Source organism: Mytilus galloprovincialis, chromosome 3 (assembly GCF_965363235.1).
Source record: "Mytilus galloprovincialis chromosome 3, xbMytGall1.hap1.1, whole genome shotgun sequence".
Taxonomy (NCBI): domain Eukaryota; kingdom Metazoa; phylum Mollusca; class Bivalvia; order Mytilida; family Mytilidae; genus Mytilus; species Mytilus galloprovincialis.
In genome coordinates, this window is record NC_134840.1 from 56,135,445 (window position 1) to 56,207,533 (window position 72,089).

At 32.1% G+C, this 72,089-nt stretch overlaps 4 protein-coding genes across 7 annotated transcripts in view; 1 reads left to right on the forward strand and 3 right to left on the reverse strand.

Annotated features, from left to right (window-relative positions):
- Positions 1-544: 544 nt before the first annotated feature.
- LOC143068386 (uncharacterized) lies at positions 545-18,785 on the reverse strand. Its single transcript, XM_076242394.1, has 8 exons — positions 18,661-18,785; positions 15,293-16,712; positions 14,441-14,479; positions 13,521-13,568; positions 11,076-11,117; positions 7,084-7,275; positions 2,409-3,683; positions 545-2,068 (listed from the first exon to the last, which is right to left on the reverse strand). The coding sequence occupies exons 2-8, from the start codon at positions 16,704-16,706 to the stop codon at positions 1,599-1,601; spliced, it is 3,480 nt and encodes a 1,159-aa protein (XP_076098509.1). The 5' UTR covers positions 16,707-16,712; positions 18,661-18,785; the 3' UTR covers positions 545-1,598.
- Positions 18,786-19,593: 808 nt separating this feature from the next.
- LOC143068387 (uncharacterized) lies at positions 19,594-34,998 on the forward strand. Of its 3 annotated transcripts, XM_076242397.1 has the most exons (9): positions 19,622-19,687; positions 20,403-20,510; positions 26,541-27,961; positions 28,220-28,258; positions 28,658-28,705; positions 29,291-29,335; positions 30,610-30,795; positions 30,983-32,257; positions 33,060-34,998. In XM_076242397.1, exons 3-9 carry the CDS (start codon positions 26,548-26,550, stop codon positions 33,497-33,499), a joined length of 3,447 nt encoding a protein of 1,148 aa, XP_076098512.1. In that variant the 5' UTR covers positions 19,622-19,687; positions 20,403-20,510; positions 26,541-26,547; the 3' UTR covers positions 33,500-34,998. The 3 variants fall into 3 exon arrangements, with proteins under 3 accessions (XP_076098510.1, XP_076098511.1, XP_076098512.1); XM_076242395.1 differs by lacking the exon at positions 20,403-20,510 and having other exon boundaries at positions 19,594-19,687; XM_076242396.1 differs by lacking the exons at positions 20,403-20,510; positions 29,291-29,335 and having other exon boundaries at positions 19,594-19,687.
- Positions 34,999-35,086: 88 nt separating this feature from the next.
- Positions 35,087-58,551, reverse strand: LOC143068388 (integrin beta-like protein C). 2 transcript variants are annotated; one of them, XM_076242400.1, is made up of 11 exons: positions 58,392-58,551; positions 54,409-54,674; positions 48,344-48,484; positions 46,171-46,306; positions 44,965-45,126; positions 44,180-44,334; positions 43,171-43,332; positions 39,685-39,725; positions 38,822-38,950; positions 36,558-36,953; positions 35,087-36,089 (listed from the first exon to the last, which is right to left on the reverse strand). In XM_076242400.1, the coding sequence occupies exons 1-11, from the start codon at positions 58,500-58,502 to the stop codon at positions 35,863-35,865; spliced, it is 1,926 nt and encodes a 641-aa protein (XP_076098515.1). In that variant the 5' UTR covers positions 58,503-58,551; the 3' UTR covers positions 35,087-35,862. The 2 variants fall into 2 exon arrangements, with proteins under 2 accessions (XP_076098515.1, XP_076098514.1); XM_076242399.1 differs by lacking the exon at positions 58,392-58,551 and adding an exon at positions 55,510-55,721.
- Positions 58,552-65,356: 6,805 nt separating this feature from the next.
- Positions 65,357-72,089, reverse strand: part of LOC143068389 (uncharacterized) — a 9,288-nt gene continuing 2,555 nt past the window's right edge. Inside the window, exons 4-7 of the mRNA XM_076242401.1 lie at positions 71,686-71,726; positions 71,016-71,144; positions 67,225-67,638; positions 65,357-65,650 (exon numbers count right to left, since the gene is read on the reverse strand). Coding sequence (XP_076098516.1) covers positions 65,424-65,650; positions 67,225-67,638; positions 71,016-71,144; positions 71,686-71,726 — 811 coding nt within the window. The 3' untranslated portion in view covers positions 65,357-65,423. The remainder of the gene's footprint in view (positions 65,651-67,224; positions 67,639-71,015; positions 71,145-71,685; positions 71,727-72,089) is intronic.

Genomic DNA, 72,089 nt, shown 5'->3' on the forward strand with positions numbered 1-72,089 from the left:
AAAATAGTGGATTGAATCTGGTTTTATAGCTAGTCAAACCTCTCACTTGTATGACAGTCGCATCAAATTCAAAAAGCTCAAACACATCAAACGAATAGATAACAACTGTCATATTCCTGACTTGGTACATGCATCTTATTATGAATCCTGGTACCTTTGATAACTATTTACACCACTGGGTCGATGCCACTGCTGGTGGACGTTTCGTCCCCGAGGGTATCACCAGCCCAGTAGTCAACACTTCGGTGTTGACATGAATATCAATAATGTGGTCATTTTTATAAATTTCCTGTTTACAAAACTAAATTTTTCGAAAAACTAAGGATTTTCTTATCCCAGGCATAGATTACCTTAGCCGTATTTGGCACAACTTTTTTGGAATTTTGGATTCTTAATGCTCTTCAACTTTGTACTAGTTTGGCTTTATAAATATTTTGATATGAGCGTCACTGATGAGTCTTATGTAGACGAAACGTGCGTCTGGCGTACTAAATTATAATCCTGGTACCTTTGATAACTATTATTATGAAGAAAAGAACGGAAACATATTTGAAATAACTTTATTTGTTATAAAATACTGAAGAAGACATGCATATTATATGTATACCGATAATTTTGTATTGAGTTTTTATCCACAAAGAAATGAAATAAAATGTAAATATTTGTACACACGACACGTGGTACTTGAATACACTTCATTAGGTATGACCGAGACCAAGGTAGGCCAAACATATAGATATCGCTAGTACAGTAAACACAGTGAGACTAAAATAAAAGATCAGCCGATAACAGTTCCGCCTTAAAGAAATGTATCATTTAAATCGCACCAGTTCCAGCGCCTTAAAAGACATTGATCTTTATTTTTTTGTCAATATATTTTGGTAGACAACAAAAGCTAAACGATTATTACATTGTATTTGGCATTATTCATTAGTGCATTGCAATAACTAAAAATCTAAATTAATTCATACATTTCAGGACTAATGTGGTCATATATCTACAAATAAGTTAAAATTATTATTAATATTTGGAGATGATTAAGCATATGTCGTCGCCAAAAGTATCAACCAATGGCAATTTGTGTATTTTTTTTGTATTTTGTAAATGAAGACAAACAGGGAGATGATTTTTTGTGATATATGTTATGCAATTTGTTCATTGTGTATTTTGTTGGGCAACAAAGCTTAAAATTTTTGCAGTCACCTGAAAACCTCTAAAATAAACGGCTGTACTATTGTATATGGTATTATTGGGTAAGTCCATTTATCTCATTTAAAACACTTACTTAATTCATATTTCCTTTGGACCTTATAGTGCATACATGTAAATGTAATAGCCAAACACTTGTGATTAATGTGGTGCGTTTTGGTCTTAAATGTATTTGTATATTTCCTGTGCAACAAAAGCCTTGAATACTATTTTAAGAACAATGGCTGTAAGTTTAAATGCGACATTATTAATAAGCGCATTGATTAAAACAAAAAGCTTATTTCATGCCAAATTCTTTGGGACCTTTCGAGCAATATATATACAAATTAGGACTATAATGAATATTATTAGGTTATTTAGCTACTGCCAATTCCAAGATGATCTACGAATTAAATTTGTTGTTTATCTCTATTGTATATCAATGCATATTTATAAGCCTTTAATTTTTTCACAAAGTTGTCAACTGCACTTGGGTTCTTATCACACAGATAAATCTTTCGGATGCTTGTTTTACTTCCAGGCCGTTTCAGATACTCATTTAAAGCCTCCACAATCCAATCAGTAGATTTGTTCACCGGGTATTCATTATTTCCACAACATAAAGCTGGCATGGCAATACTCTTACTTTTCTTTTCTTCTGCTTTTTCTAGAGATGAAGTAATCAGCTTGATGAAATTATTCTTCCCATCAATCTCACTAGATTCTTTGACATTTTCCCATTTTTCACCAGGTATGTGAACAACCCATCTAAAGTTGGTAAGTTTCCCAGATGAACTACAAAATATCTCGTCCTTATTCAATTCCTTTATTTGTTTTGATTGGAGGTAGGTGTGACATTCCAACTGTATTTGGTCACCACCTGTCAAGAAGATTAAAAACCATACCTTTATATTAAACAATTTATTACGCAAAATTTGAATTGGGTTATGTTTTATTTGAATCAGTTCCATAACTAGCATACTTAAAAAGCATAATATTTTATTGAAATTCAACCTAAAATTTCTAGATTTTGGAAATAATTTAAATGTTTTAGCTATTTACACTCATTCAAGAGTAAGATCAAATGCTGGTACGTTCGTAAACGGAATAATGTATCGACACAGGATGAAATGTTAACCTGATAAATGTTACTTTGTTTTGTTTATATTGATATCAAAACAACTGTTTACCTGACATATAAATAATTTTCAAATAAATACCTTTTTGAACAAGGTCATGGCCTACACCAATACCAAGTTTCAAATGTTTGTCAGAGCTGCAAACAATTACATCTGCATCAAGATCTGTAATATCACCGAGCAATGTTGTTATAGATTGGCCTGTCTCAGTACAGAAATGGGCTGTACAACGGACACTTCCATGGGGATATCGGACAAAAAAATTGATATGATCTTTGATAGCCTCTACAGTTGACTGTGGTATTGCGTAAATTATAATTTTACTGTCAGATCTTCGAACTTCTACTATGTCGCCTTTCTTTTTTCTGACTTCTTGCAACTCTTTGTCGAGAAGTCCAGGTGGCGTTTCTTTACCAACGTTAACTTCTGCTATTGTTTTTTTCACAACGTTGACTGCTTTTTCACCTTCTGTTCTAGATAATGCGTAAATGATAATTTTGTTATCTTTTTCAAATTCAACTGCACATGTTACACCTTTATCTTTGAATTCTTTCTCTAATTCTTTCTGAACTGGTTTTCTTTTGAAGAATTGATATCTTTCGTTTGCAATATCTTGGATAATGAGAGTTACTTTTGTTTTTAGTGTATCAGAAACTCTATGCTTTGCTGATGCTACAATGGCTGCAGTTCCTGAATATTCAATATTACTGTTTGCTAAATCTGGAACAATGTTTATGGATTTGTGTTCTTTTCTTATACTTTCCATTTCTTTTCCCGCTGATAACAAACGTATTTCGTGATTTTCTAATCTTTCCCTGACTCTCCCGGAGTCTGTCAGGAGGTTGATGTGATTAACCAAAGATTTAAAAGGAATCTGGTAGCCAACTACTACTATGCTAAATCTGTTTTCATTGGTTGCTATCATAACTCTTTCCTTATCCTTGACATCAACTTGATGAACGCTTTTCTTGATTAAGTTCCATTCGTTTGGATCTATTTTGTATTCTTTAACTTGTAATGTTTCAAAGAACTGTAATACCTCTCTTTCAATATGTATACCCCATACCCTGGATTTCTTCTGAACATCTTTCATATCTGAAGTAAGGTTTGAAGCTATGCGAAGAGAACGCTTATCTGGTTTCACAAAAGACCAGTCTATTTTAGCTGAAAATATGCTTAAGCGAGTTTGTAGAACATCTTTGCTAATATTTGAAGCCGTAATGAAAGCTAATTTGTGTTCATCTAAGTTAGAAATCACTTTGACCTCTGGGACATTTTGTCTTTTTTTACCATAAGCTTTTACATTTATGTCGTGGTCCTTCAGCTTATGTCGTCTGATGCAAACATCATTAACAGCTGTAACAAATATATAAAAACATAACTTAGGCAAGTTATTTTAATAACTTATTTTATGCAAACGACGTAAACCATTTATTCATTTCTTTTTGATTATTTTCATAATCCTTTGGGGAACCCCTGCATTACGCTCTTTTGACTGGATGCCCATTGGTTAGTTTCTTCACTATGTATCTTATTACACTTTCTTGCTTATCTACAGGTCATTATATGTTACGTAGACCATGGTTTTGGTCATTTGATATTATTATAGTAACAGACCATGTATTTGGTCATTATATGTTACGTAGGCCATAGTTTTGGTCATTTGATATTATTATAGTAACAGACCATGTATTTGGTCATTATATGTTACGTAGACCATGGTTTTGGTCATTTGATATTATTATAGTAACAGACCATGTATTTGGTCATTATATGTTACGTAGGCCATGGTTTTGGTCATTTGATATTATTATAGTAATTTTAAGTTATATAAATTCTGTGTATGTATTTTTTGTTCAATAGAATATGATTAAATGTATATTTAGTTTATGTAGACCTAACATTTGTGTATAGAATATGATTTTTAAAATCAAACATGACCAGTTTACTTTAACCTGGTATTTGTTCATTAGAATATGATTTTTAGATATATACATTTTAGATAGACATTGCATTTGTTCAATATATTATGCTTTAAAAGAGACTCCAATAGACAATGTTTTGACATTTCTAATATAATTACCTGCATGGGCTGGTAGTTAGTGTTAGAACCTTTTTGTTTTTGTTTTCAAAAGTTCTACATAAAGTAAGCCTTTCATAAAAATTATTTGTATGCACAAAATATGAACGTGTCATAACAGTAGGATATCATGCTAGTTTAACTAAACTTAACTGCTTGGGCCGTTAAGTCATTATTACAAAATGAATGCCTGATTTAATCTCTCATTCAGATATTTGCTTATATGTCTTGCTCATTTAGTTGTTTTGTTTAGGTGAAAACAGTCTTTTATTGAAGTTTGATATTGTAATATATATATAATCACTGAAAAGATTGTTGACAAGGACATTGTCTCATTGTTATTTTGCAGAACTTGCTTGGGCTGGTACTGTATTGCAACTTATTTATAGGTTTTTCAAATATTCTTAATCACATTCAGTATTTTCACTGTTAGTTACAAACATTGATTGAGCTTGAACTAATATAGCTAATATGAGAAATTGAACATCTTGTGAAGGCATAAATAACTTGTTGAACATCAAATATGACGAACAGTTCTGAATTTTGCCAAGTGCTTGGCCTTTGTGGGGTAGAAAAGATTTATTTTATTGCATCTTTCCTGGTGGCTTAGTTGACCCCTTCCTAGGCCAAGCTATTGTATTCTGTATTATTTTATTATCGTTTTATGTTTTGCATTCATTATTATCAGAGACATATAATACATTATATGTCTCTGTTATTATCTTGTTGGAAAATGTATATGTATATATTATATATTGTTTATTTTTGTATGAGAAACATTTTTACTCTGAATAAGTAAAAATATTGCAATTCAACTTCTTGTTTCTCTTTTCATTTATGCATTGCCCAAATGGTCCAATAATGTTAAATACATGAGATACTCGCCGATTCATTCAAGTGAAAGGTAAACCTCTCGTTGTTGTTTGGGTTGAAGGAGGAAAGCATAAAGGCAAGTTATTTTAATAACTTATTTTATGCAAACGACGTAAACCATTTATTCATTTCTTTTTGATTATTTTCATAATCCTTTGGGGAACCCCTGCATTACGCTCTTTTGACTGGATCCCCATTGGTTAGTTTCTTCACTATGTATCTTATTACACTTTCTTGCTTATCTACAGATCGATAGTTTTGTAAACAAGATTTTTATTTTGAGATTTTATAAACTTTCCCACCCTCCTTCCCCTTTTCAACACCTTTGGCTTTTTATTTAAGATATTGGTTAGATGTTCATATATATTTTTGGTCGATTACAAATGTATTTCGGTAATAACGCCAGTTTATTAAGTTTGTTGGCTACCATATTCATTTTTGTATGCTTATGTAGCATGTGTTACATTTATCATTTTATATCTTTATATGGCTTAGTTGACCCCTTCCTAGGCCAAGCTATTGTATTCTGTATTATTTTATTATCGTTTTATGTTTTGCATTCATTATTATCAGAGACATATAATACATTATATGTCTCTGTTATTATCTTGTTGGAAAATGTATATGTATATATTATATATTGTTTATTTTTGTATGAGAAACATTTTTACTCTGAATAAGTAAAAATATTGCAATTCAACTTCTTGTTTCTCTTTTCATTTATGCATTGCCCAAATGGTCCAATAATGTTAAATACATGAGATACTCGCCGATTCATTCAAGTGAAAGGTAAACCTCTCGTTGTTGTTTGGGTTGAAGGAGGAAAGCATAAATGTGTTTAATTATTCTTTTAGGAAAAATTTATTTGTATCGTTCTCTATTTCATTTTGGTCGAAAGACGTTCATTTTCATTGTGAACAATAATATAACCAATAGAAATGTATCGGTTAAATTTATCTAATATTATGGTGAAATATTATTACGACAACCATATCATAAACTATTTTTTGGGTTTATTGTTTTTAAATAAATAGCTATGAAAGTTCAATTTACAAGAATGTGCACGAATCTATAATTTTGAAGAAATACCTATATTAGTTGAATATTAGAGGCGGAATCTTATCACCTATGCATGCATTCTACTGTGTACTAGTAAACTGCTTTCCAATCAATTTTCATTCATTGTATATGATTTTTAAATTAGTAAATATATATTTTTAAACCCTGGCGTTGTCAATTTATTTTCGATCTATGAGTTTGTATGTCCCTCTGGTATCTGCGCCCCTCGAGCTCTCTTATGAAACTCTGTATTTTATTCCGATAAGTTAAGCGGTTATGGAAACGTGACTTTCCCTCGAAAATGTGCTTAATTATGAATTTTAAACGTATGAAGAGAACTGGCAAAATCAATTATTTACAATTTAGATTAAACATTGCCACACATATAAATTACGCGATGTTTTGTTACTAGTTACTTGAAATAGTTCTCTTCTATGCCATTAATATAAAAACATTTTATATCCCATTTATGGGCATTATGTTTTCTGGTCTGTGCGTCCGTCCGTCTGTCCGTCTGTCCCGCTTTAGCTGGTTAAAGTTTTTGGTCAAGGCAGTTTTTGATGAAGTTGAAGTTTAATGAACTACACTTTGAACACATGCTCCTTATGATATGACCTTCTAGTGGTAATGTTAAATTAGAGTTCTGATCCACTGAACATAGAAAATGATATTGCGATTAGGGCATCCGTGTACTATGGACTTATTTTATTTTTTTTAAAATATATTGATGTGCCTACAACTTACCTTGAGAGCTTGTAAAAACTACAACACACCATCCTTCATCAATATTGAATTCAATTTTCTTCACTGTACCTCCTCCAGAGAGATCATTGTTACTAAAATAATCTCTTATATCATTTTCTGTGATTTTACTTTCACAGAAACCGTCGATTAAAATACTGCAAGTCTCTCTATCTGTCGTCAATGACACGGCTTCTGTAATAACGAAAACAAAGATTGAATTGTTAAACGGCTCAATATTTTGGAAAATTTAAAATATTAAATTAAGGACTTTTTTCTATTTCAATAATTACATACACTTGTCTATTTCCTGCTTTGTTTGGAGATCCAGTTTTTATGTATCTATTGTCATTACAAAATAAAAGGTCAAGGAGGTTAATGCATTTATTTCTTAAGACTCTGGAAATTTAGGGCCTGGCATTTTATAAAGACACTGGTGGTTGCTTCTCTATTGTAAACGTCTCAGCTGAGATTGAATTTCACTTAAACAATCAAGCAAATCCTGACAGGAAACAGTATAGCAGAGTTCAGGTTGGATTGTATTACAGTAATATGGAACGTTTACATAAGGACAGATATAGCCAAAAATTTCTGAGTTATTTCAAGGTTTAGGATAGTCTTCGTTGTAATTGTTTATTTTTCTTTTATTCATAATTCATTCATTTGGATTTTTTGTTTTCAAGACAGTTTATTAAAAGATATCTTTTACATTATAGTAATGAATGCTATTTTCGGATGGATTATTCATGTGTAAAGTCGACCGACTTAATTACGAACTGAATAAAGTTAGAAAGACATTGTTTAATAAAGTGATCAAAAACCCGAATTTACACAACTAAAAACTTAAAATTAAATTTATGACATATAAAATTGAGAATGGAAATGGGGAATGTGTCAAAAAGATAACAACCTGACATCAGAAATCAGATCAATTGATTAAATCAACGCTAACGAAATGAGTTCTTCTGTGTAGGAATTTTAACTCATGACTGGACGTCATAAAACGGTTTCATTTATGTCTATATATATTAACTGAATGCTGATAACAAGAGGGTCAAAAACTAAAACGCTACATCATCAAATTTTGGCATAATACCAAAATGTAGTTTTATAATATAATGTAGCTTATTTACCTGACGAAATCTGGATATAGGTATTTAGTCGGATCTTAACATGTACTTGTGAATTGTTTACAAACCGGTATTGATCAAAATATACAAACTAATGTCGAAATGTTCAGGACTTAATTAAATCTGAATTTGGGTAAGATAATGTAAGCATACGATTTGTATTGAGTCTTACACTTTGAGAAGCAAATAATCTTAAACTACTTTATCAAAATATGGTGTAAAAACGTTAATTATAAGCTATGAAAGTCAAGTGGCTCGAGCATTTTTCTGAGTAAGTTTTAAAAAATTTCAAAGAAATAGTTTTACAGTGGGTTAGCTTTCATTAGTCTTCACTATCCTATAGATTAACACCTTTTGGTTATATTTATAATTTATAATCTTTATTGAAGGTGGAGCACGAATGCACAGTTAATTAATTATATTGATGTGCCATGTGTCTGCAAGAGTGACAATCCTTTGTATTATGTGCCGATTTGAAAAAAGTTATACGAATATTGTCTCCCTTTAACAGGTTCATTATTTTATAATTAAGTATAGGTTTCTGATTTAATTTTGAATAATTACAAAATGTATCAATTCAATATATTTCAGTTTTTGTTATTGGTGCATCAAAGACATTGATGTACGAATATAATTTCATAAATTTGAAACGTTTAAAATGATGAAATACCAATATAAAGAACAGTTCATATTTTTTGAAAAAAAGACTATAAATGAAATCCGAATCATGTATCTCCCCTTCATGAAAGATTGATTGTGAGATTATCTAATATTGCTAAAGATAAAAAAAAATATCTAATATTAATCATAGAGATGGACTAGCAAGCAATTTTTAATTGTAGCTTATATAACGTTAAAGCAATTTGCCACTATAAACGAATGTTACTTTATACAAATATAAGGACTTTGAAAGCTAAATCTACAAATTTTATTAGATATTTATGAATTTGTATAACAATAGATTAACATGCTATATAATGCTATGTCTTTAAAAAATGCTGACTGTAAAGAATCATACAGGGGAAAATATATTTTGTGTGAATAGAAAGAAAAACAACCGACAAAATTTAATAAAGCAATTACGAAATTAGATAATCTGAGTTATTTCCCCTTATGTTGGTAGTTGAAAAAGAATTACCTACTGTAAATTCAATTATTGCGTGCATTTATTATTGCAATTTTTGAAAAATTGATAAAAATGCATGATGTATCTTTGCGATGTTAGGAAAATGAGGAAAATAAATATGTATCAAATATCTATACAATTATTGGTCGATGTCTGGAAAATATAAACTTTTTTGTATGAGGCTGAGAAACTGGTTAAGAGCCTTCCTCAGTTTTGCGTCGAGAACAAAAAAGTTTTTATTTTTATGACATTGACCTAATATTGTTTTTAGACTGCAACTTAAATTAATAAAATGATAGCTTTTATAATCGTAACACAAATGTCAAACTTATTTTCACCCCTTAATGAACCTCTGATTGTGGAGAAAGTGTTCCATGATGAAATTGACATTATACAAAATATAGCTATGATACTATATTTAGGAAATAAACACAACTAGTCGCAGTATAAAAGAATGCAATGATATGGTCATTCATATTAGTTTCCTGCTACAAATGTTTGAGTTATTCGAAAAACTAAGGATTTTCTTATCCCAGGAATAGATTACCTTAGCCGTATTTGGTAAAACTTTCTTGGAATTTTGGGTCCTCAATGCTCTTCAACTTTGTACTTGTTTGGATTAACAACTGTTTTGATCTGAGCGTCACTGATGAATCTTAAAGGCAACAGTAGTATACCGCTGTTCAAAACTCATAAATCCGTGGACAAAAACAAAGTCGGGGTAACAAACTAAAACCGAGGGAAACGCATTAAATATAAGAGGAGAACAACGACACAACACTAAAATGTAACACACACAGAAACGGACTAAGCATCAGACAAAATCCAACGAGAATAACAAATATAACATCAAAAGCAAATACATGAATTTGTAGTAGACAAGTACCGTGACACGTCTTATCGCAATGTGAAATTACACTAAAAATTAAGAGAAAACAAACGACGCAACGTATTTAACCTCGCAATAATTTTTGAATATACATTATACGATTCATAACAGATTTAGACCAATTGTGGTCTGCTATTTTGCAATCCAATAGATATAAAGACACTAGATATACAATTACATCAAGTATATGATAGAACCGTGCTACTTTGAAATTATAGGAAGATACAAATATAAAAAAGAAGATGTGGTATGATTGCCAATGAGACAACTATCCACAAAAGACCAAAATGACACAGACATTAACAACCATAGGTCACCGAACGACCTTCAACAATGAGCAAAGCCCATACCGCATAGTCAGCTATACTAGGCCCCGATAAGACAATGTAAAACAATTCAAACGAGAAAACTAACGGCCTTATTTATGTAAAAATAAATGAACGAAAAACAAATATGTAACACATAAACAAACGACAACCACTGAATTACAGGCTCCTGACTTGGGACAGGCACATACATAAATAATGTGGCGGGATTAAACATGTTAGCGGGATCCCAACCCTCCCCCTAACCTGGGACAGTGGTATAACAGTACAACATAAGAACGAACTATAAAAATAGTAAGTCTGCTTTGCAAATAAACGAACAAGTCGACGATATATTTCTTTTTTGAAATAATGTCAATTATCAGATGAAGAAAAACTCAAACGCCACTAGACATATCAAATATTAAAAGATTCATATCAAAATAAACTCACCATAGATACCAGGATTAAATATGGTGTGTCTATAATCAAATTTATATAGCCACTTAATATGTAAAAATTCTAACAGAAACAACCATACTCACCATTTTCGTGATTGATATCATCAGCTTTATCTGGACTGAAATCTAGAAAAAAAAACATAATTATGTAATCGGTTTGTTTGTTTCAATAACCAAAACATACAATACATCTTTATGATTGAGTTAAGCCCGTCAATTGATATTTTATAGTGTGTCTCTCTATATTGTAATGCTACATTAATGTTTCATGTTAGGGTGAAGGATTGCGCCTGTTTAAAAGTCTAAATCCGCTGCATTTGTTTACACCTGTCCTAAGTCAAGAACTGATTAACAGTAGCACTTTTCACAAATCCTATTTGTAAAATTAATCTTACGATACGAATATCTGGTTGAGTTTGACTGTCCCTCTGGTACCTTTCGTCCCTCTTTTAAGGAATATTTTAGACTTAGGATACAATTTATACTTAAGATATATTTTGTGAAAAGGGCTAGTGTTGTACAGTGGTTGTCGTTTTTGGAGGTGGTTCATAAGCGTTTCTAGTTTCTCTTTTTTACACACATTAAACCGTTGAATTTCCTGAGTTTGAATTGTTTTACACTGGTCATTTTTGGCTCTTTATAGGTTGCTGTATGGTGTGAACAAAAGCTCCTTGTTGAAGGCCATACTTTTACCTATAATTGTTTACATTTTACACATTGTAACTTTGATGGAGAGTTGTCTCATTGGCTTTCGTACCACATGTTCTTATTTCTATTGAAAGTATGTAGTGCTGAAATCTTTCAAACTAAAAATTAACTTGTCTAAGTGGTATTCAATTGTTTCCTGTTAATTCTAATAAAAAAGTACATCCGCTCGACTTTTGTTTTTTGCTTAAGATATTTATAAGTTTACTCTTTATTTCTCATTTTTTAGTTTGGATGCACTCCTTCGTAAAAATAAGTTATTTATTCAATCAATACACTACCAAACAATTACAGATATAAAAATTCACACGTTCCTGAACCTAATACAATCTTACACAGTGTGCATGTTGGAAAACTGGCATATTTTTTTTATATGACACATGTTCCGCGAATTAACTATCTCATTTCTTCATGTATATGCTCTGCATGTTTCCGTTTTATCTATACTAGAACACACCCGCGAAATCGCAGGATTTTAGAGCGTGGTTGAAAGTATGGAAAGTGTTTTTGGAAGAATTTTGTAAAAGATTTAATGACTTCCAGGAAATGTATCAAAAGGTACTTGGGGACAGTAAAACATTTTTTTTTATCCCTCCTCCTTTATTTCCAAAATTCCCATTTTTTTGGTTTTTTATTAATTTCAGTATGAACATACATTTAGTGTATTATAAACATGCAAGTCAGGAGCCTGTAATTCAGTGGTTGTCGTTTGTTTATGTGTAACATATTTGTTTTTCGTTAATTGTTTGTACATAAATTACTTTTCTTGTTTGAATTGTTTTACATTGTCATTTCGTGGCCATTTATAGCTGACTATGCGGTATGGGTTTTGCTCATTGTTAAAGGCCGTACAGTGACATATAGTTGCTAATTTCTGTGTCATTTTTGTCTCTTGTGGAGAGCTGCCTCTTTGGCAATCATACCACATCTTCTTTTTTCGTAATCAATGAATTTTTTTGGTGAAAGATTTAATGACTTGAGAATTCAAGTTCAGAAAAGGTATCATAAGTTAGGTACTTTGGGACAGGACAATTGTTCTTCTAGCCCGGCTCCTCTTTTTCCCCAAAAAATTCCATCCTTTTTTCTATTAATTTTAATAACACATGGATAGTTTCAGCGCTTATCTGTATATTTCATACATCCATTACTATAAATAAAGAGTAATTGCTTTTTACTTTCAATTCCCAGTTTACTAATCGATCCACGGCGGTCATTGATATATATTACAGACCCTCTCTATCTAACTCTGTGACTGCCTCGGATAGTAAACTTGATTTAATGATATCAGATAGAAAATACACTTTATTCGTAGTATATGTATGTTCAAAGTATACAGAAAACACAAACCGGAAGTCTTATCTGACTTAAAATTCGTCCAATGACGGAAATAATATTCGGACGCTTTTTTTCTCGTTTTTCTCCCAAAATAACTCAATCTGAATAATCATATGAATGGATGACAAATGCGACTATGCACTGTACCTATAGGACACAGAGGCATGATGAATGATTTATTGTGGAAAGAAGAGAAGCGACACACATAATGAGGTCTTCTCGTTTCATAGTATAGATAACGGAATAAAACAAACAACTGTCATATAAGTGGACGGTCTAGCTAGGATTAACCCACCAAATGACTGAATCGTGTCAAGAATGTTAGAGTTGTTTTTCACTCGTTACTTTTGTTGATAAAGTTTAATTTTGTCAGTTAAGAGGTAGAGGACTTCACCATTTTTGAATTTTTCCTGAAGTTTGGTATTCGTTTTTTTATTGAGAAGTATAAATAAAGCAACAGTAGTGTACCACTATAAAACATTTACAGACCCCATTCTCCTTCAGAATCTGTAAATTCTTTTTCTTTACCGAATAAATCTAAAATAAAATACCGAAAGTGTTGATGTGTGTATACACTTATTCATATACAAACTATATTATATTACAATAAGCATATTCAAATACTTGTTTAGTCATAAAGTATCAGATTAGTCCATTTTAGTATCTTATAAATGTTAAAACATTTATAGAAAAAGAAGTGGGGGCGTACTCAGATTTTGATTTTTGAATCAAACATTTTTAACTCAAAAATTCCTTAAACGTGTACCAGAAGCTATGAAAAATATGTACATAAACATTTTGTATTTGGAGAACTAAACTACAATCTTTTGTTGAGTCCTCAGATAACCATTTTGACAGTTTACGCATTTTGCGTTGAACTTTTTTCCAATAAATCCTGACTCAATCTTCATACTTTCTGTTTTAACTACATTTTTGAGATAAAGTCATATCATTTAAAAATGAAGTATCAAAAAAAAAAAAAACAACATCAAAGGTAATTTCATTTTTATTTTAGTCAATGATATTGTTATCTCATTTGAGGGGATGGAATCGATAATATATAAATTATCGTTGATCTTCTAAACGAGATTGATTTTCTCGCTTGAACCGGGACGGCAAAAGCAAGAAAAGCAATCGAGTTTAGATGACCAATGATAATCTGTTTATCGCTATTTTACCTATGAAGACGTTGTCATTTTTATGTCAATTTCATTTGCAAGTCAATGTGCCTCCTTAGTTTCTAGCGATAATTTTCAATCTCAAGCGAGTAGCATGATATGAAAAATTATCACAAAAAAGATCAAAGGAAAAGTGCACAAAATAGCGATAATAATGCACATTAGCCAGTGTAGACTCTTTTACACTTCAAATAAAAATAAACAAGTTTGTTGATTAATTGTAATGCTTACCATTTTTTTCTACATTATCTGTCTCTTCTTCTGGATTACCTATGAAAATACATTAATGAATATCTGTATATAAAGTTAAAATCAAAAGCAAAATGAGGATGTTTGATTTGATGTAGGCCTTTCTGTGCATCTCTGTTACATTTTTTTATGGTGATTAAGATGAAAGCACAATGTTCACAGATGTTCCCCTATTTTTGACATTTTTAACCTATTGTGTCTGTTTGTTTTGTTCTCGCATCGTTGTCAATATAACGGAACATGATGCGACGGTCATTCAAGTGAGAGGTGTAGCTACATATAAAACCAGATTTCCATCATTTTCTACAAAAGGAAATACCTGTACCAAGTCAGGAATAAAACAGCTGTTATCTATTCGTTTGTAAAATTTGAGGGTTTGATTCTGGCATTTGATTCTTGACTTTCCTTTTTCAATTTTCCTTCGCGTTAAAAAATATTTTTGTGATTTTACTTTATACTTGTTTCTGTAAACCAAAAATTCTCATAAAAATCGTTTAATTGTGAACAAATGTTTTATTGACATGATAATATTTGTTTTGACCTTGGAGTACAGATATTGCAAGAGACTAATCTTTTTGGTTTAATCATCTTTTTTTTAATATACCATGGCATCCATATTGGCTTCTTGTGAACTGCAAGTGAAATGTCTGTGATAGAGAAATTGTAAAAACGTTAATATTTTTTATTGAGCGAACAAATTTTTGTTAAAGACATGAATTGCACGGGAACATATGAACAAGAAATATTCTTATAATTATAAATTTGTATCTAGTTTTTTTTATCAATCAATTCATTCTTTTTTTTACGAATCATTTACACTAATTATAATTATACCTGTTACACAGTTCAATGACTCAATCTTCACTTCTTCTGTGAATTGTTTCTTATTCAGCAGAATTTGAATATAAACATCCGAATCTTTGATGTTCTGTAAAGATTTAAATCTGCCATTACCCATACTGGTAAATCGTAATTGTGTTACATCACCAGAGGATTCGTCCTTAAGAACAGCAGACACCCGTAAAGAAGAATCATTTATGGTATTCTCCTTGAAATCCTTCAAAGTTACTTGAAGAGTTTTATTCCCTCTCGTATTTACTATTATCATTTCTGTCCTTGGTGGATATGCATTTGTAGCTGAAATTGCCGCATGGTGTTCAATAATTTTCTGTAGATTTTTTCCTTTCAGTATGCGTGAGTCATCTCCTGTGGTTACGTTTGAAAAATCGATGTGGCTACCAACTCTAGGAGCTTCGTCGTACTTTTCTTGTATCAAATCTTCAAATCTTTGGTTTATAACTGGAACGAGGTTCAGGAATCCTGCTGAATTATTCGAAAGACATGATTGCTCAAGGAAAATGTTTGCATCTGACAATCTATACTTGGACTCTTCTAGTTCCTGTTTCTGTTTCGTCAGAACAATTTCTTTGTTCTGTGAAATCGTGTTAACCGTCTCCAACAGCTCATCTCTTCTTTTCTCTAACAGCTTGATACACTGGTTAAAAAAAGAACTAATTTCAAAATCCGCTGAAATAGTTTGCTTTGTGACATCATAAGCTTCCCCATCTATTCTCTTTTGGAGTCTCGTTATCTGAACTTGCTTTTCATTTAGCTTTTCTCCTTTCTTGAGAAGACTGTCTCTTTCCTCTACAAATTGGTCCTCGATATCTGTTGGTGTATGTTCTGTCTTGTCAGAGTGGTCAACCATCCAGCATGTACCGCACACAACCTTTTTACAACTATCCCCTGTACAATAGACTTCTAATGGCTTGTTTTTATGTCCTTCTCTACTACATAGCACCTCATGTCGGAAATGCGAAGGATCTTTTATTTCAGTAATGCTTACAACTTTGTGAGTTCTCCATTTTTTATTTTTCTCATGACCTTTGTTGCAGCCGCCACATAAAAGGTTTTCACAAACGTCACACCAGAAATCGGCTTTGTTATCACACATATCACACTCTACTTTTGATGACTGGCAGAACTTCTTGTGGAAGGAAACTAGATCTTTTCGGGTGAAATCAACCTGGTACGTTTCCAATGAATCTCCGGATGTTTTAGAGTTATCATGACATGTTGGGCAAGTAAGGATATTGTTTTTTAAAAGCTTCTCTAAACACGTCGAACAGAAAGTATGCAGGCATGGTAACACCCTTGGTAGATGATCCTCTTCATCAAACTGTGTTTTACAGTGTAAACATTGAAGGCGTTTTTCTCTTATACTTCCATGAAGACCACCTTCTGCCATGGTTCACTAAATTAAAGACTATCATTATTTACTGCGTGCATAATGAAACAACTATAATTTCAACAATGTTAAACATCCCCACCGTGTATTGGTACCTCCGAAGCAAAGAAAAAAAAGTTAATACAATCATTTTTATAACAGCGTGAACAAACCCACTTCTTGTCGCGCTCAGGTTATCAATTGACTGGGTCATTTTAGGTGAATGTTCGTCTGTAACGCCCACTTGTCATATCGTACGTATCATAGACATTTAAACTGTGGGCTGTCAAAGGCTCTTAGCGCCTAAATCAAATAATACAAATAACTAGCATAGGACTAAACGTTGTGTGTTAATTTAAATGTTGAATACTGAAACTTTCTTTTTTTTTGCTTCTCGTGCATCTGCATGTTCTTTCCTCTATAATTATATTAAAATCCCAATTGAAACGCCTCTGACCGACTGAGTAGGCGTAAAATCACTGTTATCGACAGTCGATAACAAACAAGTTAAGGGTAAATGATTCCGTATTTTTACCAACATACGTATTACGGCTGTCCGCGCTGTTATGAAAATGATTCTATTCTTATCCCCGTACAGAAAACAACAATTCAGTATTGTTCAAGATTAAATGGCATATATACCTCTATCCTACGAAAACATCAAATGAATAGTTGAAGGATAAACTTATTTGAAAAAAGTAAAATCACAAAAATACTGAACTCCGAGGAAAATTCAAAACGGAAAGTCCCTCATCTAATGGCAAAATCAAATAATAAAACACATCAAACGAATAAACAACAACTGTCATATTCCTGACTTGGTACAGGCATTTTAAATGTAGAAAATGGTCTCGTTTTTCGCTTAACAGGTACCTTCCTTTCCGATTTAGGTCTAGATACCGCCAAAACATGATCATTTTCAGCCCTAAATAGTAGCTACATTATAATAATCAATATCACAAAACTTTACACATGCAAGCAAAACGTAGAGTATATTGAAAATATGAAAACATTGGTCTTACGTTTTCCCGCCGCTTCGTAAGTACGTATGTCCGGTGGTTGATGCTACACAGTATTTAATGTATGATTTTAGTTGTCAAAATAATTGCCGAATTTCCTGTAGTATAAAGTGTTTGTAGATACTAATTATAGACGTCATAAAATTTCCCTGTCTAGGCTTTCTTTTTTAAAATATATTCTCTTAGCCTTATCTAATTAATGTTGTACTATTCCATATATACTTTGACAATCTGCTGTTAATATAATTATCAATTTACATGTTAGCTTTTCAAAATCGTGCTCTGATTTTCCTCCGAGTGCAGTATTTTTGTGATTTTACTTTTTTTTTTATAGGCCTTTTGAACCTTTTGAATACGAGCGAGAGAAACTATATATAACGTCCGTCGTAAACTTTTATCTACTTGAGAATTCAAAACCCATCGAGAAAAATGTTTATCTTTCTTATCAAACATATTTTTAATCAATTCAAAATGGCCTGTCATGGTTTAAAAATAGAAGTATTCAGTCACGTCTAACTTAACAAGATGTAAGTCTTTAAAATCTTGCATATAAAACCAATGACACATTTAACATCAAACATTCAACGATATTGCGACTTGACGGGTTCATATTTTAAAGTACTTTTCCAGACTAGCATCAATCAATTACGCTCAATGCAATATTTACATTTCGAAAATGTTCTGGAATTTAATAAGATGATTATAAGACTTTGAAAAATGATCAAGAAAGTAATAACACAAGATAATATTTCTAAGTTATATTTAAAGTTTAAGTGTCAGACGTCAGCCAGAAAAATCGCGTCAGAAAATAATGAATATTTGACTATTTATAAGAAACGAAACAATTCTGATACCAGATCAACATTTAAATATGAAAATAAATGAAAAAAAACCTTGATGTAAGATCAAAATTAGTAGATGATTTTTTTTTAATTTCGATTTTAAATATGACTTACCTTTAACCTACGTGTACTCTCACTAAACGAAAATGAGGAAGTAAGATAACTGTTATATTTAAACTCGAACCCATCAAATGTATGTCTGTACGTACTTATTTATAGATTAGGAAATCCAAGAGATTTTCTGAAAGTATGGAGTAAGCGGAATCAATAGTGGGTGACTAGAGCATCATTGCAGAAAGTCGAAAAAAATATTTAAATTTTAAATAGTAAAACTGTACTTGCAGAAGATGATAATTAACAGACAGTTAAAGTAATTTATTGTTTTTTGGACAACACAAAAATAACTAAATATAAATACAATCGTGTAATCTTGAAAAACGCTGGTATTGTATATGCTACCACTGGCGAAACATAGAAACGGAAATAGCCGATCGTTTCGGAAGAATTAGTACATTAAATGCCTGTACCAAGTCAGCAATATGATAATTGTTATTTATTCGTTTGATGAATTTGAGCTTTTGATTTTGCCATTTCATTAGGGACTTTCCTTTTTGAATTTCCCCAGGATTTCAGTATTTTTGTGATTTCACTTTTTATCGCATTGCAAAAGAAACAAAATGTGCGCATAACCTATTTAGTAAAGGAGTAACAGAACCTTTACAAACTGTCGAAAAAGGGTTGACATGTGATGTTGGTTATATTAATATGATTGATGAAGCTTTATAATATTTGACAATGTAAATTACAAGAATTACCTTTATAAAATATGAATATAGATATAGGAAGATGTGGTGTTATGCTCATTACTCAAAATAGGTCTTTATAATTCAGAAAAAAACCTACTTTGTATTTTAATTTCCATTTGTTGAGAACATGCACGATTCATGCTTCCATGGCTTCGTTGCCAACGAAACGTATTTCTTGACCTTCGATACAAGCAATGACCAATTATATAAAAAATATTTGAAGCGAATTACGATGCGCACTTCCACTGTCATATGACATTGACACAAAGATCCAATGATTATCTACCTTGGAATATCAATCAAAGAACTTCCTTGTTCGATTTTAGCTTCCCGAAGTAAGTTACTGTTAGATTTCAACTAGAGTGTCTCCTTTTTGTAAAAAAAAGTTTCTCTAATTATCATATAATAATTATATATAGTATGAAATTCAAAACAGTGTAGCTGTGGCCATTGATTGACACATTAAAATCATTCATTGACTGGGACAATTTAGGTGAACGTTTGTATGTAACGACCAATGCTCACTATGTACTTTTTAAAGACACTTAAACTATGGGGTCACCAAAGGTTCTCAACACCTAAATAAAGTAATTCGAAAAATTAATCAGAAATAACACGATATTTTGATTTATATCAATTATATAAATCAAGACACAAAGGTTATTCCTGATTAATTTTTCGAATTATTTTATAATTAAAGGCGTTAAGAAACCTTTGTTGACCCCACAGTTTAAATGTCTATCGTAGGTACGTCATGAACAGTGGTTGTTACAGACAAACGTTCACGTAAATTGTCCCAGTCAATGGATGATTTTGATGGGTCAATCAATGGCCACAGCTACACTGTTTTGAATTTCATACTAAGCTTCACCTAAGATGTTGCTTATTTGTTTTAAATAACTTGTTGTTGACTGTCAATTGTTCATTCGATTATCATGTAAAAATGGTTTGCTTCACTTTGTGCAGCTTATCTTAAAGAACGGCAAAGTTTGTACCTAATCAATTGCAAAACAAGTAAGAATACGCTATTCAGAGGTCTATTCATTGCAGGTTCATTCAAGGGTTTTGACGATCAACGATTTGGTTATGAATACAATTATAAGTAGAACTAGCACAAGTTTTATTTTTGGTCGATTCTAGGGGTGACTGCTGTGAAAGGTAAACAACTATTGACTCTAATATATATTATGTGCAATACAATTCATGCTTTTTAAAGCCTCGTTTTTTTCGACGTCAATTTAACTTTATTATCAAGTTTAAAACGTATAGAAAGACCAATAACTGAGTTAACATAAAGTTATTATTTTGCCATAGATAAATTTCATTGTCCTGGCATGCACCTTTTCAAATGATTTTTTTGGGGATATTTATTTCAAATTGTGTCAGGTAAATACATACTAAGATACAGAAGGGCAGTGTCCTCAATTTGGAGGAGTTTTGTGTCTGTGTATGAACACTAAAATTGAGAATGTAAATGGGGAATGTGTCAAAGCGACAACAACCCGACCATAGAGTAGACAACTGCCGAAGGCCACCAATGGGTCTTCAATGTATCGAGAAACTCCCGCACCCGGAGGCGTCCTTCAACTAGCCCCTAAAAATATACATACTAGTTCAGTGATAATAGACGTCATACTAAACTCCAAATTATACACAAGAAACTCAAACTAAAAATCATACCAGTCTAACAAAGGCCAGACTAGTAAACAAACAGTCAAGTAACCCGGCTACGTCCACATGTATGTTTGTCCATCTGATGAGTTAAGCCTTTTTTAAATGATTTTTATAGTTCGTTCTAATATTGTACTGTTATACCACTGTCCCAGGTTAGGGGAGGGTTGGGATCCCGCTAACATGTTTAACCCCGCCACATTATGAATGTATATGTGCCGGTCCCAAGTCAGGAGCCTATAATTCAGTGGTTGTCGTTTGTTTATGTGTTACATGTTTGTTTTACGTTCATTTTTTTTATATAAATAAGGCCGTTAGTTTTCTCGTTCGAATTGTTTTACATATGCCTTACGGTGACGTACAGTTGTTAATTTCTGCGTCATTTTGGTCTCTTGTGGTGAGTTGTCTCATTGACAATCATACCACATCTTCATAGTCTACGTTAATATATGAAACGACTAATTATAAACTTAGCCTTCAATTTCATAGGAATAGAATGACAGTTGTATATACCTTCTTTATTATAACATAGCTTTCAACCTCATTTATCAAGCTGTAATATTAGTGACGAAGAAAGTTTGTATATTAAATGATTGTCAAAATGTTTTAGATTGGAATTTTGTTACATTTACACCAATATCTATAAAGGTTCAACATTTGCAGATGACTCTGAAAAGGTGGATTGATTATCCAGGAATTTTTAAACAAGCATTTCGTAAAGGGTACGGAGTGACAAACATTTTATATTATTTTAGAATGAAATTCAAAACAGTGTGGCTGTGGCCATTGATTGACATATTAAATTCATCCATTGACTGGAACAATTTAGGTGAACGTTTGTATGTAACGACCACTGCTCACTATGTACTTTTTAAAGACACTTAAACTATGGGGTCACCAAAGGTTCTCCACACCTTAATAAAGTAATTCGAAATATTAATCAGAAATAACACGATGTTTTGATTTATATCAATTATATAAATCAAAACATAAAGGTTATTCCTGATTAATTTTTCGAATTATTTTATAATTAAAGGCGTTAAGAAACCTTTGGTGACCCCACAGTTTAAATGTCTATCGTAGGTACGTCGTGAACAGTGGTCGTTACAGACAAACGTTCACGTAAATTGTCCCAGTCAATGGATGAATTTAATGTGTCAATCAATGGCTGAATTTAAGGTGTCAATCAATGGCCACAGCCACACTGTTTTGAATTTCATTCTAAGTATTGTAATTTTCATTGTTATTAATACATGTTATATCAGTATTACAAACCTAATGTTGAATTCTATCCTATTTTTGGGAAATTTTTGAAATGTGACGTCACTTTGTGCGTCGATTTCTTCGGTTAACCCGGCTCTGCCCATTTTGTATGTGCTGGTTTAGATTGTTTTACGTATTCGTTTTTATTCTGTAGTTAGTCACCACTTCGATGTTAACATATATGTCTATTATATAGTAATTTTTATAAATATAATGTTTGCAAAAGTATGAATTATTCTAAATACTAAGGGTTTTCTTATCCAGGCAGATACAGCCCGTAACAGAGAAGTGATCGAATTGATGTTTCTTTACCGTCAAAATTAGCTACGTTATCGACAAACTTAATTGAGGAGTGACCGAACTATTGGTACTTTAACGTTAAAAAGATTGACAATGCTGACAAACTTTCATGTGTCGATAATCAAGTTTAATACCGATAATATTGAAAATAATTCTAATTAATATGAATAAAAAATATGTCCATGCACCATTTCGATTGGGCGCAAAGTAGTCATTTCTTCAAAGTCAGAACAGAAAAAAAAAAGATTTATGGAAGGACGTCTTGATAGTATTATTTCCTTTACAATTTTACCCAAAACTAAAAGAAATATACTCAGTCTGGTAAACAATTAAAAAGGTGTTTCATAGGAATGAAGTCCTTTATTTTTTCGGACTACAATGTGTATCGTATGTGTGATGGATTTGAATTCAATCAATAACTTTGAAATGTTTTCTCATATGTATACACAAAAGGGAGGACTGGTATTTGTACTTCTGTTAAAATATGTCTTCGTCCGTTTCACATGCCAAACTTTTTTCTAGTACAGTTTAAACGGGAAAATTTTGTTGAGAATTTTTTTTAATATGACAAAATAACGAGCAAAACTATTTCTTGCAATGAAAATGCCTGTTTTGTACATTTAGTTTAACAGATATGATCCAATGAAAATTTTCACATGGAACCTTCGGTAAATAGGAAAATGAAAAGATACGGGGTAATTTACAGAGAGACCACACTCCATCCATGAGAAAAATGGAGGGAATTTAAAAATATAGAGGTCACAAGGCTTTCAACAAGGGTGGAATCTCACTTCTTCTGAAAAGCTCTAAATCGCCCCAACGTGTACATACGTTTGGTTATCAAGAGATTCTGTTTCTCTTTTTGTGTGTCATAAACATTCAATTCGGATTTGAATTTAATTTACCGAAACATTTCCGTACATTAAATCTTAGGACGGTCAGAACATTTTAAGGACGCAACAGATCGAAGTACAATTTTAAGTAGTACATAGATGTGCAATAATTCAGCTTCCTGTACATGTTCATGAAGTTCTAAATTTTGAATGTTGATTTCTTTAAAAAAACACCATTTTTTTACAATAAAAAATCTCAAAATGTCCGTTAACAATGAAAAAGTTTGACCATGAAAAATCACATATCTAAGAAAAGCAGTCGTTTAATTGATTATAAGAAAGTTTCAGTATATCATGTCAAACTTCTTTAATTTGAGAGTTTTCCTTTAGTTACAAATGTAGCTCCATGTCGGATGGTGAAATAAAAATGAATGTCTCAGAAAGTGGGGAATAAGTTTCCATAAATGACAGATGAATCGGGCCAAGCTTAGTAACTTACAGTAAACAGACTACTGTAACATTGACGCACTCGTCGAACTGTTTAAAAGATTTGTGTTTATGACCAAAAATGTATACACAACTTCATTTATAAATTAATCTGAATTTCATAACACGTCGTCACAATAATGAAAGTTATAAAAAAAAATCTATAACCAGCAGATCTATACTTCTATAAAGAAAGTATTCTTGTACAAAAGGGTATTTATTATAAAATGGTCCTAACTATAGAATAAATAGTTTACCACAGAAATCTTAAACGGAAGTTTCCGACAATTTTAAACAGAAGAGATTTGAAAATAAATTTAACTTTAAATAAACACTGAAATAATTTTAATACCTCGAAGGTGTAAAGAATAAACCAACAATCTCAATCTTTAAAAGTGTCTTTATTGCACTAACCGACGAGTTTATGTTTACAGTAGAAACAGTGGATGTGACTCCAATAAATTCATTATTACCGGCTCCTATTATTATCGGCTCCTTATCGGCTCCTAGGAGTCGATATCAAGAATTCAGTGAACGATGGACAGTCAGTGCGTGAATTTTTCTTGCTACCTGATTGGAACTTGAGATATTACGAGACGTGAATAATCAAAGTTTATTGATTGGTTAGGACAATCCAAACCTAGTAAATGTCCTTCAATCCCGTAGAGTATCGGGTTTGTCCTCTCTATTTTAGCAATTAGATTTTGCCTGGTCATTAATCATGCATTTTTATGATATTGGTACACAGGTAACTTTTATCTATAAATAGTCGAATCTTCTGGAGTTTCGTAAACAACAACGTTAAACGAAATATATACTACTTCTTAACGTGTGACCTCACGTGTTTTGGTAAAATTTGTTGATTGATGCACATGGCTATTCTAGTAAATGAATTAATCTACAAAGCGAAAGCACTTTCCATTTTCATCAGCTAAGAGTCGACTAGCCCTTTTTGAAAGGCTAATGCTTGTCATTGTAGTCATGAATATTGTTATCGCTTATATTAAATTGATAAAGATTTTATCCAAGTCGCTCCAACTGTTTCTACAGCTAAGATCAGTTACATGTAACATGATCTCGTCGATTCTGTATTTTTGTTTCCGTCAGTTCGAAAGTTTTTGATCATTTCAACTCCTATGTATTTCATAATATGTGTCATGAACAAAGACATATGTTCGATTGAATAATGATTTCCTCGTAACAAATGATAAAAATTTCGGAGATCCCGTATTTGATCCTTTACCGTTAAAATGAAAATGCCAATGACAGAGGTTGATTATAAAAAAATGTTTTACTATGTTAAAAAAACTTCGACTTAAACAATGAAATTTTACACGTTGGACATGAAATATTTTGTCGATGAAGAAAATTAAATTATGTCATTTCTGAAATAAGTTTGTCGATAACGTAACATATTCTGACGGTAAAGAAACGCGAATTCGATCACTACTCTGTTACGGGCTGTACCTTTGGAACTTTTGGTCCTCAATGCTCTTCAACTTTGTACTTGTTTTGGCTTTCGAACTTTTTTTATATGAGCGTAACTGATGAGTCTTATGTAGACAAAACGCGCGTCTGGCGTATTAAGATAAAAGCCTGGTACTATTTGGTAGCTATTATTTGTGTGTCTCTCTGTCTTGTGTGTCCTATCATTTACTTGTAGTGTAGTGTAGTCCTGTCATGTAATGTTGTCATTTTAGTGTTATATTTAACATTGCCATAAAAACGGGAGAATTGGCTAGCCACAAAAACAGGCCATTGTCATATTATATTTTGTTTCTGTGTGTGTTGCATTTTAGTGTTGTGTTTCTGTTGTGTCGTTGTTCTTCTGTTATATTTGATGTGTTTCCCTAAGTTTCAGTTTGTAACCCTGAATTTTTTCTCTCAATAGATTTATGAATTTCGAACAGCAGTATACTACTGTTGCCTTTATTTACATAAACAAGAATATCATTTTTTAAAAAGATTGGTGTGTAAATCTTTTGAATGTATAAAACGCTACTCCATCTCCATCATGATTGAAATCTACCTGACAGCTTGCTTCCCGCCTTTCCTAGTTTGAATTCACATATGGCAACATGTTTTATTTTTCCTTTAGTGCTATGCATTAAAGAATAATATGAATTAATTAACAATTAGACAGCATACCAGACAACATATACTAACAGCAACCCCTCCTCCCAGAAAACAGAACAAAGACAAACAATGAATAACATATGGTCCAGATGGACAAAAATGGTACATACACACACTGTGGGTGGGTTAACCAATTTTGGTCCAGATAGACAAAAAAGGTAAATACACACACTGTTGGTGGGTTAACCAGGTTAACACGCGTTAGAACTTGATATGGGAAAAAGAGTTACACTCTTAGTCTGTTTCTGAAGCGTGTTGAGTGGCTTGCTCCCTCCACACAATTTCAACCTTTCAACATGTACTTACTACAGTTCAACTATAATTAATTGTCGTATAACCTTATTAGAGGCAACTCTTAATTTGATATAGAGCATTATATTTTTTTCAACTCTCCGTATAGAAATATATTCATGTATATCGATAAACACTCTATAATCGATAAACATGAATATATTAAGCTTCAGGTAACCACGTCTAAGATACTTATTCATTCTTGTAGTTCAAATATGTCAGAGGAAGTTGAAGGCCTTGATAAATGTGAAGGTATCAACAAAGAGTATTTAGATTGTATGCAATGTAAGAATCAATTTGACGAAGATGACCGGCAACCAATAGTTTTACCATGTCTTCACACTGTCTGTTCCTCGTGTGTGAATAATGGTATTGAAGAATCGCAATTATCATGTCCAATTTGTAGTCGGAAGTATGAAGTACCTGATAGTTCGCCGGACGCGTTTATTGTCGATTATACACGATTAGACATTGTGAATTTTGTCAATACGTTTCATCAAGGCAAGGACATTTCATGTGAGAACTGTGAAGATAGTAAAATCGCTGACTATAGATGCCAAGATTGCGAAACGTTTCTATGTACACCATGCAGAAAAAGTCATACAAACATTCGAAGACGTAAACATCATAAAATCATTGCCATCGCAGATATAAAAGATGTCTCCGATTTTAAACAGGAAATGTTGTGTACAATACCCGGACATAAGGACAACCCACTGGACATATATTGTGCAGGTGAGGCATGCAAAAAGGCAGTTTGTAGTATGTGCTGGATGGAGGACCATTCCGGCAACGACCATATTAGAAAAGACATAACTAATCAATTTGAAGAAGAAAAAAATCTTCTTTTAACTAAAGCAGATGTGGTAAATGAAAAGTTTAGGAACCTTAGTCGACTTCAAGAAAAGTTAAAGGACGAAACTGATGATGTAAGCAGACAAACGATTAAAGCTGAGTTAGAAATAACATCGTTTTTCAATCGTTGTATTCATTTGATGGAAAAAAGAAAAGAAAGTTTGCTAGAAAAGCTGAACACAATGTCGGAAAAAAAGCTAGAAGACTTAAGAAATCAGAAAGTAGATTTAGAAAGTAGAAAAGGCATGTTATCTCATGGTTCTTCATTTCTAGGACAGGCCTGTTTATCTCAGAATCCTGCTGCATTCCTCACTTTAACTTCAACGATTTATAAACACTTAGAAGAGTTGAACACCTTGGAGTTTGAGACTGAGGCAAACATACACAGGGAGCTCACCTTTTTCATTGAAGGCAAAGGTGCATGCTTCGAGGAAAAAGTGAAAACATTGGGAGATGTTCTATCATCCGATGCATACCCTGACACATCAAATTTGTCAATACCAAATTCAATGTCTAGATATCTAAGCAAAACCTTCAAAGTTACTCTGCGAGATTCCAATTCAAAACCAGTTGATGAATCAGCTCACGTGTCATTGTTAGTAAACGAGGAAAGCTCTGGAAAAAGAGCTAGAATTAATTTTAAAGAAATTGGAGAGGGCGTTTATGAGGCCGACTGTACATTTAAAAACTGCGGGACCTACAGTTTAAAACTGTTGGTTAATGGAGTTCCATTCAAAGATTTGCCAGAAATGGAATGCGTAGAACACAAAACAGGTATGCATATTTCCAACATTGATTGCTGTTTAATTAATGTGAAATGAATAAAATAAACATAAACAAATACAAATATAAAGCACAACATACATGTAGTTACTTGTGATATGAACAGGAACAGCTATCATTTAAAAATTATAGTGCCAAGACATAAAGGAAATCGAAATTTCAAAGTAACAAACAAAGTATTAAGAAAATTCAAAATCAAAACACACCTACTCGTGTATAAATTTCAAACATTTATCATTATTCTTACAGATTCAATTGAAAATGGTGACAAATATGAAGAAGAAGAGGGTAAGTAGACACACTGAAAACCAAGTTTATGAGATAGTTTGAAATCTTGCTGAAAGCTAAAATTGATATTATACGGTTGTCGATTTTAATTTCAACAAGCATCTATTGTTTAGCCTGCTTTTGATTTCATGAGTTATATATAGTTGATCTATTTTGCCATTTAAATATAATCAGGTGTTTTTGTTTGTTTTCAATTGACCATGTGATCTACTTAATTTCCCTTCAACATACTGCATTATTACAGTTTCTTAGATTGCCAACTATGGTTAAGCAAAACGTTTAAAGCAAAATAAAATAATATAGTATACATCTTTTTATTTATAAAGTATCATATATTCAGAAAAAAAAGAAGAAGAAGCATTCCATCTATTGTTTAATAAAATGTTGAATGTTTTGTAGCTTTCTTCTGCAATGGAGAGGAATGTTTTGAAACTGAAGATAAATGTGGTAAGGATATTAATCATAATGTTACCAAAGTGTGCCGATCTATGTGTGAATAATCTGCAACAATGTGTGTTGAGTGTAAAACCTATAAAAGAATTATTAGCAGCTCTATATGATTTTTTTAATACAACTAGCTACGTAGTAGACACAGATTTATTGTCTTATTCTGTTCTTGTTCTCACCTTGCCATGCATTTATACGCTTATTCTTGAGGCGATATATGTTTGCACCAAAAATAAACTCATTTCGCCACAACTGTTTTGCGCCAATGCTACTTTTGCCCTACTTTAACTTAGAAATTAAAGGTATAATTTACGCCCCAAAAAAAACCCATATAATTGCGCCAATTTTATGAATTGATTGACGGTTTTACGTTTCTATGTAGATTGGTCAATCTAAATGAGACGTGTAGGTGATATCATGTATCTACATTTTAATACAATTTTCATGAAATATGATGGACATGTTGAGTATAAACAACGAGATAGGAACACAAAGATTCGATATTTTTTTAAATAGCTGTTCATTGAATTCATTGATCTAAAGCCAGCCTAGACAAAAACAAAAAATGAAAACAATTATTTTCAGGTTCATCGGACGCATATATGGAAGACGATGATGATGATGACTTTGGTAAGTAATTAAAAAAAAATGATAATAATAAAATTAATAAAATAATAATAATAATAATAATAATAATAATAATAATAATAATAATAATAATAATAATAATAACGATCATTATTATTGTTATAATAAAAGGACATTTATCGTATCTGCACATGAATATCCTATCCGTGCCGTGTCAGATCATTTACTTTGTGAAACGTCACTAGATATAGCCTACATGCTGTTACGTCACTCTTATCGGTTGAGTGAGGATCGTGCACCCACAAACATGTTTGACCTCGCAATATTTTATATGTTCCTGTCCTAGAGCAAGTTAACATTGGTTAAGGGATTTTCCTTTTTTGAATATCCTTAGAGTTGGGTATTTTTGTTATTTTACCTTTTCCTGTAGTTAAGGGGTTGTCTTTGGTTGCTGTCTGTAATTTTTTTTCATTTTCCTTAGGTTGCTGTATGTTTTTTTATCGTTTGTTCTTTTGAAATAGGTTGCATCGTTGATTTTTTCGTTTGACTTATTCAAAATACTGTCATGGCATATCTCCTTATTTCAAATTGTAGTCGATGCTTTTGAAACAATGTACCCTGATGAGGGAACTATATAAATTCATGAGGTCAATATTGTGCTTTTAATATTGTTTGGGTCAATTATGTATCAATATTTAAAGTCTGTTACATGTTGCCGATGCCTCGGCTATCAATGTAGAAAAAAGCATCGTTGTTTTGATTCAACTCAAACGATATGTACGAGAGGAAAAAATGTAGTCCTTAATGAATTTAAAAACAAATTCTTGCGCTGATGTACCATCATTTACTGTCACACGAGGAGCAAGATCTGCTTACCTTTCTGGAGCACTCAAATCATACCCGTTTTTGTTTTGGTGGGGTTCGTTTTGCTTTTACTCTAATTTTCAATGTCGTGTTTTATGCACTGTTGTTTGTCTTTTTCTTCGGTTTTCTTTTTTATTTCATTGTCATTGTCAGTATGTTTTTGACTGATGAGTTGAATATTCTTTTCGTCTTTCTTTTACAACTCTTGATTATGGATGACATATCTTAAAAAAGGCGTAGTTATCTACATAAATGAAGGGAAGGACATGATGCTGTCGATGTGTCGAAATCATAAAAATTTTCAGTGAGGGACAATGTTTGTCGCCTTGTTGATAAACTTTAACCTCAGAGTTACCCTAATCGTTAAATATAAAAATAAATAAAAATGCATAAAAATTAAATGGAGTTAAAAAGCATTATTTCATAATTATATCATGCATTGTATATTTTAGGGAGCGAATACCAGGAGTCTGACGAGTCAAATAGTTTTATTGTCCAAGGATTTCCTAATGGTACACCACCTAACAGGATAGAAGATTATTTCAATGAAATGCTGGTGTCCGGCAAAGACAAAGTGTGTGAAGTACAGATGGATGAGGATGAAGGATGGTGTAAAGTTGTCTTTTCTAACACAGATGGTAGGTTTGATCAATCAAACACAGCAAAAGAGGTTGAATATCATAGCAAATTAAATCAGCTTGTAAATGTTAGGAGCTTTAAGTAGATTTTAAAAAAACTTGATTTATGTTTTAGATGTTTTAACCGATACCTACTATTAAGTCCTTTTAAGACACTGTATTGCTAATCTTTTTATTTTATTTTTAGTTTTGAAAAGATTTTCCGGTCGGAGACTGAAATTCGAAGACCACGACTTGACAATAGAAATGCATAACAGCGAGATTCCTAGCCCAGTAAAAATTGCAAACTTAAATATGAATAAGATTAAGTTCCTCCTAGGATCACCATTAAGCAAGGAAGTTTTAGACGAACGTCTTCAACAATTATATGCCAAAATACAATGGTCGTCGAGTATCCATGATGAAAGCTCCTTGATCATTGAATGCTGTTTGGATCCATATATGAAAAACTTTAAAAAGAAAGCACACACATGGAGAAGATGTGTTGAAAGGGCAGTACAACAGTTCTTAGAAACTTTATATGTTACAGAAGAGAAAATTAAAGAGGATGAATGGAATTTTCTGGAAAAGCGTGTTCGTGAAATCCGGGTTACGAACGACAAAAGAGTTTTTATAGACGAAGATAAAACAAGGTTTTATATTGTGATTGTTGGGTACAAGATCCCTTTCATTGATGCAACAAATAAAGTTCGCCTGTTTACAGCAGACGTCATTGTAAGTGAAAGGCTTGAAGAGTTTGAAATACATTTACTGTCAAATGGAAAGGTCCTTGATGACATTTGCAAAGATTTCAAAGGAATGAAAATTATACCAAAAGGAGACAGAAACATCATAGAATTTTCTGGAACAGCTGGGATTGTAGCAGTTGCAAAGCAGCATGTGGCCGAAGCCCTTCAAAAAGTAGCAGAAGTACCGATTACTGGATTTTCGCCCGATAAGATAGCGTTTCTTCAAACGCCTGTTGTAAAATTAGAATTGGATAATCTACTGAAGGAAAATGGAATTCTTGGTGCATGGAAAGTAAAAAACGACAACACATTAGTGATGTATTCTTTGACGAAAACTTCGGCTCAGAGTGCAGCACAATTAGTCGAAGACTCTGTAGTGGAAGTTTCCATTGATGTTGATACCCAACCTGACAATAAAGAGTGGAACCAGGAGGTAGAGCATATGAAGAAAAAGAAAGGTGGCCATGTCAACATCGTGACAACTGAAAATAACAAAGTTATAATATTTGCAATTCCAAAAAACAATGCAAAAGCGATTGAGGAGCACGTCAAAATCTTTCATAAATATCCGGACAAGAAGGTACGTGGTACAACACATTTCAGCACAAAAACAGGTCAGACAATAACCACAATAGTCGGCGACATCACCGATCTTGACAACGACGTGATTGTATGCAGTTCCAGTCGATCCCTTGAACTCAGTTGTGGTGTTGGACATGATCTTGTTATTAAAGGTACATTTCATCGTATATATAAATTAAGATATATATATATAATCTATCCTCTCGGTTTCAGTGTTACTGTGTTTCTGTAATACGCTTCAACAGATACAAAAACATGAATATTTGTAAACTAATACAAAAGAAATTGTGAGGAAATTTAAAATGATCTGGGCATATTTATATTTTTTTGCTGCAGAAATTTCAATTTGATATTTTTCATACGTTTTTGTGTTTATTCCTGATATTAAAATGATTTAAGATCGCTGATTTCCATAAATTGCGTTTGCATTTTACACCTTCATCACACAATTTACACAAAACATATATTGTTTAGATGGTTTTTCATTCGGTGTGGTAAAGTATATATATGCCTGTCCCAAGTCAGGAGCCTGTAATTTCCGTGTTTATCGTTTGTTTATGTGTTATATATTTGTTAATCGTTTGTTTATGTGTTACATATTTGTTAATCGTTTGTTTATGTGTTACATATTTGTTTTTCGTTCATTTTTTTTACATAAATAAGGTCGTTAGTTTTCTCGTTTGAATTGTTTTACATTGTCCTATCGGGGCCTTTTATAGCTGACTATGCAGTATGGGCTTTGCTCATTGTTGAAGGCCGTGCGGTGACCTATAGTTGTTAATGTCTTTGTCATTTGGTCTCTTGTGGACAGTTGTCTCATTGGCAATCATACCACATCTTCTTTTTTTATATATGTTGGTTCTTTTTTTTTTAAATATGTGCACGCGTTTCTTTGTAGTATCTGACTATGTATACCTGTTGTTTAAACAGTACATGAAAGTCTCCTATTTTCAGGTGGTGTTGAAATCCAAAAAGAATGTAAGGACTACCTTGCAAAGAAGCCAAACAAGCAACTTGATGTAGATGAAGTTTTTTGTAGCTCTGCGGGAAAGCTAAGAGGTAAAATGGTCGCCCATGTCGGTGGTAAATCGTGGTCAAATGATCACGAGAAAGAAAAAAAATCTCTTGTAAGGGTTGTGCAGGAGGCCATGAGAAAGACCCAAGAAAAGAAATTTACAAGCTTTGCGATACCAGCATTATACACAGGTCATTCTGGGTTTCCTGTTAAAGAGATCACAGAGTGGATAGTGGAGGCCATAGATAACTTCCTTGAATCACATGGTAAAAAGACTAGTCTTGAAAACATTTATCTCTGTGATATTAAGAAGACTACTGTGGACAGTTTTGTCACGGCTTTAAGAAAATATTATAGCCTGACGTATGAAAGAGAATAGAATATCATCGCATTTAACTTCGTATTGGCATGTTAATTTATAGATTTACGTTGCTTTCAAACTATTTCAATATCCATCATCGTTTTTTTGTTGCATTTGTGTTGCATTCTGTTGTTTTTGAGTGATCAATATGATAGCAAAACTTTGAAAAAATCTTGGATGCATAAATTTGATGATTCGGTTGAACACACATTCTTGGATACAATCAATGATATTAATCAGATAAAAAAAGTAGACCCAATTTACCTCTAATTATTTCACTCATAGTCAAACGTTTAAGGTTGTTACATTTTACTTGGATCAAAGAGTCTTTATCATTAACGTTAAAATAAGATTTTAACAATTGTACATATTTCCACAAAATTCAAATTTTATTCAGCAACATAATTTGTTTAAAAAATTGCACAGTAGTATTGTGCATGTGTTTGCATCAAAGGACGTTTCGCTAACCAAACTACAATTATTTATAGCAAAAAGACAATACATACCATTTAATTCCAACATCAGTTTGGTATTGGCAAACGATATCATTATTTACATGTTTGGATTTTAGTATACTAATTTATAAAACGTGTGTAAGTATCAGTCGTAATTTCAGTTTTGATCTATCGATGAACTTGGCGACGTGTTTAGAAAAAAAAAACATAAAAATTTAAGACTCAAGGTCCATATATTAGGCTACGATCTTATGAATGCAAGTTAAGATTGGAAAACCTTTTTAAAACGGCCATGGTTTAAAAAGAATTCAAGGAAATTTATCAATTATCTTTGGTTTGTTCGTAACATTGGTATTATTATATGTTGTGTACAAGTTGTTATTTTGTAAAAAGTATAATTTGTATAATTTGTATTTTAACAGTGTTCAAATTGGAAGTCGTTCAAAAATTGCTTGAAACTACAAATTGTGCAAAATTTTACTAGAATTCGCTTTTAACTTTTAATAATAATTTAAAATTATGTATTTGGTTAACAAAGTATTGATACATACTGTTTAATGAACAAACAGTAAACTTTTATTTACACAAAACAAAAATAAATCATGTGTTTATGCCATCTAATCCTTATTATCAATGTAGCTGCAATCTAAGTGATGGTCACAAACAGGAGTTTCTATAGACTTGATGAAGAGTTTGATTCTTGTAAATAAAGTTTTATTCAATTAAAAACAATCAGTTTGTTCAAAACAATGTCTTTGTGGGATGCTTTCATATATTCAATTTACCAAATTAAATGTAAAATATTCCTAATACAATAACTTTTTGTTGTTAGTAAAACAAAAAGAAGGATACTAGGTACATATCGTTTTATTAGAAATAAAATTGTTTTAAAAATATGATTTTTGAGGAAACACATTGTCTCTTTAAAATTTTGAAGGGAAATTATTAAGTCAATTACATTTAAACGAAGAAAAATATGGAAGGATTAACAAATAAAAACTTGTTTTTAAATTGAATTTGTATTGTATTCATCAAAACAACAAAATAAAATGTTTCGTTAAAGTATTTTTTTATTATTTCTTTTAATACATAGCGAATGAAACAATGAGTTATAACATTAACGTTGCCAAATGTATTACAGCAGATGCACATTTCGTTAATAGACCTCTTCAGTGAGACTTGAGGCAAAACTATTTGCTAGTTAGAACCCTAATACAAACAATGAATAGCTCATAAACCATAAAGGAATTAAAAGCCGGTAGAAAACATCCCTGAATCACCAAAAATTCATAAAGGATGCTTACATTTTCAGTATATTAGCATGAATTTGTTAACCCACACATCATTACATATTGAATGTATCACTTGTAATAAGAGTATTTCCAAAAGACCAAGCTTTAACCTTAAAATTAATTTTACTTGTTATCGGTTGTTATCATAACATGCTCGTCCTTAACGAGGTCCCGATTTTTATTCTCAATTTGAGAAACAAAAATTCTTTACTGAATGATTTTGAATTGATTTAATGCTTGGTTTTCGTAAACGTCAGGAGTTTTGTTTATTTCGGTGTTCTGTTATCGTTGAGAGAATATTGTGTTTTCGTTGATATTTGATTTTTAGTGTTTTTTACAAGTTTAACAAACCAGTCATAGGATTTTTTTAAATCATATTGTGTTACACACTTTAACTCGTGGGTAACGTTTACTTTACAAAAGCAAAAAATATTAATTACACAGTACTTGAAATCAACAACGAAACCAAAAAAATATAAATACAGAGACAACAAGTGTTCTTCGGTCAAGAATTCGACTACCTTCTAGTGTTTCATTTTACATAAAATAATTCATTTGTTTTCAATCTCCAAAATTCATTTTTCCATCAAAATATCATTTTACACTAATAATCGAAACTACATCTGAAAGGATTTCACTTTTCTGAATTTATGTCAAAACTGTCTTTTGACGAATTCATAGCTTTGAGTTGATTTTTCATTTTAAACACCATATATCCCAATATTCCACCAGCTGCTCCCAATGCAAACAGTAAAATAGAACAGAATGTTGCAAACAAAACCACCGGCTCTGACTTAAAGCAGTTATGTCCTGGGATCTTCTTGTGTACATTGGGCGTTTGGCCCTGTTTTACAGAATTACCTATAAATATGAAAAAGCTATTAACATCTAATGATAATTATGATCAGACCTATAAAAGGAATATTTTTATGGAACAACAAACTAGTCTTGTGTCTTAAACTAGCTATATCTCTTTTTTAACTAGTTTTTTTAAGCAACAATTTGAGTCATTGTCTAAGAAATGTATATTCAGTAATACTACTTAGTTTTTATGTAATGAGACGTTTCAAGTTAAATATATATAGTGGCCATGGTAAACCCCTACAATCTGTTTCAAACAACTATAATTGGCAAATATCCACAATATCATTAAATATCCTTAGAATGACTGTTTAATTCCAAATGAACAAACCATACTACCGATTAATCAAAGTTAAAGAAAAACGAGGTCCCGAAAAAAATAAACAATATAATTGATAACGAAATGTTTCTGAATGAATTGCATAAAGTCCTCTTTCCAACACATCTCACAAAAAAATCTAAAATTACCATTTTGCGAAGTAATCATTGTTGATGCTGTCATCCTATTTGTTGTTGTTTGCGTACTCTTTCTGTTCTTTGTAGTCGTCGGTGTAGTTTTTGTTTGTGTGGTCATGGTTGGCTTGGCCGTAGTTACAGTAGAAGTTGCTTTTTTGATCGCTGCTTTTGCGGTTGTGGTCGGTAATATCGTCGTTGGCGTAGTTGTTTGTCTGGTTGTGGTCGTCGTGGGTGTCGTTGGAGTGGTTGCTGTCGTCGTTGGAGTGGTTGTTGTCGTCGTTGGAGTGGTTGTTGTCGTCGTTGGTATGGTTGTGGTCGTTGTTGGAGTGGTTGTTGTCATTGTTGTCGTCGTTGGAGTGGTTGTTGTTGTCGTTGGCGTCGTTGTCATAGGGGTTGTTGTGGGTATATCTGTAAGTAAGCATACAAAATGAAGCTGGTTTTTTTCCATTATTTTTAATTGTTTAATGCAACTGTATATATTAACGATGTTTTCTTCAAACGGGAATTTTGAGACCTACAGAATAAATTCCAGACAGAAACTTCATCAGTGAGTTTTTTGTGTCAATGTTTTTTTCTTTTGGTATTTAATGAGTTTTATAGTGGTGTCAGATCTTTGCTCTATAATTAATTCATCACAGCTTTTATTTTAGACTCTGGACGCCTAATACGGTATATCGATGCAGACCGAAGGTTGACCCGGATGTTTTTTTTTAACTATATCAAGCCAATTAGGAACTGACAGACTAATAAATTTGACAAAGCACTGAACAATCACGCTGTGAATTAATAATGCTTTAAACACAATGCATATGTATGTTGTAGTTCAGTAATTTTGACAAACACGTACGGAAAAGCTGTATCTAATCTTAAAATAACGATTACTGATTTTCATAACGGTTACTGAAAGAAATTCTTTTACGAAACTGTAAATCAGAATTTTTCAATTATCAACATAAACGCAAAAAATCTTTCAGCTTTATAGCGTTCGGTTAGTAATTATGTCGGCGTCACACATTGGCGTATGGACCGGCGTGCACCAGACGTACAGAGAAAATTGACAAAGTCCGAATACGTCAGATGCACTCCAGAGGAACGCTAAGCAATCGTTAAACGTGCGTGGCATAAGTTTGAAGTACTTCGACATGCAAAGATATACGCTTGGTGTACGCTATAACTAAAAAAAAATGTTATGCAGCATAAAAATTTCATCCAGCTCAAGCGTTTGCAAACCGTATACCTGTACGCTACACGCACGTATTACATACGCTACAAGCGCGTTGAAAACGCTACAGATGAGTTAGAAACACGCTTAGGGCAAAAATATGCGGGTATGTTCGTAACAAAAACCCCATAATTGAACGTCACAGACACGCCAAAAGCACGGATTATTGTCCCAGATACGACCGGGGCTCGTCTCAAACACGTCAAAGAAACTTTTTTTCTTTGGTAGCTTGCATTCTATATACGTTAGACAAACGCCAGACATACGCCAACATACGTTACTTGAACGCCCGATAAACGCTAAGGTACGCTTCTCGTACGTCCAAGACACGCTTAAAACTCGTTGTGCACACGATTCAGATATGATTGACAGGTTGAATGCATCCAAAATCACTAGCGTTTAAGCGGACGGTACCTGATTTTTTACAACGACCTCGAACTTTAGAGCTATACGCTAATGTGTGACGCCGGGATTAGCAGTTAATGAAAAAATAACACACAAAATATATACTCATAAATCGTAACATTTATTTTCTGCGTGTGTGCAATCATATGTTGATACTTACTGACGCAATCATGTGTGTGTCTGAAATTTCGCAGTGACTGACGAGTATCTGAAATCTTGCAGTGACATGTATAATATGAACTGTCGTCAGTCTCAGTCAAACGTCATAATGAGTATGGTGAAACATAAAGTTAAATGGATGAAATAAATGAACTGACAATGATAAATAAAACATTTTAACTAAGGACAACGGTGACAATAGAATTTTTCATTCTGTTCGAAAATTTTGTCGAAATTAAAAATGCTTCTTTTCGGCAAGGTCGACGTTAGAAATTCTATTTATTTTTTTTATATGGCTCATCAAATATTTAAACTTGTATGGCGTTCACAACGTTTGACTTGGGATAATTATGATGGAACTAAAACCAAATCAAAGACTTCAAAACCGGAGCTATTTATTTTGATTAGACCTTAAAACAAGCTATTGCAGTTGACAATTATATATAGTATTTTGTCTTCATTTTTATCCATTTTATTTTATACTTATTACCTTTAATGCATAATTGTCCAATCAATTTCATCTTCTTCGGACAAACACATTGTACGTTTTGTGACGACCCAATTCTTGAACACGTTTGATTTCCTTTGCATGGATTTGGACTACATGGATCTGGTGAATCTGATCAAGAGCAAAATTTCATTACAAAAGGATCATATGATATTGCATAGTCTGTTCGCAATCAAAATCATGGAACTCTATGACTGACTACCGTTACTTATCATTTTGAACGAATATAGCTATAATCATAAATGCTATTGATTGCTTAATGTCCAGTTGGAAATAGTTTATGCATGTTCAAGACAATGAAAAATATTATTGAGTACATATGGATTTTTTCTATGTTATATATTTCCTATAGATCCTTATCAAAGAATGCATTTATAGGAAATGTCTGTAACTATATATGTAACTCTATAATGGGGTATGTATTGCATACAATAATGCCAAAGTACAGAAAGATCTTGTACAATGCAAGTAATCGTAGTACTCGACAACATTACAATATGGAAATTAAAAAGATAAAACATTTGAGTATTGCTTCAAACTGTATAAACTGGCAATATGTTCAATAAAAAAAATCATGTTTATAGATTTAGGAAGATGAGATATAAGTGCCAATTATACAACTCTCCACCCAAGTAACAATTTGTAAAAGTAAACCATCCCATAGGTTAATAACATAGAAAGACACACTATAAAATATCAATTGAAATAGCTTAACTCAATTAAAAGACATATTGACACAAGTGAACACACGCTGAACGAACAAATTTGAATTATGGCACAATGTAAATTAAGTCAATGTCTGACACGTCTTAAAAACAACTTTGCCATTTCCTAGTGATACTTACCCCAGGCTATCAGTGTTATGCACCTCGTGTCACTTGTATGTCTAAAGTTAAAAATATATATTACTGCACAGTCAGCTATAAAAGGCCAAGACATAAAAAATGTGAAACAATGCTATCGTAAAAAAATAATATCCTGATTTAAGTTAATCAATAGAAGGAAAACAAATACGACAGACATCAAACAACAACAGATTACAGCGGCGGCTATTTACCCAAAAAAATATAACACAAAAAATTGATCGTTCGTGAGTTAATATATATACTGGAATGATCAGTGGATCCTAAAATACCATTTTCACTGTATATGCCACGCATTTCTGATGTAGAATGGTAAATAAACAGACGAAAAAATTATGATATTTGAAGAAAATGAAGAAAAATAGTTCACATGTCAATGTTAAGTAATAAATAATACAAGTTAGACAAAATAAGAGATGGGAACGGGTTTTTATCGCGACGAGAGCCATCCATACGTGAAATATATACCGAAATAGGTGAATATTTAGGACGTTTTACGAACAAATCGTGCAGGTGATTACAAACTAGCAGGAAAGATGTAGTTGAAGAAAAATATTCATTTCAACACAATTATTAATTTTGTATAACGTAAAATAGCTTTTGTTATTTGGTTTGTCCATATTGTATTGAATTCCACTATAATGCTATCTTTATGCGAGTCATGTTTACTGTTGAATAATGATACTTTACTTTCATTTTCACTGTAGAGTGATTCATTAGTATTGTATAAGCGGTGCATTTTCACTGTATGAGTTTTATCAATTTTTATGCAATAAATTCCTAATTCAGCCGACTTACTCAAACAATGGTTAAATTAAGAAAAGGGTTTGATAGTACTGACTTTGAGATGGAAATTTTGATTGAACAATCCATTTAATTCAATAGAATTAATATTTATTTTATATAAAAGTCATGATATAACAACATGTGGATCATTTAAGAGTTGAAAGTGTAACTGTTTTAGATTAAAGAAATATATTTTAAAATGCATGCCAATTTGATAAAATTCATGTTTCTGCACATGCTGCAGTAGTCATTATACGCATGTGCAAACAAATTTTATCATTGGATTTCGAGTATGGGTCTATTTACAAAGCAGAAGAAGCAATGTCATAGATTTTTTTTATAATTCATCAGCATCTTTATTTAAAGTACAGTTATATTTATCCAATGCAATGACACTTCATCACTGAATACGTACATCTATCATGTCTATCAAAATAGAATGGGATAAAAGGGATAAAAAAACAACAATTCTTTTCTAACATTTTTTTATAAATCACTTCTTGACCAATTTCAACGAGGTTTTGACGTAAGATTTTTGATTTTGGGTCCGGTTTTAAATTGGCCCACAGGGTCCAAAATAAAACTTGATGTTCTTTGGTAGGCTGAATCTATACATGATTGTGTTTATTATTTTTTTGGTCCATTTAACAAGTTTGTGGGGTCCTAACTGTCAAGAAATAAATTCTTTTGAATTTCAACAACAATTGAATATTTAGGGTACTTTGGCATGCTGAATCTCACCGTGTTTTTAATTTTGGGATTTTGGTATTTTGGGCCAAGATATCAAAATGGTCCACATTGAGGTCCAAAGGGTCCGATATTCAACATTTTCTTTATTTCATCAAAAATGATGTCTTGCTTAAATGTTGTGTACATACTTGCCCCAAACTGTTCGGGGTTCGACCTCTGCGGTAGTATCAAGGGTGCTCTACAACACGTAAAAAGCTTGATACTATCTGAATTTGAATTGTGAAATGACGTTATATAGGTTTCTGACACAAGGTAAATGTGGTCGCAGATTTTATAAATCGTATGCGCAATACTGTGAAACTGAAGGCTTCGTCTTGAAACTTTTCAAAAATTTGAAATTCAAAAAAAAAAAATAAAAGCGATATGAACCCCTTTAAAAAATTAGAACCGACCATTACATTTTGTTTTCCGTCTAGGACCAATAACCATCAAACCCAATACCAGTCTTTCCTTTGTGGTAATGAACCTAGTAGTACAATTTTAGAGAGATCCATACACTTAAACTCAAGATATTGTCTGGAAATTAGAAAAAAAGGCCATTTCTTTTGCCCCTTATTTCTGCATGTTTGGGACAACTATCCCCGAACCTAACCCCAGTCTTCCCTTTATTTGTGATATTGTTCCTTGTAGCACAATGCTAGAAAGATCCAAAAACTTACACACAAGTAATTGTCCGGAAACTACAAAGTTAACAGGATTGTTTTTTGTCCCTTTTTTTGTTCCGTCATTCCTAAACTGTTAGTACCATAACCCCCAAAATGAATCCTAGCCTTCTACTTGTGGTATTGAACGCTGTATTACAATTTCAGAGCAATCGAAATTTTTATACACAAGAAATTATCCTGAAACTAAAAAGAATGCTTCTTTTATGCCCCTTTTAGTAAAAAGTTGGAACCATCATCCCCAAAATAATCCCAACCTTCATTTTAAGGTTTTGAACCTTCTTTTAAATTTATATAGATCCATTCATTTAAATTGTAGTTGCCTGGAAACCAAATGTGTCTTCGGACGACGCAGACGATGACGACATCATAGCAATATACGAACCGAAAAAAAAATTGCCCTCGTATAAAAACAACTCTTTGATGGCCAAGTCAACAAGCACCTAAACAACAAGCCCTATAAATTTAAGAAAGTATTTTTTTTACAAACATAATTTGAAACAACATGCACTTAGAAAACAACAAAAAGTATCAGTATGATTTGTGTAATCAGGAATTTGCAACTTTTAAAGACCTAGCGAATCACAAAGCAGGGAAACATGGCAATACAGTTCACACATGTCAATACTGTGGGAAAAGATACAAATGGCCAGCCAGTTTTTATAGACATAAACAAGTTATAAATAGATATAAATATTAAAGCAATCTAATAAGTTTTTCATTTGTTGCAAGTCTAATCATCACATTAATCTACAATAAAAATTCATCGCATCTTCGAAAATTCTTCATCAGAAATGACTGCCATACAGTGATAATTCATCGCATCTATAGTGAAAATGGATCGCCTTTAATAATTGATATTCTATATTATGTTGCTTTTATAACACATATTTGAACTTTAATACATTTATTTTACATTAAAAAGACACATCATAATGAAAATATGTTAAAATTTAGTTTCAAATCAATTATTTTGGTATTTTTAAAACGTAAACAAATAATGTTTTCCCATGATCCTTTATTCTACAATGAACATACTCGCATACAACAGTGAACATGAACTGACTGGATTCGCACTTTATATACACTGAATGATTATCACTATTTATTTTGATAAAATGGGGTTGGATCTTTGGACAGGCAAATATATTAATGAGTATACTGAAAGTAAAAAAGATGTCAAATAAATCATTAGCAGGTATTCTGTTCTTACGGTCTCATTATATGATTCATCACTTAAAAGACCATCTATGTACTATTGAAATTTTACCCTGTGCTGTCTTCAGCCATGCCACATACAATGTGATTCCCTTGGTCGTTGACTGTCGGTGTCCATGACAATTCCCAGAAAACGACTCCGGCTCTATTTGGAACGTTTGTCGGACCTTTCACAACCATTCCTGCTGGCCTGGTTAAACTTAATTTGGTCACACTACAAAAAGTGCAAAACGAAATAAATTAAATATGAAAACAAACATCCTAACTAAGATAGACTTAGACGACATTAACCGTACTCTCTAATACCAAAGACATATGGATTCCCTTCATTGAGTTAATCGTTGCATTTTGTGTGAATATTGCCATATTTTTTTTAAAGAAAGCGAGCGAGCGAAAAGATGCAACGGCAATGATTTAAAACAAAACAAAAAATACTTGTATGAATAGTAGGTGAAATGGTTAGTCTTATAAACGTTAATGAAAAAGGTAAAATAACAAACATACTTAACTCCGAGAAAAATTCAAAAACGGAAAGTCCGAAGTCAAATAGCAAACTCAAAAGCTCAAACACATCAACGGAATGGATAACAACTGTCATATTCCTGACATGGTACAGGCATTTTCTTTATTGAAAATGGTGGATTTTATCTGGTTTTATAGCTAGCTAAACCTCTCACTTCTTTGACTGTCGTATAAAATTCCATTAAATTATTATGACACAGCACATATCAAAACACACACACACACACAAACATGCTCAGCTACTGCAAATTCATCTTTCATATATTTTCTAGGCAAAAAATAAGAAAAACAGTTGACAGCTCTTTTCCTATATTTAGTAATAAGGAGATGTGGTATATTTGCCAATGAGATGACTATTCGCCTGTTGGTGAAGATAAAACAGATAAATAGATAGAATGTTGTGTGTTACAAAGTTTTGTATATACATACTGTTTTATATACTGTTTTATAATATACATATCAAAGGCCATCGTCTACCAAAAATTCATCCCAAAATATAGGTTCTATTTTAAAAAATAAATAATAAATTTTTGTCTTACGTTTCTTTTTTATTTGCCAAGTTTGCAGCATAAATCTTCTGTGTAAATGATTTCCCAGCAGATATGCTGATTTTTGTTCCCGCAGGAGGAGTGGGCGAGACAAATTCGGGTTTCCAATTACATGGGGAATTTTTCCCCACCAAATGAATGAGAAACTGAAATTGGAAATAATCTTACACATTTGCATGAAAAAGTACGATTCAATTACTCATAAAATAAATAGAAACGGTTGCGGAATACATGGTCAAAGTCATAAATAAAAAGTGAACTATTGTGTATGTGAAATTATCTAAAAAAAATGTTCAATTTATGGCAAACAATTCAGAAAATCTCACAAAAGAGCAAAAACGTTAGCTGTTAAAAATAGAAGACATGTTTTTTGTAAGTAAGTGAAGCTTTTTTTAACATCAGATAAATTAAGAACCCAGGACGCAAACTTTCGGAAGCCAATGTAAAAGAATTATATCTGTTTAACGTTCGCCCGAAAACTATAGACAATACAGTTTATTCAATTAATTGTTGCATTTTTTCTCTGTATTAAATGTGAGTGTTGATTCTCACAAAATTGCAGTTCTGTTTGTACATTGACTTTGTTCTTCATTAAACAACAAACTGTCAACTGTGTAAACATTAAAGTTTTAAAAGATACTTCCATAATTTTCTTATAAAAAGTAAAGTACTAACTGAAAAGGATTCCAAGAGTTTTGATGTAATATGAACTTCAAAATGATCAACTCCCATTATATAACTGTATCTATTGTAGACGTTCGATATTTTAGTTTTACCTGTAATGGGACAGTTGACATAGGTGTTGTCTCGTTGAATTGCTCATTACCAACGTGTATTGTTTTCGTAGGAAAGTCTTCAAACGTCAATGCTACTGCATACCAACCGTTATTTGTGTAGTTACTTCCAGTAGAAGTGTTGAACTTTAACGTGCATGTATCCTGAATATGAAAGTACAAATTTGCATAAACACAAAGGACTAAAGCAAAGAACACACCTAGATTACAATCTAACTACTATCATTATCACTTTGGCATGGCATGACACGGGTTATGTTCTTCTCATATATTTTATGATAGTATGATACTAAACCCATAACGGGAGGGATTGTGCCTGATATTCATATGATGAAGACACAATCTTTCAATCAGTTTAATTGAGGTCTGGAGCTGGCATGTCAGTTAACTGCTACTAGTCTGTTGTTATTTATGTATTATTGTAATTTTATTTATTTTCTTTTGTTACATCTTCTGACATCAGACTCGGACTTCTCTTAAAATGAATTTTAAGGTGCGTATTGTTATATGCGTTTACTTTTCTACATTGGCTAGAGGTATAGGAGGAGGGTTGAGATCCCATAAACATCTTTAACCCCGCCGCAATTTTTCGCCTGTCCCAAGTCAGGAGCCTCTGGCCTTTGTTAATCTTGTATGATTTTTAATTTTAGTTTCTTGTGTATAATTTTGAGTTTAGTATGACGTCCATTATCACTGTACTAGTATATATATTTTTAAGGGGCCAGCTGAAGGACGCCTCCGGGTGCGGGAGTTTCTCGTTACATTGAATACCCATTGGTGGCCTTCGGCTGTCGTCTGCTCTATGGTTGGGTTGTTGTCGCTTTGACACATTCCTTTCCTTTCTCAATTTTATATAAAAAATAAGGATTTGAAGATCTTTCGTCACCCAAAAATTCTCTAAGGTATAGTTTCCAAATGACAAACTTCATGTTTACAAAACATGATTCTGGGTTCAAAACTTTGTAAATACTTTTTGGAATTTATTAAGGATAACACGTACCCATTGAAAATATCCAATATTAAACTTCAGTGTGCATTCAAATTTGTAGAAATGAAAAAAAAACCTGCAAGGCTTTCTCTACCCCCTAGTTCATGTTCATTTAAAAATATATATAAATGGCATGTTGCAATTGTTTTGAATATGAAGCAGATCAAAGGATTAAGTGGTTGTTATTAATTATACCGAACCTCGTCTAGACTAGCAGACGGCATGGCATGACACACACTATCACATTCTTTACCAACGGCCCATCTACATTTAACCAGATCACCATCGGGATCATACATTGGTAGTTTTAGCTCGTGGTAACAAGAAAATTGTAATCTATAAGGAGAGTACAGACATCGATTAAGTACGATATTCATTTTTAAATTATTTTTTGTTGTTTATACATTTTGTTATTGTAACTTACTCTAATAAAATAGACCATACATTTTATAATCATTTTATTTCATGTACTTTGGACTTGAAGATTCTTTGTACCCTAGTATGCGAAATATTTCAAAATCAAAACAAATCAATTTGTTTATTTGCTGCAAGACCAGTGATCCGTGTGTCTGTATTTGTAAATTTCAATTAAATTTTCAGCTTCTTGTCGCATATGATGTTACGTTTTAAATTTTACTATTCGTGTAATGAAAAATGAAAATGACGCTTTATAGAAGCGCTTTTCTATGTTTACTTGTACCAAGAACACTCTCAAAATAAAAAAAAACAAGAATGTATATGTACTTTGTCCTTGAAATAGCCAAATTCATCTAAGAACAACTATGAGTTTTACTCATTGTTGAAGGCCGACCGGGCGAAATCCTTTAACTCGGGTTAGTTACTTACATCAACGTCAATAGGTCACTGGTTGATCGTTAGGAATCGTACCACATCTACTTTTTTTTTAAATTCGTTACTACATTGTGCAGGTTTGTTTTAATTCTGTTGCAGTTTTAGAACATATGGTCGAATTGAAAAGATGCATTTGTGCGTACTAAAAATCACACCACATTTTCTACTCGTAAAAAGTAAGGTTATCTTGATCAGAGTTATTTTAGTTTTTTAAGTTCCTTGTATGATTTTGTTCAGAGGAGCCTGATGTTATTTGTTTGATATGACCATTGGTACTGTCGTATTCTTGCCATTCTTGTTATCTTTTTACATGTATTATTTTATTTGCACGTGCCTGTACATTCCTATTCTCTATTTTACGGAAACCGGTTAGTGTCACGATGGAGTTTTTATCTTTAAGTTGTTATAACGACTTAGCTAATCTAACGCGTTATAACAAGTTAGCTAAGTTGTTTAAACGAGTTAGCTTAGACCCTGTTCACACTAGCATTTTTTTTTATCGATCTAACTTGAATCGATCTAAATAAAACCAGTTAGCGTTCACATTATCTTTAATCATATCGATCTCTATCGGTCTAATATGAACCACTGCGTTCACACTACAATTAAAAACGCAATCGATCTAACCTTTTTGCCCGTAAAACTGTAAACACTGTGTATAAATAGAACTGATTTATCAAATTCATGTGCTGATACACTGATACACACACTTGGGGGGGGGGGATGGATATAGTTATTGTTTCTCTTGAATCACAATTTAAAATTTTGATACTGGTGTTATTGTAGTTTTCTTTAATTTTGAAAAAAATAACTGTAGCAACGAAGTTACAACACGACGCCGGAAATACTGCGGTTCCTTCAAAGAAAAAAAAATCAACATAAGAAAAGAAGACACAGATTTCGCAAATCTATGCTATGACGAAGACAACATGTTTACAGTTTGTTTTAAAGGTCTTTTAACAGAGAAATATGGGTTAAACAACGAACCTCTGAGATAGTTTTGCCGCTATACATGCGCAAACGTTATTTTCGATTCAATCGTACTAGTTTAAACCGATCTCTGCGTTCACATCTAAAGTAAGATCGGTTTACTTTAGATCGATTCAAACTAAACTACCTCTTTTGGTGTTTTAGTTTAGACCGATTGAAGATCGATTCAATGCGTTCACATTAGCTCTTACACCGATCTAAAGTGAACCGATCTAGTTTAAATCGATAAAAATGTCCTAGTGTGAACGGGGTCTAAGTCGTTTCAACAAGTTAGCTAAGTCGTTTAAATGAGTTATAGAAGTCGTTTAAACGAATCTGATAAGTTGCTTAACAGAGATAGCTAAAATGTTGAAACGAGCTAGCTAAGTCGTTATAAGGAGTTAGCTAAGTTTTTTATAACGAGTTAGATTAGACAAGTCGTTATAAAAAGTTATATAAATCGTTTTTACAAGTTAGCTTAGTCGTTTTAACGACTTAAAAATAAAACTTCAACCTGACACTAACCGGCTTACGTTCTACTTTGATACGTACGTATATAGTGGTTTACTTGCAGTTATCGGACTGGAATTTGTAGAGTTTATATCATCTCTAACTCTTAGATCTATTGTTGTCTGAAGGTTCCATCCATTTGGATTACCAAAATCTAAGTTCATCCACATCGCTCCAGTATAACTGAAAACAAATGATTGCAAGTAAACTCTTTTCTGTAATCACCGCCTTGAATTATGGTACAAAATAATTTTACTCTTATTATTGTCAGTTTGTTGCGTTTAAATGCTCTTGAAGTGAATATTTCATTTTGTTTACTTAAATTATGTCATTAAAAAATCATCCATAAATGACAAAGAATTGGTCAATATGAAATTGCCATCATATAAATAAAATTGTTACTAAATATCCCGAATGAGGCTTATCAACATGACGTGTGTCACATGTGAAGCATGTTTTTTCTATGTTGTTTTAGACTGTTGTTTGTTTTTTGTAGGTTTCAGTTTTTGTCAAGGATTTGTCAGTTTCAGTTACACAACTTTCCCGTGTTATAGGGGGACGGAGGGTGGGGTTTGTGTGCTCCCACACGTTTAATCCGTCTAATAATGTCTTTACATACCTATATTATTAAAGATTTCCATTATAAGTGTATGATACACACGTCACCCTTTTATCTCATTTGTGAACGAATATAATCATATAACCGTACACAAAGTGTGAACAAATATAATCATATAACCGTACAAAGTGTGAACGAATATAATCATATAACCGTACAAAGTGTGAACAAATATAATCATAAAACCGTACAAAGTTTGAACGAATATAATCATATAACCGTACAAAGTGTGAACAAATATAATCATATAACCGTACAAAGTGTGAACAAATATAATCATATAACCGTACAAAGTGTGAACAAATATAATCATATAACCGTACAAAGTATGAACAAATGGAAACTTTCGACGAGTTTTTAAAGAATAAATTAACTCTCCAATGTCATACCAAAACAAAACAAAGCTTATTTCAAAAGATATAACCAAGTCAATAAAGTTTAATGAAAACAGCTACAGGCGCTTTTTAGCTATTTTTTGAAAACTGGGAAAATTACCCCTTTTTATGAATAAAAAACATAAAAGAAGATATTTTTAAAAAGTAAGTAAAAATATATTATAAACAATTATTCATCAAAGTTTCATGAAAATTACTTAAAGAATTGTTTAGTTATATCTTGAATTTCCATAAGCGGATCCAGGGGGAGGGGCCCTGGCAGGCCCGAACCCCCCCCTTTTCGTGGGAAAAATTCGGTTGATTATATAGGGAATCACTGAAGCATGACCGAAGCGAAATTTTAGGTCAGTCAGTGGGGCTCCCTTATGAAAAGTTCTGGATCCGTGACTGCTTTCCCATTGTACATTCCTTGAGAAATCATGCCAGTATTTGCATAAACACGTAGTACTAAACGTGGCCAGGACGTTATAGAATTTTATTAACCAACTAAGTACATTATTGCCAAAAAGGACTGGTTATTAAAAATAACATATTTTCTGTAATGGTCCTGGTTTTTTTTCTGTAATGGCCCTGTTTTTTTCTGTAATGGTCCTGTTTTTTTTGTAATGACCCTATATTAATGCCCGGTTTGTCTGTATAAAGCACAGTTCGGGTTTTTAATAAAGTTAATAAAATTAAGTTGTAAAGAGTATAATACTTTTTTGTATTTTATTTAATTTAGTAACCAGCAACCAACATTAAAGAACCATATATAGGGATCACTGTTCCTCCTGTTTTTCAACACATAACTTCTGTTAACTTAATATCTTGGATATTTGGTATATTAACACATATACTTTATTCAGTTGGTTAATAAATGTATTAATAAATGGGTGTTTTTATAATGGCTCTGTTATATGTCCTCGGTCAGTAATAATGGCCTCGGATGTCTGTAATGGCCCCCGGTGTTACCTCAGGCCATTACAGACTTCCTCGACCATTATAATAGACCTTGGACATATAACAGGGTCATTATAAAAACACCTATTCATTAATACTATAGTAGTGAGGTCGTACTGAGGACGACAAGCGCGTTATAGCAGGTATTATTGTTTTCCTCATCGTAGTTTGTTCGTATCAATATCATAGCAGAAGCATAATAAAGACGTAGTGAAATCAGGATAGTCTCAATGAAATTGTAGTTAGGTCGCAGCAAAATATTTTCAATTGGCTTTCCCGAATGAACCAGGTTTCCAAAAAGAGGCTTCTATGCCCATTCCGATCTTACTTCGTCCTTACTACGATCTTCCTACGCTTCTTCTACGACTAGTTTTGGCCAAGAATGGATCGTCGTCTTAGTGTGATAAAGTATAAGACAAGTTAGAAATTTCACAAAAAAATAATTGACAAAATGTGTCCATATACAAATAGATATATATTCATCTTTATTGCAGATTATCGTCCTCACGTCGTCTTTTTTTATTTAATAATTCAAAAATTTCGTCAAATTGAATAAAATCATATTACAAGAAAGTCTACTGGCTTATGAACACAGTTTAACTCATCGTTTACAATCTCTAAAGTCAAGCATCTTTACAAAAACTTAGATATCAATAGATCGTTTGTCACCAACATTTCCCAGAATCCACTGCCTGCATAGCACTTTAGATAATCAATATCAAACATAAACTATCCTCTTTATATATATATATATATATATATATTTATCTAGTAATCGGAGTCAGTGCTCATGTAACCCTGCTGCCTTTGCATTTTTAACATGATTCGAGTCGCCTACAATTGTTTTTGAGCTTCCTCATTTAAGTGGATTCTTCCCCTTTGATTATAACTACTTCTTAATCTTGTTATATATCAACCGCCAGTTCTGAAATTTCAAACATAAAGTATATAACTAAATAATATAGAGGGAGGGTTGAGATCTCTCAAAATATGTTTAACCCCGTCGCTTGTTTGCGCCTGCCCCATGTCATGAGCCTCTGGCCATTGTCATTCTTGTATGATTTTTAATTTAGTTCATTTATAAGATGCTTTTATTTACAGTTTGATTTGTCAAAAAGTGGTACATTTGCAAACATAAGGCTCTCGCGTTACACAGCTTTTTGAGGAAAAAAAAGAAGAAAGGAATAGTACAGCAAACGGTCGTTCTTGTAGGTGTTTTAAGCTTAATTTTGTCATTAGACATGCCACTAAATTGACTGCTAACATGTCAACAAAACTAATGATCAATTGCTTGGTTTTTTTTTGTTTTTTTTTGAAGATTTGTACATTACAATATGAAGTGCTGAAATAAATAACTTGTTTCTTTTTTAGAATCAAATATTTAAGAATTTGAAAGCTATCAAAACCATAGGTATATACATGAGAACATTAGAATTAGAGTGTTGCAGTTTGCACTGAGTGGTTGACTTTGCCAGTTAAAATCCCGTTAAAACATGCATTTCATTGTTTCTAGATGAAACATAAACCAACGATCTTAATTTGTTTGTTAATCTTAAACTATGATATTTTCAAAAATGTTTGCTATTAAACATTAAGAAACATATAATTTTGATTTATCTAAAATCAGCAAGCATGCTTTTATCAGTGGCGTGGTCAGGCGTTTTATAATGTTTGCCTTTTTTATATAACATATTTGAAAAACCTTGAAGTCAGTAATGAGTAATACGGCAAAGAATACATTGGAGTAAAATATCCGAAGAATAAAAATTGGACTTTTTTTTTAAATTGTCAATTCTCCACTGTCTGACTTCAGTGGTACATGGTGTGTTCGATTTGAATGCGTCAACTTCCGGATTCAATTTTATCGGGGTTATACAGGGTGATTTCTGTTAGATGTGATCATATTCACTATCTTTGAAGGATTATGCATCCTGCTGGTGCTGTACACTATCAAAGATTTAATAACGACATAAATACTTAAAAGATTGCACACTCACTTCAATATTGCCAATAATTTATTTGCTTGTCAGACATAAAAGGTTTCTTCGTGTGACCCTCAGTAAAATAGATATTTTGATTGCAGCCCCCAGTGGTATAGTTTTGGTAATGATCCCCCTAATAAATAATGACGATTACCTAAAGCGAATAATGTTTAAAGAAAGCAACAATTAGATAAGAGAATTATCCACACTTTTGAGGATGTACATTTAGTAAGATAAAACCGCAATGCATAAAGTATAAAACCACTACTAGTAATTCATAGACCCAATGGTTTCTATGTTAAATTTTGCATATATACTTATGTTCTCTCCGACCGGGTCTGAGTTAGTGGTTCTTTACCATAAGGGTTTGTTCACATATAGATGTTTACATTCGTTGAAAATACGAGAATATGATATTTTTCATTTATTCACGCAAAGAACCTCCTACTTTTTGAAACGATGAAGGCATAACAGCACGAATTCAACACGAATTGTTACAAAACGTTCTGCTACCATTTATACTTCAGTCTGTTCGTCAAAAGAGGAATTTGTCGATTAAATACTTAAAAATTAAATTTTATGTTCCTTATATGTTTTAAATATAGATATACATACCTATTAAATCAAGTTTTGTTGTTCATTTTCATCGGTAATGTTTTTTTCAGTTCATAATAAGCGCGCTCAGAAACACACATCCGGAACATTAATACAGCACGTGCCTTTATAATCGTGGATGTGTTTGGAACACTTGACGTTCAGGGAAAACGATAGACTGGAACGCATCATGTTTGAGACCAGAACACTTTTACTATAACAACGAATTTATTCGCATTTGTATGTAGTTACATAAGTTAAAAAAAATATACTTGTTCCCAAAGAACTGAGATCGTTAAGAAAAAAATATACATTGATCGTCAAATTATGATATGAATCATCCTTATTCATCGCTTGTTTGACTCTATGAAATATTATTTCACTCCCCAAGTTTTCAAATTCAGGGAATTATTCTTGACTGTGTTTAAATTTGTAACGCGTCAGCGTGATCTAGACGTATTAGTTTCCTAACATTTGGCCAAACAGCAGGTTTCACAGTTGATACATGTTGACAGACTTCCGTTAATTTTATTTCAGTAATGACAAATAGTATTTAAGTTGATAATTCGTACTGTGTTATAGGTGGAAAATCTGCTTACCCTTCCAGAGACCTCTATATCTTTTGTTGCAATCGTGTTGCTAATATTTTAGTTTTCTATTGTTTTTTTTTATAATAATGTTTGGTGTTTTTTTTTATTGTTTTTCTTTTTATCTTTTTTTTTTAGTTTTGTTGGTTTCTCTTCGACTTTGCATTGGTTTTTTTTGGTGTGTTTCGCTTCATTGTTAAGGATAATAGTTTTGTTTATTAATTTACCAAAAAACGAATTGTCGTGAAGAGTCGGTCATCTGCGACAAACGCAAACCCAATCTTGATTCATCATCATGCAGTAATGTGCAAAAACTCTACACGATGTAAAAAAAAAAAAAACAAAAATAAACAAAAAACCAACGACGTTATTTTATTTTTCAAGTCCAAGTACCTTAATTCTGCGAAAATCAGAACGAAATAAAATTGAATGCGTAAGTCATCATTAAGCATAATCATTTGGAACGGTCTGAATGTGATTAAAAACATCAGAGCAAGTACAATGTTTCTGACCTTTTTAGTAGAGGCAGTGTATGTACATTTCATATCAACAAAGAAAATTTTAAAATATGTTTTACTGGGTATTAGTTCTTGTAGAGGATTGTTTTTTTTATCTTTCAATTTGAAAATAAGCCAAAAGATTCGCTCTTTCAGCTGATCACATTTCATCTGAATAACGTCTTTGGTTTTGATCGTTTGTCTCAATTCATATGTAAATAAGGGTGAGGGTAGCCTTTCTTATCAGTTATTCCAACCGCATTTAGGACATTTATTACTGCCTGTCCACGATTGTGTCGTTTAGTGGTTTCTTTCTTGAAATGTAAATTCATTGTTTGTGTTTTGGTATTTTGCTATAACATCAGATATCCGTTTTAAAATTATATCATTTATACTCTCGAATTCATTGACACATTTATACTTATTCTTTTATGTTTAGTCAAATTCAAATTGAATTGATTTATATCCTTATCTTATATAATTTTGATACACACCTAATAATAAAAGGTCCATTTCCAATGAATGTCTCTTGAAAACGATTTTCTCCTTGTTCCCATTTTTCAGCATCAGTACCTATTTCATTGGCACCAGTACAATAATAGAAAACAGTACCTACTGGTTTCTTTGGCACTTTACAACCTTGATCACATTTCCAGATTTTATCACCTATAAATGTTGTGTTAACAAACTGTCCGATTTTGCTATTTGAACATCCTGGTCCACTTCCAAAAGTCCATCCCATTTTGAATGTGAATTCAATCTACAATATTTATAGTACAACTTTATTATGATAATCAGCCTCTTCCCTATGCCATCTTTGGGCTGAAATAGTAAATGGTCTACGTTTAGATCATAAGTGTCATTCGAATAACCTTTTTATCGAACGAAATCATATGTTTTAAGGATTAATTTGGAAATCACAAAATGGAATTGACTACTAAACACTAGGTCAGGCGGTAACATTTCCTGGTTAAATATCGCTATAGACAGTGAATTTACAGTTCAAGTTTATAAGTCTAAAAGGCAACTAATAATGCAACTAGACAGGCATGTATTTAATTCGCCATCATTTAGCAAACGATGTATTAACTAATCCAACCACAGGGGTTTGTTACCATTTGCCGTGATTACTATCCATACGAACCCAGAAAAGCGATTTTTTTGTCGGGGCGTATGGATAGTAAACCCGGCAAATACTAATACAATCTTGAGATCCAACATCATAAGTAAGATTGTCATTCTTACATCAATATATGTTTGTACTTTAAGAGAAATATTGGCAAGTAATAAATTAAATATTGACATGTACATTAAAACATTGTATGACTTAACCACAGCAACAATGCTTACAAAGAGAAGACATTGCACAATGTGTAAACCAACTGGTTGTTTTATGATTTTATACAATAGAATAAACAATTTTGTTTTTCAATCAAAAGGGTTTCCCTCTACGACTTAATCTGATTTGAAATTTGAAATATAGACTAGTTCTTTTTATAGTGAAGTTATAGATTTGTTTAGATTTACAGTATGTAAAATCGCATGCCATAAATTTGTTTCTCATATATGTTTTTAGTTGGAGTGTTTTGTCTTACCGTATGGCCATGTATAGGTTTCCAGCTTATAGTTCCTCCTCTGAAATGTGAACATTCTCCATAAAAACTGAACACAAAAAGAAGTACACCTACTCCCACCGTATTCTGCATCGCAATTATAGTAAGAAATATATTATACTTCCTGTAATTTAATATTTATGCAGTTATCTACAAGAAACAGTGGTAGTGTTCCATAATTCCGTTTAAAAGACAAATACTTGTATTCGATTTTCATATACTGTAATCTTTAAAAGTCCTTTCTCCTGATTGGACTTTTGGTAATCTGTTAGTTAAAACGTGACATAATGAATATTAAAAAATTTGAAGATTTCTTCAATTTCACATTCAAATCTAAATTAATACATATTTGGTTGTTTATTCATATGTAAATATGTAGATAACATGAAAGACCATTGATATAATAGAATGTGAATTTTGGTTTATACAATAAGGATATGATGGTATTACCAAATACAATGCGTTTCAAAAAATCCAAGAAAACCAATGTGAATAATATTTCGGACTTCTTTTTCATAAAGTCTATGGTTGACATTGTTGAGCCTTTAAAGTAATACAAACTAGGTTAAAAGACCTAGAGTTGAAGGGCTATTTAGATAACCAATTTTAACTCTGAAATTTGAAGAAAAACAATGATAAGGAATATGTATTTTATTTGTGACTTTGTCATAATATGTTTCATTTTTCTATTAATTCGAGTCACTATTTAGAAAGTTTAGAAAGTAGTTTTAAAAAATAAAGCACACGCTTTAACCATAATTAAAAGTATTTTTCAACAAAAACAAAACACTTTAACAGAATATTGAAAAAATAATTTCTCAACAGCTAAAATACTCCATTCCTTTCTGTACATTGTATTTAAAATATGTAATTTTGTTTTTTATTCAATGGTTCGTTCAATACAAATGTCTAAATTCGTACGACACGTAAATAGTTGATTCAGCTTTTAATGACAATTAACACATTATCAGATTGGAAGGGACAGTCGGACAGAGATACGTTCGTCCATAGTAGTCTAGAAAAACTGTGGAAGATTTCTTTATCAGAAGAAATCGACTTTGCATGCTATAGTCGAGACAGAAATTCAAAACAAATGCAATTGAAAGAAAACCGTATTGTAGATTTTTTATTCAATTATACTTTCGTTATTGTTCTTTCTTTTTTTTTTTTTTTTTTAGAAAATTCGTATGCTGGTAGAAATGCTTCAAACTTAAAAAAGACAGATGGTTTAAAGATGATAGGAAAAAGACACTAATATAACTAATAAAACTAAACTAAAGATTTATAAAGTTAAACATGAAACAAACAAAAAACACCAACATACGTAAAACTCTTCAAAGTGTTCTTTTAAGGATACGCGTGTCTTGTTGTTGTCCATTCGTTTGATGTGTTTTATCAGTTGATTTTGCCATTTGATTAGAGACTTCCCGTCTTGAGTTCAATTTTTTTATGATTTTACTGTTTGCTTTACACATCACATCAGGTTGTAGTCCAAACGGGATTGATTGCTTGATTGTTAATTGCTTAGAGACTGATGGTGGCAAATATGTAATGCATGTTTAAGACGAGAACATATAAACCCTATGATAATATATAGGTTATGTTGTAGGGTTGGATACGGCGGAAAATTGATATTTTCACAAAGAAATAAGGGTCGGTTTGGTTACGTATGAAGATTTTTTGTACCAATTTTGATGAAAAAGTCAATAATGCAACTTTTTTTTTTTAAATATGATAAATATACAGCATAAAATGACTTTTTTTTACATTCATGAACATTTGTTAAAGTTTTGTTAATTCTAAACAAAAATAAATCACAAATTTATAGGATACTTATATAAAAGAGAAATTATAAATAATTTAACAAAAAAAACAGCTTGTGTTTATCTTTTGAAACAAAAAGGTTGTGCATTTCTGTCAGAAGGAAATATATGTCCAAAAATCCGAAATTTGAGAAAATATCCGAAATTTTGACCTCATTTACTCCTAAAGTAGCACATGAAGGTATATTTTTTTTATCAAATATTTGATTAAATCAGGTAAAAAAAATAGCATAATTGCAAATTTTCATCAACATTTCACTATGGGATCAAAACTGTATCGTATGCCCTTAAGACACCATGGTCAACACAAAGGATGACCCTTGCATAATGTTTCTTGTATACAGAAACGTGATTATATATGCATTTTGTTATTTCAAACTTTATATATTTCTTATATTTATAAAACGTTTGAAATAATACTTATATTCTATCCCTTTTTATATTAGTGAAATCTACGATGATGAGGTGTGTTTGAGATAAATTCATTGTGCTTGTAGATTTAAGCATTGGTAGACTTGCTTGTTTTGTTTGTATTTACGTTTGCCCAAGCATTGAGATTGACATTTGCAAACAATAAAAATTGGAGGTAAACCTTACCAACATGGTTTTGTACAATTGGATGTTCTTATCTTTCAGGATAACATCCAATGAAATTTAAGTATAAAGTAAATCTGCCTATTGTATATTGTTTGCAGATATCAATTTATTTTACAATGCTTGAGCAAACATCAATACAATCAAAGCAAGCAAACAAGCCAACAAAGTCTTTGAAGATATAAACATTAGAAAATAAACCCCAAAAGCAAGAAAGTTTTTTTCTTTCTTTTTCTTTTCCTCTTATTGTTATCGTACATTCATATTTTAGTAATTCTTTTTAGTTACATTGCAACATTGGCAATCTAAGGTAAGGCCCAGTGACTTTAATTCCAAACAAAAATTGTTGGCTCACTGTATGATCATGTATTGATTTCCAGCTAATAGTTCCTCCCCTGAAATGTGATTTTAATCGACGGTCTAAGATAAGGCCTAGTGACATCTTACCGTATGGCCATGAATAGGTTTCCAGCTAATAGTTCCTCCTCTGAAATGTGAACAGTTTCCAACCCGACTTAACATGATAAAGAGAACAATTATTCCAGTAGAATGAGACATTTTTTTCTCTCTGTGAAATCTGAGAGTGTCTTAAAATTGAAACTTTCTTCAATAGTAATTATATTGATATCGCCAATTTACGTCTTCAGAATTATTTGTCATTGGTTAATTCAATTTCAAAAAATAAAATTTTCGTTGGTTACTAGTTCGATCTCAAAAACTTTTCATTGGCTATACGACAGTTTATGTCGTGTTTGGAAGACTTTATTGGTTAACTCAATTTGAAATGTTATCAATACTTGTTTATTATGAACTTATATATAATTGAAAGTTTATCTGTTTTGTCTACATGTTAAGATAAACATGATATTAATAAAGATCATTTTTGGTTGACTTATATCAGAATGATCAGTCTAAGCATTCAACACGGAAGTACTTGACTCATTAGAACACTAAATATTATACAATGAATTTCCATATGCTTCATAAAATCCAATAAAATATCACGAATTTAAATGTGATAAGAAATATATTTGAATTGGATAGCATATACTTTGTTTTACTAAGAAGAAGATATTGACCAAATCCACCTTTATTAAAGATACCACTTAAATTTCATCTCCTCGGTGTATATTTATATTTACTTCATAGCAAATTGTATTACATCTTGTATAACATCTTCATTAGCTTTGATAAAAAGTTTCAATGTTTGAAATTCATATCGTATTCTAAGTCTTGGCGTGTTGCTATAGTTAATCTTCTGAATCACAGAACCACTCAAATTTATGAAACAGGAAATAAAAACGGGCTGATTAACATCATTGTAATTTTTAATTTAAACCTCATATTGAACATTTCAAGGTAACATACAAACACCACCAAAAACTACTGAATTTTTATTAAACTTTGTCAAATCTTATGTGAAATATCACTTTTCATAGATTTCTAGTGATTTAAACAAAATTATATACATAACAAGTGTGATATCAAGTGTGTTAAGAAATCTTCTTTATATGCGGATGACATCTATCGTGACCGCGGAAACTTTGGTTCAACTATCGCACGGACAAGTAACCCTGCTGGTCTGTGTCAACCCGATTTAATAAATGAGCTTTAAGTGTTTCAATAGGATTCAAAAACTTGTGTTTCACATGTTACGAAAAAAATCCAGAAACACGCGTCAGTTGTTAATCTAACTGTACATACGACATATCAATCCTTCACCGGAGTTTTAGTCAATGCAAGTATTTTGCATCATATATTTAGAAATGTTACTATCAAGTTTAAATAGTACATTTTACAGGCCGATATCTTGATTATCAGACAAAGAAATAGAACTCTTTATAAGAGAAGGTAAAAATTATATACTTGGATTGTGTACATCTGTTTACATCATAAACAACCACCATTAAACCATAGATTCTTTTAATCATTAAAATGGAAGCCATTGTTGGGATGACGCGCTGTCAACATAGCTCTTGAAACCCGATAGATTTAGTGGACATATAACTTCGTCACGATTCTCACGGGTGCCACATGTGGAGCAGATTCTGCTTACCCTTACGGAGCACATGAGATCACACCTTGTTATTTGTTGGGGTTCGTGTTGCTTATTTTTTAGTTTTTCTATGTTGTGTCATGTGTACTACTGTTTGTCTGTTTGTCTTTTTCATTTTAAGCCATGGCGTTGTCAGTTTATTTTCGATTTATGAATTTGACTGTTCCTCTTTTACATAACCATTATATCTACAAAAAGACAAATGTATTTACTGTACTAACTATTAAGCATCATTTAATATTCTATTATGCCTGTTATCAATTTATAACAATTGTCTGATCGGTTGTTAGGGGGAATTTTAGAAAGATTAATAAAAAATCTAATTAGGTATTTTGGGGAAGAGCAGACAAAATATTTTATGTTGAAGGTTAAAGACTTATTATCCGATATTTTTTCAAGTTTTGCATTTTAAAGATCCTTTACGACGTTTTTTCGTCATGTTCTGTTAGTAAAACATTCAAACACACATCCTCTATAAAGATTATTATTTCGTCTTTCTTTTTTTTCTCGGTGGAATTCATAAAAAAAATAACTACATGTTCTTGACTTGTCCAACCAAAATCGATTGTTTTGAGAAAAGTTGTCTTTCATTCAAAAGATTTCAATTCTATCGAAGTGCCAATTATATTTGAATTTACCATTTTCTACATAAGAAAATGCCTGTACCAAATCAGGAATCAGGAATATTTTCGTTTGATGTGTTTGAGCTTTTGATTTTGATATTTGGTTACTAATATAATATTCTGTTTTGGATATTCCTCGGAGTTCAGTATATCTTGTTATTTTACTTTTAAAGTAAAAACACGTATATTAGATGCACAAAACCTTAATTCAGGAACATACATTAAACTCTGAAAGCCCTAAGAAACAGATATACAAACTTCCAAATATACCAAATTGACATTTTTACGCTCTTTAATAAAGAGTCCCTTTTCTTTTGTTTAAATGGAAATTAGATGTAAACTCATGCTTATCGATTTGACACAAATTCTCAAAATTTTTACCATCCATAGTTCAAAAGGTTAAAAATAACAATTTACCATGCGCAGACTCGATCATATGTGTATAACGTTTAGAGGTCACCTTTGTAGAGTGTTTAAGGTTATATTATTCGATATTAACATAAAAATATATGTAAATAGATAGCGAACTCGTGCAATAAGATTTGTTTCTATATGTCAGCTTGATTTCGTATTATAGGTTTAAAACATATTTTAATAATCGTTTTTACCAGTATAAGATTGAATATTCGTCAATCGAATAAGTCAACCAAATGGATGCCAATGTTTCTCTTCAAATGTTGCCATTCTTTTTCTTTTAAATATCAGTAAACGCATAATTCATGCGTAACCCTTCTCTAGCTCTCTCGTTGTTAAAGCCCTTTAATTTCAAGTGGTAATCATCCTTGTAATTTTTTTATAAATTAAAGACAAATTTTCACAAAATAGGTCGATTATGGTCGATTCAATACACAAAAGCACAAATTTCAGTGGAAAAAAGTGTTTTTGGAAAAATCGAAAAAAATGGCAATAATAAGTGAACTTACAATTATTCAATACAGATGATATAAATCACATATTCATCTCAAACACAATTTCGCGGTACGTGTGCATAGAGTAAAATGATTTTAAGCGCAAGGTACGTGTGCAAAACTTTCTGCGGCAACATAACATCGGTATGACCTCTCAATGTCCTCAACCTTTAAAATATTTTAGTCCTTCCACAAAATATTTGGATTTTTTTATAGAGTGTTTTGAACTTTTGACAACCAATCAGACTATTAAGCTCGTTGGCAGCGATTAGAATTATAATGTTGCTCAATCCATTCGTCTGATACTTTTGGAAATGAACGAAAATTCGTGTTTAAGTCGCGACTAAGATGTTAGATGCATCTTTTGTTTTTTGCACCGTTATTTTGTTCCCTTTTATTCTAGATAATGTAAAAGATGGTATCTCCAGGTACCGTTTATGAAGTTGTTTTTTAAACCTTCTCTGAAGTACATGGTAAATTTTATCATCGGTATAAGAAAAAAATTTGTAAATATAACTTAACATGCAGACATCTTATACGTTCAGGTATTTCACATTCAATCTTTTATGGTAATATTCTTTACAAAGCACAAAAATGTCAGTATTCACATCAAAAGCTTACAACACCTTTAAACAGACTTATTAAGAAGGTATATATTTACGATACTGTTGTCAGGTCATTAAAAATTGCATATTTTGACTTTAATATTGATTCACTTATAAGGTCTTTGCATCGGAACTAAACATATTTATTTATTTTTTTTAATTTTTTTTTAAAGTTGTTGGCATGACACGGGTTATGTTCTTATCATATATTTTATGATAGCATGATATTAAACACTAACGGGAGGGATTGTGCCTGATATTTATATGATGAAGACATAATCTTTCAATCAGTTTAATTGAGGTCTGGAGCTGGCATGTCAGTTAACTGCAAGAAGTCTGTTGTTATTTATGTATTATTATCATTTTCATTTTTTTTTTACATAAATAAGGCCGTCAGTTTTCTCGTTTGAATGTTTTACATTGTCTTATCGGGGCCTTTTACAACTGGCTATGCGGTATGGGCTTGCTTATTGTTGAAGGCCGTACGGTGACCTATAGTTGTTAATGTCTGTGTCATTTTGGTCTTTTGTGGATAGTTGTCTCATTGGCAATCATACCACATCTTCTTTTTTATATTTTATTTATTTTCTTTTGTCACATCTTCTGACATCGGACTCGGACTTCTCTTGAACTGAATTTTAATGTGCGTATTGTTATGCGTTTACTTTTCTACATTGGCTAAAGGTATAGGGAGAGGGTTGAGATCTCATAAACATGTTTAACCACGCCGGAATTTTGCGCCTGTCCCAAGTCAGGAGCCTCTGGCCTTTGTTAGTCTTGTATGATTTTTAATTTTAGTTTCTTGTGTATAATTCGGAGTTAGATATGACGTCCATTAGCACTGTGCTAGTATACATTTTAAGGGCCGGCCGAGGGACGCCTCCGGGTGTGGGAGTTTCTCGCTACATTGAAGACCCATTGTTGGACCTTCGGCTGTTGTCTGCTCTATTGTCTGCTCTATTGTCGGGTTGTTGTCGCTTTGACACATTCCCCATTTCCTTTCTCAATTTTATCTGATCATATATTCTTTATGAAGTTATTTTGTTAACCTTCTCTAAAGTACATGGTGTCTTTATATATTATATATATGTATTGCTTTGTTTCATTAAAAAAAATGGCCAACGTAGATACAAATATCTTGCCTTGGGAAGGGATAAATCCTACTTTGTAAAGGATCAACCTGATTCAAACAAAAAATTCTCTGAAACTGACATTATCAATATGCTTGATTTCTTGATTGACAACATATGTGTTACGTTTGGAGGACGCATTTTTGAACAGACTGTCGGCATTCCAATGGGAACTAATTGTGTCCCTCTCCTTGCCGACTTGTTTCTTTATAGTTATGAGGCTGACTTCATACAGGAACTTCTTAGGCCGAGAGATAAGAAGTAATCCACATCTTTTAACTCTTCTTTTCACTATAAAGATGATGTTCTTTCACTAAATAATTCAAAATTTGGTGACTATTTTGAACGCATCTATCCCATCGAACTAGAGATAAATGATACAACAGATACAGTTATGTCGTCCTCATATCTTGACTTACATCTAGAAATTGATAATGACGGTCGGTTGCAAACAAAACTTTACGACAAAAGAGATGATTTCAGCTTTCCAATTGTGAACTTTTCATTTTAAAGTATCAACTTTCCAGCAGCACATATATACGGGGTATATACCTCCCAATTTATAGGATATTCCCGTATGTATTTCCTATCATGATTTTCTTGATAAAGAGTTGCTGCTCATAAGGAAGCTATTAAAGCAAGAGTTCCAAATGGTGAAGTTGAAATCATCCCTTCGTAAATTTTACGGACGCCATCACGAGTTGTTTGACCGTTATGGAATAACAGTTTCACAGATGATATCGAATATGTTCATTACGTCGTAACTACAATCCCCTTCCCTTTCATGAATGTGACCTACCGAATTAGACTATGAACCGGATAACATGAGCAACACGACGGGTGCCACATGTGGAGCAGGATCGGCTTACCCTTCCGAATCACCTGAGATCACCCCTAGGTTTTGGTGGAGTTCCTGTTGCTTATTCTTTAGTTTTCTATGTTGTGTCATGTGTACTATTGTTTGTCTGTTTGTCTGTTTCATTTTTAGCCATGGCGTTGTCAGTTTATTTTCGATTTATGAGTTTGACTGTCTCTCTGGTATCTTTCATCCCTCTTTTACTTATGAAGTTGATGTATGAAATCTACTATCAGGTGCAGAGGTCGATGTTCTAGTTTAGAACGAAATAATCCCTTTCTGTAACTGCGAGCACCAATGATCGAGATAATAAAGTTTGGGTTGAAATCTTAAACATCTAGGTTTACCCAGAAACAAGTAAAGAATTTCGAAAGCATTGTCACATATTTTTTTGTTAACTTTTTGTGTTTATTTTGTTATTTAGATAATTTGATATTTATGGTAGATCTTTGATAGACTCATGTTCTGATATTTGTAGGACTCTAAAGTGCGATGGTACTCTAAAGTGCGATGGTCACGCAAAAGTGCGATGGTCTACGCTAAAGTACGATGGTGTCTCACGCTATTTAAAGTGCGAAGGTATATCACGCTAAAGTGCGATGGAACAATAGGGTACTGTTTAAGAACTAAAACATTTAAGTACATAAATGTTAAAAACAAGTCTTTTTGCAAAAGCTAGTATGCTAAGGCATAACATATGATGTGATCAGCTTTATAATTTACAGTTAGGCTTAATTGTATCTAAATTAAGAGGTTTGACCAAGTAATAAAGGTAAATAATGTAATATTTTAAACTTTAATTTTATGTCGTAACATTGACATTGGTAAAATATACTCACTTGTCAAAAATTGAACGAAGATAACCAAAAAATATGTTACTAGTGGGATTTCGTGTAATAAAAAAATATCCTATAAATCATGGTTAGGTATTGTCAACAAAATATATGCTATCGGTTTTTTTTTCATTTAATAATCAATGTTAACAATATAGAGTTTAGAATGGGGTATAAGTTAGTTAAACACTTTGGGATACGGCGACGGGATTTCTTATCCAGACACACCTTTCCCCGCGGTATAACTATTACTTACTGATTTATCGACCATCATTTATTGAATGAATTATTGACCACGCCGAACGTATTTTCTCAAAGAGCTAACTAAAGTTCAATCTTAATAGTCCTGATTTCGGCTACCCTTCAGTGTTTAGTTTTACATGATAAAAAACAAAAAAACGTTTTCAAAGCCCAAAATATATTTGGTTTTAGAAAGAACATTCTACAGTTATTAATTCTGAAATTATTTCATTTTTCAGAATTTATGTCAAAACTGTCGTTTGACGAATTCATAACTTTGAGTTGATTTTTCTTATTGATCACCTTATATCCCAATATTCCACCAACTGCTCCCAATGCAAACAGTAAAATAGAAAAAAATATTGTAAATAAAGTCACTGGTTCTGATTCAAAGCAGATATGTCCTGAGGTCTTCTTGTGTACATTGGACGTTTTACCCAGTTTTACAGAATCACCTATAAATATGAAAAAGCTGTTAACATTTAATGACATATTTGAACACATGAAGTAGGCCTAGCCTTGTGTGTTAAACAAGCTATATCTCTTTTTACCTTTTTCCCAACTTATTATTTAAGCATGAATTTGTGTAATTAACTTAGGAATGCATATTCAGTAATACTAGTTATCTCACAAACTAGGTATACTACATACCAGTTTGTTAATTTGAACCTTACGTTGTTTGACATATTTTAACCTTTCGTTTTAAGATTGTCTTTTTTTCATGGTATTACAGCGTGTAAATTCTTATATTACAGCCACTTATATATGCATCTTAAAGCCAGCATTTCTTACAGAACGCAGGGAATTATATTTTAGATTGATATATGCATATTAAACCAGCATTTCTTATAAAACGCAGGGAATTATATTTTAGATTGATATATGCATCTTAAACCAGCATTTCTTATAAAACGCAGGGAATTATATTTTAGATTGATATATGCATCTTAAAGCCAGCATTTCTTACAAAACGCAGGGAATTATATTTTAGATTGATAAATGCATCTTAAACCAGCATTTCTTACAAAACGCAGGGAATTATATTTTAGATTGATATATGCATATTAAACCAGCATTTCTTACAAAACGCAGGGAATTATATTTTAGATTGATATATGCATATTAAACCAGCATTTCTTACAAAACGCAGGGAATTATATTTTAGATTGATATATGCATCTTAAACCAGCATTTCTTACAAAACGCAGGGAATTATATTTTAGATTGATATATGCATCTTAAAGCCAGCATTTCTTACAAAACGCAGGGAATTATATTTTAGATTGATATATGCATCTTAAACCAGTATTTCTTACAAAACGCAGGGAATTATATTTTAGATTGATATATGCATAGTAAACCAGCATTTCTTACAAAACGCAGGGCTAACTGTACACTCAAGTATCCCGCGTCATAGAGATGTATCTTTAGAAAAGTACTTGTTCGGTCTAGTACCTCGGCAAACTGGCACATGTAATTATTGTATTTAACATTTAACGTCCAAAATCAGATTGGACGTTATTTTGTATTTTTACATCATACAGTTAAACACACAGCTTAAAAGGGCGTTTGAATTGAGTATACATGGAAGGCCTGAAATAGTCCAATAACAACATTTACAAAAAAAAAAATAATGTCAATGATATGACTCAATGTGTACTAATACATCCTGCACAACCAATTAACATTCAAAGATAGGCGAAAGATACCAAGGTGACATTCAAACACAAGACCTAAGATAGTGGTTAACGCCTATAATTACTTTTAACAACGACAATTATAATTGGCGAAAATCTTCATTATTATTTCAAATCATCAGAATGACGATGGCTGTTTTGTTCCAAATGAACGAACAACATTACAGATAAAACAAAGTTTAGGCAAAACGAAGTCCTGAACAGAATGAAACAATCATTGTCTCGGAATGAATTGCATAAGTCCTCCGACTACATTAAAGCAACAGTAGTTTATCGGTGTTCAAAAGTTATTAATCTATTGAGAGAACAACCCCCCAAAACTATTAACTTACCATTTTGCGATGTATTCATTGTTGACGCTGTTTGTATGGATGATGAAGTTGCTTTTATAACGTTTGAATATAAATTTACCACTGTCGCAATCTGTTTTGTTATATTTGTTGATCTCATATGTGATGTTGTTTTTTGTGTTGTTGTCTGTGCATACTTTCTACTCTTTGTAGGTGTCGACGATTTCGGAGTTAGCGTAGTCGTACTTTGTTGAGTGTTTGTGGAGGTCGTTTTCATGATTAAGGTGGTGGTTGGCATGGTTGTGGATTTCGTTGCAATAGTTTTGGTCGTTGTTGGCCTGGTCCCCGGCCTTGTCGTACTCAGCTGAGTAGTTGATATCGTCGATGGTATGTTCGTGGTTTTAGTAGTTGTCATTTGCGTTGTTTTCATAGGGGTAGTTGTGGGTATATCTGAAACTGAGCGTACAAAATACAATTGTATTTGTGTTTTATGGGTCATTGTACAGTTCTTAAACGATATATTCTCTAAATGGGAATTAGAAAACTAAAGAATAATTTTCTAAGATAGTTTCTGCATCATTAATTTATTTATTTTTTCATTTAATTCGTTTGTTGTTTAGAGATTTTTACGATAGTACTCGGCCGACACTCGGCTAACCGAGAGATTGGTCGGTTAATCTATATTGAGTATGCGGCTATATGGGAGATTGGTCTGTTAATCGGGTTGGTTATACGTCTGTTAAGAGTAAAACGCACAATTTAATGTTAAACTGTATCAAATATACAGATTTTTGGCATATTATAAGAACCAAATCAACAAAAGAAAAGTGTCTGACAAAATGATATCTGTCATAGAACATTTTCCACTTGTAAAAACATTTCATAGTCTACGCAGTTTTCAGTAAAATTAAAAGGCGTCGCGCAAGTATGTAGTATTTATGCTTATACGCATAGGAATTTTATAAAAGTCGAAACAAACAATTTTAGATATCATTTAAAGGACACAAAATAGTACTTTGGGTCTAAAAAATAAATTTGCATTGGTGAATATTTCATAATTGTAATATAACGTGAATATTACCACGTTTTAGTGAAAATTATGGGAATAAAGTCTGTTAATGTGTTGGACAATTGAAATTGTGTCAGTTAAGAGTTATTTAGCCACAGTTATTTTTGCTACCTTTATATTTTCCCATAGAAAAAGTTAAGAATGGGATGTTCCTAAGTAATAAAAAAAATGATAATACGGTGCAACAGTATCCTACGGAAGCGAATTAGCGCCACACATTTTTTTTTTAATTTTTCTTCCTATATTTGTGTTATAACGCAAACCTCAAATATCTTGATTGCAATTGTTCATTAAGTTTTGTAAAAAATGTCCGTCTGTCATTCATTTCGGTTGTGATTTACTAGTAAGAGCATTTTTATTTTGACTTTCTTTGCATTTTATTGAAGCGTGTCACTTCAATATAGCGTGATATAAATTGGCCTCTGAAATATGCATGCATTTATTATTAATGTTTTCAATCAGCCTCAATTTTTGTGTCTGTTCAAAGTAGCACGTTCTCAAATCCGACTGAAAGTGTCTTTCTAATACAACACAGGGTACCGGTAAAATAAATATAAACTGTACATCTGTCCTGTGCATATAAATATTTGTCACTGGACGAAAAACCCTAATTCGTAAGCATCCTCCAATTGGTTCTTTATTTCTATTACTTAATCATATGTTGTTTACAAAAAAAAGTAAAATCACAAAAATACTGAACTTAGAGGAAAATCAAATCGGAAAGTCCATAATCACATGACAAAATCAAATAACAAAACGTATCAAAAACGAATGGACAAGAACTGTCATATTCCTGACTTGGTACAGGCATTTTCAAATGTAGAAAATGGTGGATTAAACCTGGTTCTATAGCGCTAACCCTCTCAATTTAATGACAGTCTCATTACATTGATGGCGTTAAATAAACAGACACAATAAATAAAATAGTCAAAATATGGGTACATCAGTCATCATCGTATAACAATTTTAAAAGAAACAATTTTAAAACAGAACACAAAAACATCTACTATCTACGAACACATTCATTGATTTGAGTGTCTGACATCAGAAAATTTTATACGTCACATAAATTTGTCGTTCAATGTGCATACAAACGATTTTAAAATTTTACATAGGCAATGTTAGTCATTCTCAAGAAGTAAATGGAAAGGAGCGAATGCAGCTGCATTTGTTCATCTTAAGTTTTAATACATTTTATTCCGTTTAGTTCCTTTCTTCATAAGTGTAGAGGAGAACGGCAGTTGTCCGCATGTAAACTTCTAGCATTTGTCACCAATATGAGTACATCGCAATCCGTTACTGTTTCAACACCCAGGAGTGTTTCATGTGTGTATTCTTAAACAATCATTATTTTTTCTCTCTTTTTTAGCAATGCATCACTCTCTACTGTCCTTATCTATTATTCTATATTCTGCTACTCCATCCAGATTATCGTGTATACCATGAGGGTTCGGATTGGGGGTGTTGTTTATTTCTGTATTCTTTTAATTGTTATGTCACGTTTCTTCCGTGACGTTTTTTCCTTTTACCTTTTATTTATCTTACTCATTATTCTTTCTCTATTCTTTATATTTTAGCATCCCAATATATTTTACTTACTGATGTTTAGTTACATTACGACGTTTATCTCTGATTTATATACTGGTTACCAATGTAGATGACAAGTTGGTGTCATGCATGACAATTAAACAGAATCCACATGACATATGCGACCATTCTTGGATGAAATTAACATTACTTTAATATTACACTTTTTGAAACCGTTTTTATCAATTTTCTATTTCCATTGTTTAAATTGTTCATTGTTCACAGTGGCGGATCCAGCCATTTTAAAAATGGGGGGTTTCCAACTATATGCTCCCTTTCAAATGCATTGATCGGCAAAAAAAGGGGGGTTCCAACCCCCGGAACCCCCCCCACCCTGGATCCGCCACTGGTTCATGTGTTGTTTCCGTATATTTTATGTTTCATTGCTCATGTGTTGTATCCGTATATTTTAGCCGCTCGTCTTGAGCCTACCCATTTGATCCGATAACACCCCATATAGCAATAAAATTATACTTTTATTGCCATTCATAACTCTTAACAGACCAATTAACAGACCGGGTTTTATACATCCGACCCATTAACAGACCAGGTTTTAATTAAAGATTGATGTATGTCACCAAAATACAGATTTTCGTGAAGATTTTTCACACAATGATTTCAGTATGGTTAACAAACATAATGCCTGTCTTTTTTCGATGTTTAAAATATTGCATGCACGTAAATTCAACCAACGTGTCATTTTGTGTACAGTTTGTGTGTGTAAAATGTGTATAAATTTATTGATGAGTAACCCGCCTTTTCATTTTATAGATCGTACATTGAAGCTAGAAAAATAATAATTACACCACTGGATTCAGTACATTGAATTGTTTTGTTAGACATGAATATTTTTATGATAAACATATATTTAAAAAGTTATACAGTGAAACATGCTGAACTTTCAATGATTTTCTCGATAACACCTGATTAACAGACTTTAGCCAACCCGATTAACAGATATAGCCGCATACTCAATATAGATTAACCGACCAAACTCTCGGTTAGCCGAGTGTCGGTCGTGTAGTAACAGATGTTTGATAGTCTGTGTTAAATTCTATTCGAAATGGTTGATTATTTTAATTAGTTTTTAAAACAAGCTATAACTGCAGTTATACTTTAGTTTGTTCTTTTAGTCTTTATCTTTTACTATTTTTATTTTTATTGAAATACTCATTACCTGCAATGCATACTTGTCCAATCAATCTCATCTTCTTCGGACAAACACATTCTACTTTTAATGATGACCCAATTCTTGAACACGATTGATTTTTATTACACGGATTTGGGTTGCAAGGATCTGTTGCATCTGAATCAAAAGAAAGAAAATCATTATAAAAGAACCTACAAATAGCATTGCACTTCTGATATCCAAAAGAATATGGAATAATATATGATATCCGTTACGTATCATTTTAAACACATATAACTGTTATAATAAAATGCCAAGAATTCTAAAATATGAAAATTAAAAAAAAAAAAAAGTCATTTTAGTCTTGCTTCAAACTACATATTAGCCATATATTACCAACCTAGTAGTCAGCACTTCAGTATTGACATGAATTATCCAGTGATAAAGTCCTATTACGAATTTCAACTGTTAACAAAACTTTGATTTGTTTTCGAAATATAAACCCTGGAATAGATTACCCGAACTTAATCTGAATTTTGAGTCCTCAGTGATCTTGAACATTATAACTTGTTTTATTCGAGCGTCACTGATGAGTCTTTCGTAGACGAAATGAGCGTCTGGCGTACAGAATATTAATCCCGGTACATGCATATATGGGTTTAATTCAAAATGGCTTTAAGTCTATGAGACAATTTAAAAAATCATTAGTGATACTTACCCCAAGCTATCAGTGTTATGCATCTCATGTCACTTGTATGTCTAAAGTTTAAAAAAAAAAAAGGAGAATAGTATTCAATGTGTCAAAATATTTTTACGTAAACGGCAGATGGAAATTGTCCAATTGAAAATGTGACGCGTGTTCAAAAGACGGTTACGTTTAAACATGAAAATTGTCCTTTATTGGTTAACAATAGGCATATCAAGCTAAATTAGTGCACAATTATAATACATACAAGTTGATAAGGAATTTTTATTTAAAATCACTCCTTATTCAAATATCCTTAATATCGAATAATTACTATCTTTGTTTTATCTTATGTCAGATGAAATTTGTTCATATGTTACCACTGCCGTTGTATGTGCACATGATGTCTATTTTTACCATGTCTGCTTCACTTAGAC

Coding starts and splice junctions, on each gene's coding strand:
- LOC143068388 (XM_076242400.1), bottom strand. CDS start 58,502: ATGTCTCATTCTACTGGAATAATTGTTCTCTTTATCATGTTAAGTCGG. Junction 44,335..44,964: donor TGTCAACTGTCCCATTACAG/GTAAAACTAAAA, acceptor TTCCAATTTCAG/TTTCTCATTCATTTGGTGGG. Junction 36,954..38,821: donor TGGACAATTATGCATTAAAG/GTAATAAGTATA, acceptor GCTTACTTACAG/ATATACCCACAACAACCCCT.
- LOC143068386 (XM_076242394.1), bottom strand. CDS start 16,706: ATGGCAGAAGGTGGTCTTCATGGAAGTATAAGAGAAAAACGCCTTCAA. Junction 14,480..15,292: donor GTCATTGAACTGTGTAACAG/GTATAATTATAA, acceptor GTATTTTCATAG/GTAATCCAGAAGAAGAGACA. Junction 13,569..14,440: donor AGATAATGTAGAAAAAAATG/GTAAGCATTACA, acceptor ATTTTATTTTAG/ATTTATTCGGTAAAGAAAAA.
- LOC143068387 (XM_076242395.1), top strand. CDS start 19,605: ATGACATTGACACAAAGATCCAATGATTATCTACCTTGGAATATCAAT. Junction 28,259..28,657: donor CAAATATGAAGAAGAAGAGG/GTAAGTAGACAC, acceptor AATGTTTTGTAG/CTTTCTTCTGCAATGGAGAG. Junction 28,706..29,290: donor TGAAACTGAAGATAAATGTG/GTAAGGATATTA, acceptor AATTATTTTCAG/GTTCATCGGACGCATATATG.